General features: G+C 34.8%; 1 protein-coding gene and 2 non-coding genes across 7 annotated transcripts; 2 read left to right on the top strand and 1 right to left on the bottom strand.

The window, feature by feature from the left end:
- Window positions 1-30,930: 30,930 nt before the first annotated feature.
- On the bottom strand, window positions 30,931-31,037 carry LOC141722549 (small nucleolar RNA R71). Its single transcript, XR_012575565.1, has one exon. It is a non-coding gene; the product is annotated as a small nucleolar RNA R71 (small nucleolar RNA).
- Window positions 31,038-39,024: 7,987 nt separating this feature from the next.
- LOC141722731 (small nucleolar RNA R71) lies at window positions 39,025-39,131 on the top strand. Its single transcript, XR_012575735.1, has one exon. It is a non-coding gene; the product is annotated as a small nucleolar RNA R71 (small nucleolar RNA).
- Window positions 39,132-42,120: 2,989 nt separating this feature from the next.
- Window positions 42,121-64,219, top strand: LOC141720455 (uncharacterized). Of its 5 annotated transcripts, none has more exons than XM_074522884.1 (24): window positions 42,131-42,465; window positions 42,717-42,820; window positions 43,504-43,648; window positions 44,798-44,873; window positions 45,880-46,180; window positions 46,788-46,890; window positions 46,990-47,126; window positions 47,988-48,155; window positions 50,429-50,634; window positions 50,725-50,868; window positions 50,964-51,052; window positions 52,583-52,724; window positions 53,233-53,285; window positions 53,851-53,909; window positions 55,188-55,354; window positions 56,899-57,053; window positions 59,456-59,513; window positions 59,585-59,657; window positions 61,705-61,806; window positions 61,961-62,057; window positions 62,138-62,266; window positions 62,351-62,592; window positions 62,694-62,834; window positions 63,842-64,219. In XM_074522884.1, exons 1-24 carry the CDS (start codon window positions 42,300-42,302, stop codon window positions 64,016-64,018), a joined length of 3,234 nt encoding a protein of 1,077 aa, XP_074378985.1. In that variant the 5' UTR covers window positions 42,131-42,299; the 3' UTR covers window positions 64,019-64,219. The 5 variants fall into 5 exon arrangements, with proteins under 5 accessions (XP_074378986.1, XP_074378985.1, XP_074378984.1 ...); XM_074522883.1 differs by having other exon boundaries at window positions 45,877-46,180; XM_074522882.1 differs by having other exon boundaries at window positions 43,504-43,714.
- The last annotated feature ends 7,870 nt before the right edge of the window (window positions 64,220-72,089 follow it).

The following is a 72,089-nucleotide window of genomic DNA, read 5'->3' as shown; positions in this document are numbered from 1 at the left end:
CATTAGCTTAAGGTATATCAGGATGTCAAGCTTTAGGGTAAGGATAGGGTTATCAAACAATCGTGAACGACTTTAAAAAATATCTGGCTTTTAGGTATCAAGATAAAGTTTCTATCGGGGTTCTTACAAGAGTTAAATCAAGCATCAGGGTGTAAAATCAAGATTTCTCAGTAATCAATAGCATGTTAATCAAAAGGATCAATCATGTATTATAACAATTCTCTATTTTATCATGGCATCCCGATTACTTTGGTATACTAGCATGGTATAATTTTTGATCTACTTGTAATAAGTACTTAAGGGTTCATGGCATTTCTATATAATACGAAGATAGATTTGAGAATCACTTGGTTCGGGTATAACAAAGTAAATCAGGATACTCGCATCATATATATAAGAACTAGTTATTACACATTCGCAGTGTAAACTAAAAAGTAGGTTGAATCACTTGCCTTGAGAAGGCTGGACTGGAATGGACTGGAAAGTAGGAGCAACTGCAAGCTTTACTTGACCTTTATGGAAAGTTTACCCTCATCTCGAGATCCTACACAATTAATAATAACCTCATTATAATATATTCTCACCAACGCAACCTATTTACAACCCGAAATTGAATATAAATGGCACTTAGGCCTATATGCACGCAATTTATAATCACCTTATAAACATAATAGTACACATAGCCACATATACTCACGTACCATATTTTAAATACCAAACAATATCACACACACATCATATTGCAACACTAGGCTTGGATGATCTCGTTCCACAACTTAAGTCACTTGATCGCTAAACTAGACAAAGTCTCCAAATTTTGGCTTCCTAACTCGATGTGCCTTTACTAAACTATCCAAAACCTATTGACCCTAACTTGGGCCTTTCGCTCTACTGGCTTTATGCTATCTTGCAACTATAGTGGTCAACCTAGGCCTCACTCATAAATGCTCTGAAACTATGTGGTAAGTGAAGGTGCTTACTAAGGTAAATTTCAGAATGACATCTATGGTTTCTTGAGTACATTAGACACTATTACACTACAAGTTTACCTCCAAAACTTCTACACTAGACTCTTCTGATCATAAGGCAACTCCCAAACTTGATGTGGCTCAAGGGCCTAGCTTGGGCATCCCTAGGCCTAAGCTTAAAGTCCATGGTTCCCCTGTTTTTCTGGGCAGAAAAGGTCCTGACTTGAACTAACTTGTGACACAATATTCTAACTCAAATCCTATGAACTATGGCTGGAACAACTCCTCTGACACTCCCTCTAACTAAGGCCTAACAGGGCCTAATGAGGGCCTACCTATGACATGGTCAAAACTTCCTATTTCTAAGTTGCAACAAAACTGTCCCCTGCTGGACAGATTTTGTGATTCCACTCGTGCACCTTACCAAACGTCTTAAAAACCTCCAACAAACACCTAAAACCTATTATATACCCCTACTGCTAGCTTCTGGTGGCTTGGGCCTCAAAGTTCACAATAAATGCTCATTCAAAACTTCCCCATAAACTAGTGCATCAAATTTGGAAAAAATGCAAACACTAACTAATCCCTTTCCACCTTGACTCCCACTTATTATCCAAACATCCAACCTTTACCAAAGCAAACCCTAGTGCATCAACATCCTAAAATAGTTCCTCAACAGGAGTGGAGATCATCCATGTCCTAGAACACCAACATGCAAATAAAAATATAACATGCAACTCATGGAAAACACTTAACAAGATTTCGGCTAAAACATAGAGTTTAAATTCTTGTAAATTCGACTTGTACCTATTACTCAACCTTAATAATCATGAAATATATCTTCTCTTAAATATTATTAAGAAATATATCTTGGAAACATTCTATTTCAAGCACAAATAATTCGAATTTATAGATTTTAAAACATGAAAACATGATTTCGAGAAGAGTAGCATACACAACATGGTTGATCATCATATTAACATCTTAAAACTAGCATGCATGGCTAAACATGATTATATAGTAAAATTTCAGTAGCATGCAAAGGTTTTTAAAGCATGGTTTCTCCACAAAATACTTACTTAAAACATATATAAAATGTATCTCATAAAGAGCTCTTAATTCACAAGAATCAAGAGTTTCTCTTTGGAGATCACACAAAAGCTATACATGCAACTATGAAACTTTATCTCCCAAATCACAAAACTCTTGGGAAGTATATAAAATAAATGTAGGTGGAAGAATTACACTAGGGAAGATGAGAAATGGGATGGAAAAATGGAAGGGAGTGGGGGAGGGGGTTCTCGGCCGAGAGCAAGGAGAGGGAGGGGGAGGAGAGAAAAAGAGAGGTGAGTTGGAGTGTGGAGTGAGTGAAATGATTTCTCACATTTTATTTTTGGTTTTATGCCTTTGATTGACTAAAAGAAATGAGTGGAAATGAGAATGTACAAGAATACCCTCTAGCTAAAGTTAGGCCATTTTGCATGCAAGGTTAATGTGGTAATTTGGTTAATAACAAGTGAGTTAGTGGGGTTGGAAAGGTCTTCTTTGCCCTTTAATAGAATGGAAGAGTGATTTGTATGCAAGGGTTTCCATGTAATTTTCTAATTATAACAAAAAAATTTTAAAGATTTATTTTTATAAAATAAAATACAAGTTCAAAAATTATAAAATTTATACCATAAAATAACTTGAATTTTTAGAAATTTTATAAGATCACTTTTGAAATTTGTGAATGAAATAACTTTTAAAAGAAAATTTTTCCAAAGTTTAGAATATTCCTTATAAATCAAAAATAAGGGAAATAAATAAACTTTTGCTTTGAAAAATCATATTCTACATATAGCAATTTATAATGCAGAAATTTTCATTCATACAACGTACAATCATTAAGTATATTTACATTCGGCTATAATATTATACAAAATTCACAAATAATATTACACAAAATGTCAGTCGTAACAGTGTATGTTACTGAAGGAGATTCTGGAGCTTCTGTTTCCAAATTCTGATCTTCAGGTTCCAAATCCAGAATTGGAGTAGTAGGAATTTCAGCATTTACTGGTGGTGCTTCCAGATACAACACAGTTGTAATATTCAACCTATGAATGTCAATTTCAGGACTTAATCCTGAATCTTCAACTGTGACATTTTCTTTGAATGGAGAGATAGGAGGTGTGATCACTGTGTCATGAACAGTGTCTTCAGGTGCTGGAAGGGCTTCAATTATAATAGGTTATGATGAGATCAGAGATTTCTGATACCCTTCCTCAGCATCTTCATATTGAGATTGTGTAATTTTCACACCTGCCCTGCTCTTCCTTGATCTTCTAGATGGTGGAGTAATATGATCAGTATCAGAATTTGAAGACCTTTTCCTTTTCAAAATCCCAGAACCCTCAGTTCATTTTCCTTTTGAAGAGTTGATTCTTCAGCTGCTAATGTCACAGGTTCTGATGCAGGAACCTGGACTTGTTCATCCTAATCAGATTCATCTCTCAGGATCATCCTTCTTCTTCTCCTTGGTGGAGATTTAGGTTTGGTTTTGGGCCTAGAGGATGTATCAGATTTGACAACTGGCACCTTTTGAGAAGTACCAGAGGTTGGTTTGGTTTTGGATATGAGAGGTGAGGTTCTGATAGTAGGTGTTGATGGTTGTGGTTGAGGGGATTGTGCTGGTTGATAGTAGGTTCTGATAGTAGGCTATGGTTGAGTATTGGAAGGTTGTGATGGTGGAGGTTGAGAAGTAGAAGGCTGTGTAGGTGCAATATCAGAATATATGGTTGTGTATGTGTGAGGATCAGAGTTTACTAAGAACTGTTTTACAGATTGAGGAATTTGGAGGGATCTTAGTATATTCTTCTTATTATCAGCAGATAATAAGTCTGTGAAAGCCCTTTTATGAAGTTTAAAGGGTTCAATTGTCTCGCTAAAATTTTGGGGCTTATCAGAACAACAAAAACTGTAAATTAGCTGACAAAACCTAGCAAAATAAACAGTATTTGGGTCATCTTTCATCCTATCCCCAATAAAACCTAGCACAGCACTAGCATAATCAAAATGAGTTTGATTAAGAAGAGCATACCCAATTTGCTGACTCATGATTGGAATATCATCAAACTTGGAGCATTTGTTAGCAAAGGCTTTGGTAATACAGTCGAAAAAGAAGCTCCACTCCCTCCTGATGTAGGGCCTCTTCAGTTATCCTAGCTTGGACAAAGATTTCTCATAGCCAAGATTTCCCATCATGTTTTGAAGTACTGACTCTCCAACTTGTGAACTGTAAGTACAGTTTTCTGGCAAATGCAATGCTTGTCGAACAGTTGACAAGGTGATCAAGTGCTCATCTTCCCCTGTTGTAAAAATAATGCTTGGGGACCCATTTTCACCACCATCATCATAGACTCCAGACCTCCAAAACTCCAGAATTTGCTTGCCTGAGAGAGTCTGTGGTTGGTTCAGAGCATACCCAATTTCACTTCGAGCAAGAAAATCTTGAATGAAGTGAAGTTCTAAAGGAGCCTCGCCCTTGTTGAGAATAGCCATGTAGTTGTTGGGAACAAACTTGGCTCCATCATAGATAAGGTCCTTTGGTGCCATTTCTGTGAGAAACTAAGTGAAAAGTTGTGTGTTTGCAAGGTGTTTGATAAAATGCCTGTAAGAAAGTCCGTCAGAAAATAGAGAGAAACAGAGAGAGAGAGAGAGAGAGAGAGAGAAATAAGAGATAAGATAAAAGAGAAGTTAAAAGATTTGATAATCTTTTATCTCTGATATTTATACTCTTTCCACTCAATGGCTCTTTTTGGAAGTAAAACCAATATTTTACACCTGGCAGCATGTAAATAGTCAAAACATTATTAGTTGGCACAGTAAACGTGCAGTAATTATTGCTCACATGCGGTTACCAAAACAAACACGCAACCCATTAACCAAATGATTATCACTATTTTTATCTTCACTTAATTAGTTTTCTGTGAAATATAACTGTTACAGTAAATACTAAAAATAAGTCAAGTAATTAAAATGTGACACGTAAGCATCAGAGTTTGCATCAGAACTTGACTCTTATCAGAATTTAACGGTCATCAGAACATGGCTTATGCACTCAAAAAGTGAATGACTGTTTCTGTGATTCTTCACACAAATACTGACTGGTATCTTCAGAGTTTAATCATCAGAACATAATCAGAACTTGTCCTTAGAATTTATGCAAATAATACTTAACTGTTTATCAGAAACAATTAATCACCACAGTAATTTTCATCATTTATATGGAGTGATAGTGTGTGTATGTGCAAATGATCAGATAAGGATTAAAGTCTGATAAACTTCAGTATATCTTAGAAATAAGGCATAACTAAGAAAAATGCTTAAAATCTGTCTTTAATAGTGAAGTCTACTGTAGAATAAAGTTACGCAAGAATCCACCTCAACTATTTATGCTCATTTTATGCATCTTTTGAAATTCTTTAGACAGTGGCTTCTCAGTGTAAATGAGTTACAACTGCCATCAGAATTTATGCTGCTACCAGAGTATTTCTCCAGTAATCAGAGAATGTGAAAAGTCGCCAAGAAAAATTAATTTGCTTTTTTAATGCATATTACTTAATACCAGCAATGCACTTGGGTCTTCCCTTTCACATATTTACTCTAGATCTCAAAGGAATACCTGATTTCAATTTTTCTTTTCTTTTATTTTCTTCAGATAAGTGAGGCTTATCAAGCATGTAGTTCATCCTTAAGATTTACTGACATCGAAATTTGACAGATAAGAAGCAATAATCTAGTTTGTGACTTAGTAATAAGATACACAAAGTAAATTTGACTAAGATCAAAATCAGAATTTGCTTGTGTTATTAATTTCCACATATACAACTAATTCAAACATGGGATATATAGTTTGTTAAATACTACTAAGTCAACATCTAACAAGATAATCCTCATTGGATTGAATATTCACAGAACATTCAAAACACTTTCAGAGTTTATAGAATCACATCAGATAATAAGCAGTATTTAATATGTTACAATTTAAGCACAGATTACATTGAGATAAGAAAATCTATAAAGACTGATCATAAAGTCTGATGTATGAGAATAAAAACTAAACAAATTTTGATAAAGAACCTGAAACCATTCCAAGTTCATTTACCAGTCTTGTAAAAGTAGCTTCACATAGTGGTTTTGTGAAGATATCTGCTAGTTGTTAATCTATTGGAACAAAATGCAATTCCACTGTACCTTCCATCACATGTTCCCTTATGAAATGGTACCTAATATTGATGTGCTTTGTCATTAAGTGTTGAACTGGATTTCCTGTCATAGCAATAGCACTTTGATTATCACAGTAAATAGGTATTTTAGAAAATTCTAACCCATAGTCCAGATACTGATTCTTCATCCAAAAAATCTGTGCACAACAGCTTCCTACAGCAATATATTCTGTTTCTACAGTTGATGTGAAATTGATTTCTGTTTCTTGCTAAACCAAGAAACCAATCTGCCTCCAAGAAATTGGTAGCTTCCAATCTAGCAACTGGAGCAAATATTTCATCATAATCAATACCCTCATGTTGAGAGTAACCTTTAGCAACCAGCCTTGCTTTGTTTCTTATAATTATGCCATCACTGTCAGTTTTGTTTCTAAACACCCATTTTTGTACCAACAATGGATCTGTCCTTTGGTCTTGGCACTAGGGTCCAGACTTTATTTCTTTCAAATTTATTTAACTCTTCCTGCATTGCTTTCACCCAATCAGCATCTTGAAGAGTTTCTTCCACTTTCTTTGGTTCAGTCTGAGATAGAAAGGAATGATAGAGACATTCATTTGATGTTGTTATTCTAGTTCTGTCACCTGCTTCAGGATCTCCAATTATTAAGTTAGGTGTATGTGATTTAGTCCACTTCCTTGCAGATGGAAGTTGATTTCTAGAACTGGATCCTCCCCCATGTTCCATGCTGTCTACATCAGCATTTTCTGATGCTCCCCCTAAAGTTATGCTCTCTGAGATTCCAGAATTTGAGTTGGATCCTTCAGGAATTGAAGAATCAGAGTTTCCAGAATTGTCAGAATTTGGCTCATCATCACTTGATGAATCAGAACTTGAAGAGCCAGTGACTGGTTCTGATGCTTCTTGGGAGTCTTGAGATGTGGTATGTTCATCAGCTTGCTCCCCCTGAACAGGTGCATTTTCCTTTGGTGTAGTTACCACAGTTTTAATGACATCGGAATTTAACCCATCAGAACTTACAGGATCAGGATTTAGGTCATCAGAATTTACAGAATCAGAATTTATTTCATTTTCAAATCTCAGCTGATCATGATCATTGAAATCTTCAAGTCCAGTAATCTTTTTATCATCAAAAGATACATTGATAGATTCCATGACAACCCTTGTTCTTAAATTGTAGACTCTGAAGGCTTTTGTGGAAAGTGGATATCCAACAAAAATTCCTTCATCAGCTTTTAGATCAAATTTTGACAGCTATTCAGGATGAGCCTTAAGAACAAAACACTTGCATCCAAATACATGAAAGTATTTCAGATTTGGCTTCTTTTTCTTCACCATCTCATATGGTGTTTTTCCATGCTTGTTTATGAGTGTAGCATTCTATGTAAAATAAGCAGTCTGCATAGCTTCAGCCCAAAAATAGGTTGGTAGCTTTGCTTCATCAAGCATAGTTCGTGCAGCTTCAATAAGAGTCATGTTCTTTCTTTCTACAACTCCATTCTGCTGTGGAGTTCCAGGTGCAGAAAATTCCTGCTTTATTCCATGCTCTTTGCAGAACTCTTCCATGATTGAATTCTTGAACTCAGTGTCATTATCACTTCTTATTATTTTAACAGAATCTTTGACTAACTTATACAGCTGTCTGACATGTCCAGTTAGAGTAGATCCGGTTTTATTCTTCTTGTGCAAGAAATACACCCAAGTGTATCTTGTGAACTCATCCACTATAACCATAGCATATTTCTTCTTTGCGATGGTCATGACATTAACTGGACCAAATAGATCAACATGCAGTAAGTGATAAGGCTCAAGATTGAGGATTCAGTTTTGCTCTTGAATGAAGATTTTCTTTGTTTTGCCTTTTGACATGAGTCATAAAGACCATCTGATTTTGGAAGTCCTCTCGCAAGATCTTTCTTTACTAGCTCATTTATGTTGTTGAAATTTAAATGAGAGAGTCTCTTGTGCCAATTCCAGCTTTCTTCAATTGATGCTCTGCTTAACAGACAGATTGCAGAACCATCAGAATTTGTTGAAAGTCTGGCTTCATATATGTTACCATGTCTGTAACCTTTCAGAACCACTTTGCCTGTAGAATTACTTATAACTTCACAGTGTTCTTCAAAGAAATCCACTTGATAACCTCTGTCACAGATTTGACTCACACTTAGCAGATTGTGTTTAAGTCCTGAGACAAGAGCTACTGATTCAATTATGACATTCCCAATATTGATATTGCCATATCCCAGAGTCTTTTCCATGTTGCCATCTCTATAAGAAACTCCTGGGCCAGCTTTCTCCACAAAGTCTGATAGCAGGGCTTTATTTCCAGTCATATGTCCTGAACATCCACTGTCCAGAAACATGATGTTTTTCCTGTTGCCCTGCAATCACAAAGACCACTATTGGTTAGTTTTAAGGACCCAGACTTGCTTGGATCCTTTAGCCTTTTTAAGTTTGTTAGCATTTGCCGCGGATTTAGTTTCAGAGTTTATGCTAACATGCTTTTTATCAAACTTTATATCAGACTTTGCATCAGAATTTATACTAGAAGGAATTACACTAACTTTCTTTAAAGAAGGTTTTATTTGATAATAATCATAGTACAAACTATGATATTTCTTACAAGTTTAAATAGAATGCCATAAACTACCATAATGAAAACAAGGATTTTGTGGTTTAAACCTAACAGACTGACTCTTAACTCCTGATCTAGGAGGTAAAGAGTTTATATCTTTATTTTTCCTGCAAAAAAAAGCAAGATGGTTAGAGTTTCCACAATTATAGCATTTCTTTCTAGGAGCATTAGGAACAGGCATATAATTATTGCTTTTATTCACACCTTCCTTTCCATTCTTATTTTTCCTAGCTTCCTTTACCTTGTTCTCTTTTCTAATCTCTTTCAGCTTATACTTAAGCTGCTTCTTTGTCATTAAGCCAATGTTTACTATAGCTGGTTTATCATGTTTTCATTTGTCAAAAGTTGACTTTTCTTTGACTTCTGTTTTAGAGTCTTTCATCTTTTCAGATTTTGACTTGTCTGAATTTGACACAAACTTGACAGGATTAACTTTAGGTTTTCAACTTTCTTGGTAAGTTTGGTTTAGATGACACAGTTTCCTTTTCTTCTTTATCATCTAGGTAACCTAGTCCTTCTTTCCAATTTCCACTTTCTAAGATTTTCTGAGTTGTTTTTCCAGAGTTAGTCCAAGTTTTGATTATCTCCTTTTCCTTTTCTAGTTCAGATTTAAGAGATTTATTCAGTTTTAGCAGTTCATCTTTAACATACAAAGCCTCATCTCTTTCTTTTTGAGTTTGATGAAATATAACTAACTCTTTTTCTAAATAGTCATTTCTGTTTCTAAGAGCAAGACTTTCAGATTTTAATCTTTCATTTTCTAAAGTCTGATCTCTAAACCTAATGAACATGGTTTTAAGATATAATCTTAGCTCAGAAATATCATCAGTATGCAAAGCAAGAGTTAAATGAGGTACCTTCAATTCAGCAGTTCCAGAACTGCTATCAGAATTTTCCATCAAAGCATAGTTCACCTCTTCTTCAGAATCTGAAGTGTCTTCCCAGTTTTTCTTCTTTGTGATAAGTGTCTGGCCTTTATCACCTTTTCCTTTCTTGCAGTCAGGAGAGATGTGGTCTCTTTCACCACAATTTTAGCATTTGACATTTGAGTTGTCTCCTCTGTCAGACTTTCCTCCTTTGCCTTCAGTCTTTCTGAACCCTTTCTTTTCAGAACTTCCACCTTTCCTGGAAAACTTCTTACCCTTTCTGAATTTCTTTTAGGCTATCTTTGTGATACCCTTCACCATAAGAGCACACAGTTGCATCATCTCTGCATCAACGTCCACTTCAGATAAATTTTCAGATTCTGAATAATCATCATCAGAATATGATGACTCTGAATCAGACTGTATGATGAGAGCCTTTCCTTTGCCCCTCTTTAAGAAAACCACTTTAGGAGATTCCTCCTCAGCTTTAAGTGCAACTGTCTTTGACTTTCTTCCATGCCTTTTGCTCCTTTGATCCATCTCAAGTTCATGAGTCTTGAGCATACCATAAACTTCATCAAGAGTAGTTTCAGCAAGGTCATAGTTGTCTCTTATGGTAGTAGACTTCAAATCCCAATTTTCAGGAAAAGCTAAAAGGAATTTTAGATTTGAATCTTCAAGATCATATTCCTTGTCCACCAGTGACAGATCATTCAAGAGTTTGGCAAATCTGTCATATAAATCAGTTAGTGACTCATCAGATTTTGAGTCAAAGTGTTCATACTCCTGTGTGAGTATTGTCTTCCTGTTCATTTTGATGGCTTCATTTCCCTGACATCTTGTCTCCAAAACATCCCATATTTCCTTTGCAGTCTTGCATCCAATTACCCTGTTTGACATGACATTGCCAATTGCACTATGAAGTAAATGTCTTACCCTTGCATCCTTGCCAATAGATGAGATGTCTTCAGGTGTATAATCACCTTTCTCCTTTGGTATGGTCTTTACGGGTTGATCAGAAACTGCAACAGAAAGCTTGGTAGGCTTATATGGTCCATCATTAATTCTATCAAGGTATTTTGGATCTGTGGCTTCCAGAAACATATCCATCTTTACCTTCAATATAGGAAACTCAGATGCTCTCAGTATAGGAACCCTAATACTTTCATATCGACTGTGGGTTTGATTGTTTTGAGTATCTTGAGTTTTGGTGGGCTTAGGTGGAGTTTGTGTTTCATCAGGCATGATTGTAACTGGATCTCACTGTTTGTATATCAACAAAGATGCTCTGATACCACTTGTTAGGTCACACAACACTATAGAAGGGGGTTGAATATAGTGTTTATACAATCAAATCGATTTAGAACACAAAGTAGTAGTTTATTCAATCGTAATAAACTCTGTTACAGTAAGTTAAACTACTCTCTCAGTGATGAACAATATCAGTAAGAGCTGCTAGGGTTACAATAAATAATCTTTCTCGTGAATGATAACATTTATAGTGTAAACCCTAAGCTATGTTTATATAGTACACAGTTACAAGATATCTTCTAATTGATATGAAATATATCTCTTCCTAAAATATATCAGTCAGATATTATCTTCTACAAGTCTTCTAGTCGTCCAACTCCTAAAGCATATCTTCCTTTGTTTTAGTTCAGATCCTCTCCTAGAAATCAGCCGCACTTTACTTCTGAAGCATGTCCTTCCTTAAGTTCTGATATCACAAGTTCTGATAACTTAAGTTCTGATATCTTCCTGTCTTCAGTAAATCCCGATTTCTAGTTAGTCCTGATAAGTCCTGATATTAAGTTCTGAAACTAAACACATCAGTTTAGTCATGACATCACAAATATATCTAACATTATCGATATAATTACAGGGGGTTGAATGAAATTCCGGTTACTTTCAAAATTTTGAAAAACTTTTTATTAAATATATATCAGTGTTTGAATATGCTTGTGTGCGGAGAAACAAAGATAGTATTCAAAGCACAAAGTAAATAAACAGGTGTTTAAAAACTTTCTGATGGATTGAAATTTCCACTAGAGATATATATAAATGTGAAGAAATCTATGTGATGCAAATAGCACACAGCTGCTTACAAGTGTTTACAACTTAGAACTCTAGAGACTATGAATACATCTTGCCTTGCTCTGTTGTTCTAAATCAAATGTAATTCTTAATTCTTTACACTTGCTATTCTTGGTTTATATATTTTCAAGTTACATGTGAAATAAGACAAAAATATAAAACCTATTAGCTAGGCCCAATCACATGTTTCTTCATTTCTATATCCAATGCAATCCAGTTATATACAACATCTTTGAACATCCCTGTTTTGCATGGAAATGGAAATGTTTCATTTTCTTCTAAATCCTGATTCCAAGATACCATATTACTTTTGTATATAATCAACCCATGTGACTGTCAAGTCACTATTAAGTCACTTTCAACTGCTGTTTAGATTGATTATCCGTTGAGGCTTCATAGGTTTCATCCGTTGAAGCTTCATCTGTTATCCTTTGAAACTTGACTCATCCGTTGAAACTTGATTAGCTCATCCATTGAAATTTGACTAACATATCCGTTGAAGCTTTGTAGAATACAGTTGAAGTTGTTTCATAGCAGTTGATACTCTTTCACTTGTACAAAATTACAAGGCATCTTCTATATACAATTAGCCCACCTATTTTGCATATCTTGCTAGTAGTCAACATGACTTAGAAATAACCAAAACTCCCAAATTCCCCAGCAAATCTAGTATACAGGATGTGTTACAAACTTATTTAAATAAGCTACTCTTTCAATGGATAAATAATGTGATCATCTATTGAAAGCTACAGAATCATTTAACTCATCTACTTAAAGTATTTTTTTAAGTTATCATTAAACCTACAACATATTCCTTACAGACTTTGACCTTCTCCCTTGTATGCACAAGTAGCCACAAGAAACTAAGGCAAGAGCCTTCCTTGTCCCTTGTAGGCGCAAGTAGCCTCAAGAAACTAAGTACAAGAGTTTACTTGCCCTCTCTAGGCGCAAGTACTCCTCCATAGGCGCAAGATGGCTCAAGAAACTAAGTACACGAGTCTACTTGCCCCTCTAGGCATAAGTACTCCCTTGTAGGTGCAAGTAGCATCAAAACCTAAGGTAAAGAAGTCTCATTGCTCTCTCCTAGGCACAACTACATCTTTTTTGGTTCCTAGGAGAAGCCACTTGCATGAATTATGAAGATTCTAAGTTCTTTACATACACAATAGGCGCCAACAAACAAATTTAATGATTCCATTAATTATTTTAATTGGTTAATATTTGGCCATGTAATTCAAATTGATATAAAGACTACACTAAAGAAGCAGATGAGTTAATTCAGTCTACAACAATTATATTGGCTCATATTCTTCATCTCTCTCATGAAAGCTCAAGAAAATAGAACAAAGAGATACAAAGAAGACATATACTCCAAGTTATATCCGTTAAAATTCTCATCGGAGAAATGTTATAATGCTTGATTTAAATCTTATATATTCATAAGGGGTATTATAATTGTTATATGATAATTAAATGCTTAGATAAAGAAATTGCAAGAATATTATATAAGACTAAATTTTTATACCTTTGTAGAAGCAAGAACATTGTTGTTTCTGAATTGTAGCCAACTAATTTATTTACCAGAATGTAGCAACACCCTCGAGGATTTATATATTAATATATATTTCCACGAATATCTTGTGTTCATTACTTTTATGTTATAAACGCTATTCACCTCAAGAACATTGAACCACTAATCGTATACTAAATTATTTATCCGTAAAAAAATTAAAAGAATTTTTTAATTTAGTGATTATCGCATTCAACCCCTCTTCTACGATACTTCGGAACCTAACACTCCTCATGCTCCCGACTATACAGTCTCCGGACATTGGAATACTACATGTCTCCAACGATGTCATCCAACAACTTTTTGTCAAACATAGGAGGAACAACGCCGCTTTCCGTCAATTCTTTCTCATATGACCTGAAATACTAATCCCGGATCCATATGAAGTCCGCAGGAGCCGGATAGTTGAGTCCTACATTATACAACCACCCATACGCATCCTCATGAAGTGGCTGATCACGTCTGGCATAAACCGGCTTCCCCCTAATATTGAAGCCCACCTTTGAGCTGGTAGAGAATGTAATCAGCACTTAGCTTTGTCCCTTAGAGAGAATGGGAAAAGTCGCAGCTTGATAGCATCTTCAGTCACATTATTGAATTTGAAAGTATCGCAGATCTTGATGAAATCCCTGAGGTGCATGTTGGGGTCTTCAGTAGGAGAGCCCCCAAACTGAATTGAGTTCTGTATCATTTGGATTGTGCTTGACTTGATCTCAAAAGTATTAGCCCTGATAGATGGCCTGATGATGCTTGATTGAATGTCATTGATCTTAGGCTGAGAATAGTCCATCAAAGCCTTAGGATTTTCTACTTGATCACCCATCTATACTAAAACCGGTTCCTCGACTTTCTCTTCTTCATCTACCTTCTTTTCTTTCTCAAAAACTTCCCTTCGAACCACCACAAGTTCTTCCTCACCACAAGTTCTTCCTCAGCCTTATCTAGTGTTCACTTACGAGTACGCGAACGTGTATGCATAAACCCTCGCTAGAGTACCTGAAATAAGACCAGGAAATAAATAAGTAACAATGTCTGAGTTAGTGAACTTTAATGACCACTGATGGAAAGCATATAAATTACAAATTAACACTGCAGTCTCCGGCAGCGGCTCCAAAGACTTGTTAGTTGCTAAACACGCGCTAATAATTCACACAAGTATACGTGTTCGCAAGTAATATAGAATCTTTTCTATTTTGTTACCACAGAGACTGGCTTTGGTTAACTAATTAATCTATACACTTAAGCAACAATGTATGGTTATTATTCAATGCTAAGATGATAACAAATAGAGGTTGTTTATAACTAAGAATTAAGCTAACAATTATAACTAAGAGAATAAGATTGGTTGAATTAATATATATGACATACATGGGATTCTAACTTCATTAAATACTTTATTCAATAGCCTTTTTGTTCTCAACCTTAGCATGTAATGATGATGACACTAATCAGATAACACAAAACTGATAAATGCCAACTTTCGTTGCACGAGTACCATACTACCAGACATCCACAAAAGAGATAGAAGCTGAATAGACACCAATTATATTGAGACCCTATATGTCTATAGAATTTGACAACATAACGGTTTAAGCACAATTTATCTAGCTTGATTACATAGGGCAAGTAAGATGGGTAGAATTACCTACGAATCATGCATAACAATAACACATGAACCTATGCTAGCATGGCAAATTCTAAATCCTTAAATTCACTGTCGCTTCATTAAGAATTAACACGCTATCTTATAAGTTCGCGACTCTTATAAGACGAATAAGCACAACCAATACTAGGTTATCATAGAATCACAACACACTAAGGCATCGAAACAATTTAACTAAAGAAATCCATAAATAAATCCGCTAGACCCCCACGATAATGATTAGCCCATAATTGGACTCATCATCAACGTGGGTTCCGATGAAAGCATGGTATGATAAACGTAGTCTTTATAACGAATAAATAAAACCAAGTACAAAACAAGATTAAGGTTCACAAGTAAGAAAACTAGCATCCAAGTTATAACTTAAAACAAAGATTCACAAGGAAAAATAAGATCTTCTTTGTCTTCATTGAATTGTGCTAATACGGTCTCTGGCTTGTTCTGGCTTGTTATCTTATTAAAAATGACCTAAAGTTGCTTATATAGCAGCCCCATGCAGTGTAGAATTCTTTCTCTCAGAAACCAAGTAGAAACAGGATTCTGCCATCCCGACACGGCGCGGCCGTGCGCTTGATTAGCGCGGGCGCGCTGGCTTTCTGTACTTTTGGTGCGGCCGCGGACTTGATCAGCGCGGGCACGCTGGGCTTCTGCCAGAACTTGACTATTTCATTTTTCTTGCAGATTTGAGTCGGCTTTCAACGAGCTTTTATTCCAACACCACCTTGACACCAAGTTAGCACCAAAACAATGCTAATTCACCTGATTACCTAGATAATGCCTGAAATGCAAAAACACTCAAAAACACGTTAAAATACTTAACAACTTGAGTACAAATGCATCATCTCAAAGCTTATTAGAGCATTATAAAGTGTCATAAATGTCACTCAATATACCCCCAAACTTGAATCAATGCTTGTCCTCAAGCATAAACAGACTCAAAAAACAAGAAATAAAAATGCATGAATGCAACTAAATGAATGCAACGATCCCCATAGAATAACTAAACCAATCAACAAGCAACACCTCAGCAAATACAATTATTTGCATAAATATCAATCAAATCTCACAAATCAACCTACAAACCAGAGACGTGCATGTGTGCAAATGCTTACAAATGTACTATCGCAACTAGATCGACAATCATGACTCACTACTTATCAAAACAATCACAAGTTTATAAAAAGAATAAAAGCTAAACTCAAAATAATTTATAACACTTCAATTCTTATATCGGAGTTTAACATGGACTTATGCTTTTATTCACAATAAAACAACACAAGTATGCTTATTTGATCGTGCAATGAGTGAGGTCCACAAAAGACTTAAACAATAGTACTCATGTAGCGAGCGTTAGGTTAGCGGATCCCAGACTATAAAAGCCTTAGGTCACTAGGCACAAAGTCCTCTAAGAACTTAATAACTCGAGTACTAAAGAGCCCACTCGTGATCAATTATACATAACACTTATTTTTTTTATCTTTTTTTCTATTTTCTAATTTTTCCAACGAATTTCTGAACGAGTGTGTTTCGCTCCATCTCGCTCAACCCTAGACTACTCATAAAATATGAGCCGGCTACTAGCCATTTGACACCTAGCCAGTAGCCACATAACTAGCAATGAAATCCAATTTTCTCCAATTTTTAAATATCCATGTCTTCTATTATTAAGAGAATATCCTAAATTCTAAATATAAACAAGCGATTAAACCTTGATAAACAAACAAACCATGACCATGATCTAGCACTCTAGCAACCTATAAGACTTAGTAAAATACAAGTGTCTCTAGCATGCAAATTAATTTGATAAGACTCAACATCACTAAATACGACATCACTACACTAGCATCCATATCACCCATTAATCGGAAAAATCATCTAAGGGATCATGTTATAATGCAAATGCATAAAAACTATATGAACAATATATCCTAAAAACTACCAAAACTAAATAAAAAAAACTACATGGAAAAGTATGCAAACTATATGGCAAAATATGCAAACTATATGAACTAAACTATCATGAACATGCAACTATATATGACTCACACAAAAACATATTCCTTCAACTACTACCCCCAAACTTAAAATATTCACTGTCCTCAGTAAAGGTAATAGTAAGGAATTCAGGCATACCTAATCAGAATCAGGCTACTCACCTTCAACGGGTGGAGTGTCAGGTGTATCAAGAGGCGGATACACGAAATCCTCACCAAATACTAGCCACTGGATGTCAACACCGGTGGCTCTAAATGCAGTCCCAAGTGCCTGGGTGAGATCATATGCAAATTGACTATGGATGTCATACATCACATCCATCCTCCTAGCTAGACGCCTATACTGCGTCGAACTCAAACCAGCTCCAATATCTGCTCCTGCTGCCGCTGCGACGAACCAGCCTCCTCTCCTAACTGAGCTCTCCAAGCTGCTCTACTCGCTTGCTGTGTACCACCAGCATACCTCTGATCGCGGGGAACACCTCCTGGCAGATGATCAAACGTGTAACCAAGCCCCTTAGGATCGGGCTTACCTCCTCCCCACTCAACCATGCAGTGCAGCGTATAACTGTCAATAGGAGCACTGGGAAGCTGAAGCTGCTCATGTGCAGACCAATGTACACCAACTTACACGCATAACTTCGTCACCATGAACGCATACGGAATAACACCTATAGTACCTTCTCTCAAGAATCTCAAAAACCCCTGATACATCACCATCCCCAAATCAATGTAATCACCCTGAAGAATACCCCACAACAGACGAGCACGCTCCATAGTAATCTCATACACATGCGAAGATGGCATGATGTTAGCATAAATAAAGAAATTCCAAGCTCGTGCAAACCTGTTCATGCACGACGCAGGGAACGTGGAATAATCAGTAGTGCCCCTCTTGAACTTCCGGTGAGTCTCAGGCACACACAAAGTCGCAACGATCAGATCCAAGTTGAAGTCCTCGAGAGTCTTATCGTTCCAAGTGTCCTGACCCACTTCCTCGTAGGCTGCTCAATCACAGTCTTGATAGCCTCTGCAGTATACTTCATAGTCTCCCCTCGAACCACCGTGAAGCCATTCTTCTCCGCCTTGGCATTAGCATAGAACTCCCGTACAACACTCATGGGCACAGCAGCGGGAGCCTCACAAAAAGGAACCCAACCAATATCAAGAATCATCTCCAACAGCTTACCATCCTTCCCTGATGGCTAAAAAACCTTGCTCATTAGCAATAGGCTTCGATAGAAGCCTCGTGTACTCCTCTTCAGCCTCAGGAATAGAAAACCTTGGCCTCACACCACCCACACATGATGAATCGGTGGTGCTGCTATCTACTTGCGTTCTTTGCCTCTTCGGTGCCATTGGGATTGAATGAGAGAGAATAAAAGTTAAGTGTTTGAGAGAGATTTGTGTTTAAGAATTTATGAAGTGGCGGAAAAGTTTGTGTATAAGTGTATGTATTTATAGGTGGAGAGGTGAGAATTCGATAAGGAATGGACGTGGGAATTGATTGTGGGAATCGTGGAAATAATGGGTTTGATTTGGAGAGGGAATTATGGGATGTGGAAGAGTAAAAATCCGGTAGGAAATGATTTTTGAGTAAAAATCCCGATTTTACCTTGTAAACTGCTGTTTTTATTTTTTTCGAACAGGGACCCGGCGCGGCCACGCGCTTGGACAGCGTGGGCATACTCACTCTCTGGAAAACCGGTGCGGCCGCGCGCTAGATCAGCGCGGGCGCGCTTGGCTATTGGAAAAACGGCGCGGCCGCGCGCTTGATCAGCGCGGGCGCGCCCAACTTCTGTAGTTGGCCCTGAATTTATTTTTTCTTTATCTGATTTTTTTTATTTTTCTCCTTTCTTCTTGCTTCCTCTACCTACTAATGTACAACATACTTGGGTTGCCTCCCAAGAAGCGCTTGTTTCACGTCACTAGCTCGACGTAGAACCTTGAGCTCAAACGGACAATAGAACGGCACTAACCATCTTGCGGTTTGTCGTGTCACCATAGTAATGCTTCAACCTCTGACCATTTACCTTGAATGCTTGGCCTAGATTATTCTCAAAAATTTGCACCGCTCCATGTGGAAACACAGTTTTGATTATAAATGGCCCTGACCACCTTGACTTCAACTTTCCAGGAAAAAGACGGAGATGAGAGTTGAACAGAAGAACTTGTTCCCCGGCACAAATGATATGAGCACTAGACCCCGGTCGTGCCACCTCTTGACTTTCTCCTTGTACAATTTGTTGTTCTCATAAGCTTGAAGTTGAAATTCGGTGAGTTCATTCAATTGAAGCATCCTCTTCTTTTCAGTCGCATCCAAATCAAGATTCAACTTCTTCAAAGCCCAATATGCCTTATGCTCGAGCTCCACAGGCAAATGACACCCATTACCATAAACCAACTGAAATGGCGACATTCCCAATGGAGTCTTATATGTTGTTCTATATGCCCAAATGGCTTCATCAAGCTTCAAAGACCAATCTTTCCTTGATGGACACACGACCTTCTCCAAAATGCATTTGATCTCTGTGTTAGACACCTCAGCTTGACCATTTGTCTGAGGATGATAAGCTGTGGCAATGCAATGATTCACATTATACCTTTCCATCATAGTAGTGAACTTGCGATTGCAAAAGTGCGACCCTTCATCACTGATTATGACTCTTGGAGTTCCAAACCTTGTGAATATCTGCTTGTAAAGAAAATTAAGCACCACTCTCGCATCGTTAGTTGGCAACGCCTTAACTTTCACCCATTTTGACACATAATCAACCGCCAACAAGATATACTAATTGTTACAAGATGAGACAAATGGCCCCATAAAGTCAATTCCCCAAACATCGAAGACTTCGACCTCGAGAAGCACATTAAGAGGCATCTCATCCCTCTTGGACATATTACCCACACGTTGACATCAATCACATTTCAAAATGAACTGGTGAGCATCTTTAAACAAAGTTGACCAAAAGAAACCTGCTTGCAGAATACGAGATGCTATCTTTTCTCCACCATAATGTCCTCCATAAGTCGTTGAGTGGCAATCTCGCAAGATCCCCCCCCTTTCGCTGTAAGGAATACATCTCCTGATGATTTGGTCAGCACCTTGATGAAAAAGAAATGGCTCATCCTAAATATACCACTTCACTTCATGTAAAAACTTCTTCCTTTGAGCATAAGATAAATCGGGAGGCATGATATTACTCACCAGGTAGTTCACAATGTCTGTAAACCACGGTTCTTCTTCTTGCACTTTGAACAGCTGCTTATCGGGAAAAGACTCATTTTATCAATGTCTTATCCAATGAAGTGGCATTAGGATTTTCTAAGTGCGAGAGATGATCAATGACTTGATTTTCAGTTCCCTTTCTGTCCTTGATCTCTAGCTTAAATTCTTGAAGCAAAAGAACTCATCTAATCAATCTAGGCTTCGAGTCCTTCTTTGAGATGAGATATCGAATTGCTGCGTGATCAGTGTAAACTGTCACCTTAGTCCCAAGTAGATAAGACCGAAATTTCTCAAAACCATAGAAAATAGCCAAAAGTTCTTTCTCTGTAGTTGTGTAATTCAGTTGAGCACCATTAAGAGTCTTACTAGCATAGTAGACCACATGAAATATGTTGTTCTTCCTCTGTCCAAGAACTGCTCCAACTGCATAGTCACTTGCACCGCACATCATCTCAAAAGCGCAGTTATGACCGGTGCCGTGATTAAACTCTTCTTCAAAGTCTCAAAAGCTGCAAGGCACTCGTCATCAAACTTGAAATAGACATCTTTCTCTAGCAAACTGCACAATGGCTTTGAAATCTTAGAGAAGTCTTTGATGAAATGCCTGTAGAAATCCGCATGACCAAGAAAACTGCGAATTCCCTTAACAAAAATAGGTGGAGGAAGATTCTCAATGACCCCCACGTTGGCCTTGTCCACCTCTAGACCCTTACGAGAAATCTTGTTCCCGAGAATAATGCCCTGAAGCACCATAAAGTGATATTTCTCCCAATTGAGAACCAGATTGCTCTCAACACACCTTTTGAGAACGTGTCCAAGATTTTGCAAGCATTCATCAAAAGAATCGCCAAATACAGAGAAGTCGTCCATAAACACCTCCACATTCTAGCCAATCATATCAGAAAAGATGGCCATCATACATGTCTGAAATGTGGCTGGTGCACCACACAGACCAAAAGAAACTCGTCTAAAGGCGAAAGTACCAAATGGACAAGTGAAGGTAGTTTTTTCCTGATCTTCTAGAGCGATACAAATCTGATTATAACCCGAATATCCATCCAAAAGACAATAGTAATCATGCTCAGCCAATCTATCAAGCATTTGATCAATGAAAGGAAGAGGGAAGTGATCCTTCCTTATATCCTTGTTCAGCTTCCTATAATCCATGCAAACTCTCCACCCTGTGACTATTCGTGTTGAAATAAGTTCATTCTTCTCATTTGCTACCACAGTAATGCCACCTTTCTTTGGCACATATTGAACCGGACTTACCCATAAACTGTCAGAAATAGGATAGATAATTCCTGCATCTAGCCACTTGACAATTTTCTTCTTCACTACTTCCTTCATGATTGGATTAAGTCTTCTTTGTTGCTCGACCGTAGGCTTGCTACCTTCCTCTAGCAGAATTTTATGCATGCAATAAGAAGGGCTGATGTAACAACCCAAATCCGGGGCCAATATTTGGTGTCACTAAACATTTATTACATAAAGTAAAGAAATAAATAAATAACCCCTTGAATCCGGATCGTTTACAGGTTATGGTATGAAACAAGAATCTAACCTTCCACTATTTACAACAACTAAAAATACAAATGTAAATACATTCGAACTATTGCTCATATCACTATTCTTCTAACTTCTTCAACCTCTTGCACCGGAGATTTCTCAAACTTTTGCTGTCTATCTAGGCTATTCATTTTTATCCTTATCTGTTTCTGGCAGAAATAAGAATTTACAAAGCAAGAGTGAGCCAAAAATGCCCAGCAAGTATATATTTTGAGTTTCAACATTAATATCAAAGAAAAATTTCCAGAAAAAATCTATGAAATATTTTGAAGAGCGAAACACGGAATCATTTAAAGGATATACTTTATCAACTTAAAATCAATTTGATTTGCATTGTTATAAATCACATAGGGAATAACGGCATTTTTGTAAGAGCTTCAGACATCGCGTATTTTCAAAATAGCTCCTGGTAACACTTCATACTTGAGCAACGAATGCAATAACTAATTATAAAACGATGTTCAAGAAATTCCTAACTATTCAGTATCCATCATTATCGACTAAGTTTTCATAAACTTAGCCTGCTAAACCAGCCTGATAAGGACGGGTTGAATAATTAAGAAGATCTCAATTCATTCAAGATTCTAATTATCACTGCGCAACTAATGCTGCAGCAACAATCTGAACCTCGAATTTATTTAGAAACACCGTAATTTCCCGAAACTGAGTGCTACGAAAGAATAACTTTAATCGAGAATCACATTTTTTTTCGAGAAGGAATGCCATTAATGGCGATCAACAACAAATTAGACTGGACACTAGTTCGCATCTATATTCTGCTGATCAGTCAGAATATAATGCAGATCTATATCTCAATATATAGATCTAGTCGGGTTCCCAGGCACTACGGCTCATCTCGAGGCACCAGTCATCCCGGTCCTCAGGATTAAGTAAAACTCAATCCCCAAAATATCACTATCCAGCCCGTAGAGTGTTTTGATGTCAAACCATTTTGAAGTCAAAACATCCCAATTCAGGGTTCGCAAATAACCCGAAAGAATGGGTATTTGCTCATGAGAGCAATCGAATTACAGGAACAAGAATAAACGAACATGCATAATATGAGTAATTGCAGGGAAATGTAAAACATTTAACTATTCTGAACTTAGAATAGGAGCGAATAAATATTTGCAATAATTAAAAGAAAATTCAAGAATACTTGCAGTATTTAAAAAGAATAATCCAAAATACTTACAGTATTTTAAAAGAAAGTTCGGGAATACTTGCCTCAATAAGCTTTAATCGCTATTACTAGTTGACTTTGGTTCGATTTGAACGTTCGGCCTTATCGTCAAACTATTATCTCATTTTGGATATGATCCCAACACTCAGGCCCTTCGATTGGAACTTCGTTAATCTCGACATCTAATCGTTAGATCATTCCTAGTCCGACATCACGTCTCGGGTCTTCCGTCTAAAACCTACAGGGTTGAAATACCCTAATTTAGATATCTGCTTGAGTTTAACATGAACTCGTTATCCTATTCTACCCACACGATTTCATAACCGAATTCATATTTATATGTATTATCAAAATACACATAGCAATTATGGTTCACATATTCGAAAATCGGTTCGGTATTTAATTTTGGAAAATACGTATATTCGTCGTTTTGAAAAACAGGGTAATCGATTATTTATAAATTATCTTGCCACGTCACGCAAATCGGTTTCATAAAGTTCAATTATGTCCTCGTTCGACGTTTCCGATAATTATAGGTTACGTTCCCGTAATTTTGGAGTTTATTTTCCCGAAGATCGGGTAGGTTTCCTCTATTTATCGGCCTACCCGTCGAATCATTTCGACGTCAATTCACAACCACAATCAATTCCACAAATCCCAAACTCCGATATAAATTCAATTATTGTTATTCGTATTTTATTTTTCTTTTCTTTTCAAAATTAACTTCTCAATTAATTTTATTTATTTATAATTTATAATTTAGGACTCAGGTAAATATCATCATTGCCCACCGTCGGCTCGCCGACGGCGGTAAAATTCGTCGGTGCCCGATAATTTCGGGTTTTCATACGAATTCCACCGATTTATTGTTATAATTTCCTGCACAAACAAATTCATTTTCATTAAAATAATCAATTAACTTATTCAATTTTTCCATTAAAATTAACTGGAAATCAGAAAGCACAGCAACAGGCCACACATACACACAAGCGCCTCTACGACACACGCCCACGGGAACGCCCCACGCGCCTCCACCCTCGCCGGAAACAGAGGGGTGGCGATGGGGAAAAGGAACAGAGAATCAAATCAACAACAGCAACAGGGTAATCAGAACCAAAGGAATCGAATAGCAACACAACGTCGCACGCGCGCTACGCGCCACCGCGGCAAACTCACACACACATACCGCATACACACAGTACACAATACACACATCATACACATAAATATATACATATACGCACGCAACCAGAAAGACAACTGAGGCCAATCAACCGGAAAATGAAACAACGGCCGGAATATTACCAAGGCGGAGGCAAAATCACCGGAAAAGGAGAAAACCGGGGGAGAAGAAACAGGAGCAGCGGGCATGGGGAAGAACAGGAAGGAGGAGGGATAGAGAAAATCGAGAGAGGAGGGAGGGAGAGACGACAGAGACCGAGAGAGAGATTGGGGAGAGAGACGGGCAATTGAGATATGGAGAAAGGCGGTGGTGTGTGGCTGAGCGTGTGTTTTTATTTCGTTTGTATATATATATATTTTCTCGGTCTGATTCGTTCCGCATTTAGCGACGTCGTGATATAAATTGCGATAACTCGAAAAATGTTTAAAACAATTATTAAATTTATACAAATATTTTGAATTAAATAAAACATCAATTTTGTAATTTTTAAAATATTTTTGGGATACGTAATATGTTTGCAATTACGGATTTAATGAATTAACGAACAAATGCGCAAGTTAATAAAAGCCAGATAATTTCCGAAACAAATTTTAAAATTCTCGAAATATTTAAAATTTAATAAAATAAAATTTTCATGATTTTTGAAGCATTTCTGAATTTAATACTGATTTTACAATTTAGTGAAGTAAAAAAATCATTTAAACTTAATTAATAAATAAAATATTGATTTCTAAATTTTATAAACTCCTAAAAATAATAAATAAAATTATAAAACAACAAAAATAATTTTAGGAGCAATTTTAGCATTTATGAGAATAAATATTCAATAAAATCATTTTTAAAAAATGAATTAAGTTCATACAACTTGATAATTAATCATAAAATTAACCTTTACATCCAACAAATCACAAACAATAAATAATACACATCACATAGCTGACCGAATCATCACACATTGGATTTGTTTAATAATTCGATAATTACATTTACCCTTTGGATCCGAAAATAGGTTACTTAGCCGCTAAGTAACTAAAAAAGACGATACGATTTTAATAACAGAATTGGATAATTATCAAAATAGAGCTTCCTATAAAATACTTTATACGAAATTAAGGTGATAATGTCTCGCCTTTTGAGAATATGGATTTTTTTTATCGATATATAAAATGGTTTGCGTATCGAAAATTTCACACCGGGACTCGTACAGGTCAAACCGTACCCCGGATCGAAAAAGTCAAAACATGAAAAGTGTTCGGAATTATCAGATTAGGTTAGGAAGGAGTTTTCGGAAGAGTTTCGGGTTGTAAAAACGCAAAAACGATTGAAGTGGGACAATTTCTGATTCTAAATAGTAATTTCATAATTATGTAAAAATAATCATTGTTAATTCTATAAATTCTTATAAAATTATATGATTATCCAAAAATTACCAGAAAAATACCAAAATTATCTAGATTTAATTCTGGATAATTGGAAATTAAAATATCTCAATTTTATCAGAAATAAACATCCAAATATTATTCTCCATCATCAAATAATTTACCAAAATTCACACAAAATTCACATAATAATTATTTATTGATAAAAATAATTACATAATATTTCCCAGGCGTTACAGCTGATTCTCTTTATATCTGATATAGTCCAGCTAATTGCCGATTCGAACTCTCTCAGAATCCTCAGAAGTTTTTACTCATCACTACCTGAAAGGTCAGATGCAATAATAACAGGCAAAGTAGATGCATCACCTAAAAACGCATACCTCAAATGCTCAGGTAAAGGTTTAAGCTCAAGAGTGGGAGCTTCCTCAATAGATGGCTTGAGGCGTTTAGGAGCTTTGTTCAACTCCTCCATTCTAAGAGATTCAAAAGGCATATCTATCTTCCTCTTCCAGGGAAAAGCATTCAAATATTGTAATTGTTTTTCACCTTCGTCATCTTCACTATCTGAATTTCCCAATAAGGCTTTCTCTAAGGCATCAGACCTTAGCAATTGATCAAGTTCTGAAGTAACTACAGAATCGACCAACTCCACATTCAAGCACTCATCATTTTTCGTTTGAAATTTCATAGAATTGAACACATTAAAAGTTACATCCTGATCCAACACTCGCATTGTGAGCTCACACTTCTGCACATCTATCAAGATTTGGCCAGTAGCCAAGAAAGGTCTTCCCAAGATTATGGGAATCTTCTTATCCTCCTCGAAATCAAGAATTACGAAATCAGCAGGGAAGATAAGTTTATCAACCTTGACCAAGACATCCTCCACAATACCTCGCGGATATGTAATAGAACGATCGGCTAGCTGCAAGGTCATATAAGTCAGTTTTGGATCAAGTAAATCCAACTGCTTGAAGATTGATAATGGCATTAGATTAATACTAGCTCCCAAGTCACATAAGCATCTGTCAAAAGACAATTTTCCAATAGTGCACGGAATAGTGAAGCTTCCTGGATCTTTAAGCTTCGGAGGCAACTTCTGTTACAGCACAACACTGCATTCCTTCGTAAGAACGACTGTCTCTAAATCATCTAGCTTCACTTTCTGAGAGAGAATACCTTTCATAAACTTTGCATAACTAGGCATCTGCTCAAGAGCCTCAGCGAAAGGTATGTTGATATGAAGTTTCTTGAACACCTCCAGAAACTTCTCAAATTGCTTGTCCGGTTTTTTCTTCTGTAGCCGCTTAGGAAAAGGCGATGGAGGATAGATCTGTTTCTCCCCAGTATTACCCTCAGGAGGAGTGTGCTCAATAGTAATCTTCCTTGGTTCCACTTCTACTTCCTACTGCTCTACTTCTTTCTCAGCCTTAGCTTCTTCAGTCAACACTTGAGTTTGTTCGGGATTCGCAACCTTTCCAGACCTTAAAGTGATTGCCTTTACCTGCTCCTTAGCTTCCCTCTTTCCTGGCACTTCAGTGTCACTAGGTAGTGTACCAGGCTGACGATTAAGCAAGGCATTGGCAATTTTCCCAATTTAATTTTCCAAGGTCTTGATAGAAATGGCTTAACTCTTGCACATAAGCTTTAACTCCTCTAATTCAGATTTTTCATTAGCTTGTTGCAGCTGGAGTTGTTGTCTCGGTGCATATTGCGGTTGTTGAAAACCAAGGGGGTTGTACTGCTTAGCTGGATACTGTTGATAAGGCTGTTGAACCGCATTCTAAGTGTTGCTCCAACTGAAATTAGGATGATTGCGGTTGTTAGGATGATAAGTGGCTGGCACAGGTTGCTGTGAACGCTGAAAGTTGCTCACGAACTGAGTTGATTCACTAAAAATTGCACACTGATCGGTCTCGTGGGCACCAGCACAAAGGTCACAGATACTAGCGATTTGATTAACTCCATAATTAGCCAAAATGTCCACCTTCATCGTCAAAACCTTAAGTTGGGCAGCTATAGCAGTTGCTGCATCCAACTCCAGAATTCATGCTACCTTTCCCTGAGTCAGTCTCTGGGAAGGATTCTGGTACTCATTAGCAGCCATCAGTTCAATAAGTTCATAAGCTTCATCGTAGCTTTTAGCCCACAAGGCTCCTTGATAATCACATATTTTTGCATAATTTCATGCCTATTTATTGCTTGCTTTCATATTTTAAATAAATTAATTTGTTGCATTCTCATCATTTTGTAGATATTTGAAAAAATGAGAAATGTGAAGAAAAAAGGAGAAAATGGCAAAAATTGAAGAAATATAATGTCACCAAGCAACTTGAAGAAAAAGCCAAAAGAAAGAGTTGGTGGAAATCAAGGGTCAAGATCAACAAAACACACCTCTAACTTGGATGACCAAGATTCACCTAACTCTACCCTAAACCCTACTTTTTAGCTATAAATACCCATCTTCCCCCTTGTATTCATCACCTTAGTTTTTCTTAGTTAACCTAATTTTAGTAATAGCCTCTATTTTCTCTTACTCTACATCTAGTTTTCATTTCCATTGTAGTAGCTCTCAAATATTTGTAAGCACTCTTTCAATTAATATTAATCAAGTTTTTTTTTATAATTCACATCTTCTTCCATATTTTTATGTTTTTAAATCTTGTTATCTTCACATATTGGGTTATGATATCTTTTAAAATCTCACAAGTTACAATTTGGAGATTTGAAAGGAGCCCTTTAGATTTAGTTAAAATCTTGAATTTAATATTTTAGATCTTTCTTAGTTGTGTTAAAAAATTATTGATTCACTTTTCCGGGTTTATTCAATTTTTTGGGCGAAATCATTCATCCGGCTCAAACATGTTTTGTGATTAGGGTCTCGCTTTTCTCCGCATTTTCTTCTATCTATGCAGTGCTTGGCAGCTTGTTCATTTTTCATAGCAGTAGACATTTATTATAGTTTACAATCTGAAGCTCTGTTTCATTGCCTTTTCGTTGGTAGATAATATTCCATATTGTTACAGTCTTTTATTTTTATTATTTTTTTCCTTTTTCTTTCTGCGCAGTATATTTAATCCTTAATATGTTAAAGTGCATCTCTTATTTTTTTTTTAGTTAATTGGCCCGTGTTGTTTTAATTTAGTTCAGTATACTTATTTGGTGTTAATAAGGCCCAAAATCTTTCTAGGCCCATGTTTATTTCATTGTCTTGTATTAGCGTAGTAATTAATTGTTTGAGTAGTATATTAATTGCTACTTTTATTTGTCTTAGTTAGTAATTAATAGACCGAAGTTAATTTTCTATATTAATTTAATTTATGATTTAGGTTTTAATTGCACTCATCAATTGTCATAACTATTGCTTCCATTTTCAACGTGTTTGTTTACTTTTTATTTATTTATCTAGGTCCGTATACATTTCCTTTCTTATCCCAACTTCTTCTCTTATATTATGATAGCTTAGTTTTCTTGTTGGCCCATTTCATGTTCTTGGCCCAATCTGTTTGAAACTTTCAGTTGATAGTAATGTAGTAGTAGTAGTTAATAGGATTAATTAGTTTAGAATTAAATTCTTCCACCATCATTTGCTCATTATTAGTGTTATAATGCCTTCTCTTTAGCCAATTTGCTTCAACTTCTTATGTTTTCTTATTTGACATCAAGAACTCATGACATGCTTAGTAAATTAATTTTTGGACTTCGTAGTTGCTAACTATAAATTTTTCATAGCTAATTAAATATTTGTTACATCATCATTCTTCGATTTGTTTGTTAAATAGTAAAAAAAAGTTAAATTCTCAAATTAATTGTTCTATTTCTCCTAAATTAAAATTTAAGGTTGTGAAAAATATATAGTCTCTGCGAAACGAATCTTAAATTATTAAAACGAAAAATTGTGCGCTTGCAATTTTAAAATGTATATTTTTGGCACATCAAGTTTTTGGTGCCGCTGCCGGGGACTATAATTATTTTTCGCGCCTTAATTTTTAATTTTTTAAATTAGTTGTACTTGCTCTCTTTATTTAATGTTTTTTAGAAAATTGGAGATTTGGAAAGCTCGTTGGAACTCCGAAAATTGCCGAGGCTTGAAGGAATTTTTGGAAGCTTGCTTGGGTAACCCGTATCTCTCTCTTTTCGTATTTTTTACTAGTTATAAAAAAATTCACATAAAAAAACAAAAAAAATGAAAATTCAAAAAAAATGGTTAGTTAAATACATATTCGTTGCATCATGCATTTATTCACCTAGGAGCACATCATCTTAGATTTTATTTTCTTGTTTTTAATTTTTCGTACATTATAAATTGTGATGATTGCTGGAGGACCCAAGGTACGTTAAATTTCTTCTTTTCTTTAGTTAGGACACGTAGTTTAGAGCATCCATAATTGTTTATCGCTTTTATATCTCATTGTGTGTTGCATCATTTAAATAAACTTTATGGGCAAAACCACATCACAAGATAAGGGGAGGGATTTCATCACTTTTTCCTTGGCCCACAACCATTAAATCCATCATTTTGCATACCATAGCCTTTTGAATAAAACTAAGTAGACATTTGCCCCTAGGACTTCGCGCTCAACTAGGAAGAAAACCTGAAACGATCAAATCTCTAAGTATTCATTCTTTGGTGTCTATGCTAGCGAAAGCTTACCTGGCCATTTAGATTGGTGACTAGGCTGGTGTTTAGCCTCTTGGCAATGCTTGCACGTACCTGGCCAATTAGAAAGAATACTTTTAGTTTTGTGAATTTTAGTAATATCTTTTTGTTAGGAGCAAGTCTAGAGTTTTTTTAGGGAACCATAGATTTAGAATTTTTCTTTCAATTTTTCACCCTTTCTTTTGCGTGTTTTAAATTCTTGCACTTATTTTCTACTTGATTCATATCCTGTTTATGCGTACTATGTGTATTAGAGATAATTCATCTAGGTTAGTGAGACCAATTGAGCTTACTTCCTCATCAGAATCCGAACTCGTAGAAATTCTTGAACCCGTAGTAAACATGATAGTTTCTCTTAAGGATCGTTGTTACCCCGCCCGTTCGGCCCAACCTTCTTGTATTACTCTTCCACCGGTTAATGGCAACAATTTTGAAATTAAAGGTCATCATATTAGCATGTTACCTAAATTTACCAGGAGTGAAGGTGAGGATCCTTATCTTTTTATTCATGAATTCAAGGAGGTTTGTGCATTACAAAAACTCCAGCAATTGACCGAGGATTCCATTAGGCTTAGACTAATCAATTTTGCTCTTAAAGAAAATGCTAAAAATGGTTATATAGCCTACCGTTTAATTCTATTTCAACTTGGGAGGGATTCGTAGTCATTTTTCTAAAAAAAAATTCCAAACCATAAGACTACGAGACTTACAAATGAGATTAATCAATTTCATCAAAAGGAAAATGAGTCTTTTTGGAAATATTTTGAAAGATTTAAAAATCTTTTATCCCAATGTCCCCACCACGGAATAGAAAAGTGGAGACTTTGTAAGATTGTTTACGAGGTCTTTGATAGTCCTACAACCGCGTTGTTAGAGTCTATGTGTCAAGGAAAATTCATGGAAAAAGACGAGGATCAGGGTTGGGAGTTTTTCGAGGAACTAGCGGAAAAGACCATATTATGGGAGTCTACTAGGGAGCTGAATACGAAGCCTAGTAAGCATAATGAAACACTCGGTTCATTAGCTAACAAAGGCTTGCATTTAGTTGGTAATTCTATAGCAACTGAAGCAAAGTTAGCTACTCTCACTAGAAGATTAGAAGCTTTAGAACCACTAATGCCCCTTCCCAAGCGTCTATGTTTGTGAACTATAACTCTAATAGTCATGGACCTCAAAACTTTCAAGAGTTTGAGCAAGTGAATGCTATGTTTCAACCTCGACCTAGGAAGACCCTTTTGTACCCATGTACAATCCCGGGTGGAAGAACCACCCGAATTTCTCATGAACCCAAGGTCAAAACTACCAATCTCCTCAACCCATATTTCAAAAGCCTAATCCAAACTCTTACCCCACTTCTAGTCAAAATCCTTATCCAAACCCAATTCAAGCACCCTTGAATCCTCCCGGGTTTAATGATTCGGATAATAGACTTAATTCCTTAGAAAAGAGTATTGAGGCTTTGCTAAAATCTCAAACTAATTTGACTAAATCTCAACAAGCCTTCATGCAAACCATGACCCAAGATAGGAAATTATTTAATTACAATGCCCAAGCCATATCTGAGTTGGAGGTTCAAATGAGTCAATTAGCTAACACGATTTGTGAGCGTGAGAAAAATAAGTTTCCAAGTCAACCCGAGGTGAATCCTAAAATTTTGCTTAATCAAAGACCTCATATGTGAACGCCGTCATCTCTCTACGGTCGGGAAATCAAGTGAGAAATCGAGTTGGTGTTGATGTTAATGAAGAAGAGAATTCGAGTTCGGAACCTAATCCCTCACCTTTGAGTCCGAGTCTAGGTCACTTGAAGCAACCCGAGAATTTCGAGTCTAGCGAAACACCTCATTCGATTGCACCACCTTCGAAACCTAGCCCCGATTTGTCTAACGAAAGAGTCTTTACGCCGAAAGCTCCGTATCCTCAACGACTTATTTCGAACAAACAATCAGCTCAAGTAGACAAGATCTTAGAAGTTTTCAAGTAAGTTAAGGTCAACATTCCTCTTTTAGATGCCATTCAACAAATTCCTTCGTATGTTAAGTTTCTAAAAGAGTTGTGTATTCATAAACGAACCACTCATGTTCCTAAGAAAGCCTTTTTGACATCTCAAGTTAGTTCGATTCTCTCGAATGAAATTCCCGTGAAATATAAGGACCCGGTTGTCCTACTATTTCTTGTGTCATAGGCAACACTTTTGTTGACAAAGCTTTACTTGACTTAGGTGCTAGTGTGAATCTTCTTCCATATTCTATCTACAAGAATTAGGTCTAGGTGAACTTCAAAAGACCAATGTCACACTTCAATTAACTGACTGTTATATCAAAATTCCTAAGGGAATAATTAAAGACGTGTTAATTAAGGTTGGTGATTTTGTTTTTCCCGTTGATTTTGTGGTCCCAGAAACTGAACTGGTCAAAAATCCTAAAAATCAAATTCCGAACATTCTAGGAAGACCTTTTCTAGCCACATCCAATGCCTTGATTAATTGTAGGAACGATTTAATGAAACTAACATTTGGAAATATGACCATTGATCTCAATATTTTTCATGTCGAAAACCAACCCAATGACTATTTTGACCAACACATGGAAATTAATTTAATTGATAAAATGCTTGATCATGAAACCATGAGTGTCGAAGATGCTCTTGACTTTTGCTTAAATCATTTTGGTCAAAATTGGGTTGATTCCGATTACACTAATGAGGTCAATGAGATGTTAGAGTCCACCATTCCTACAACTAACCAAGAGCTTGAACCACTCCTTTTGTCCCTTTATCAAGCTAGTGAACCAGTTGAGCCAAGTCTACCAGAATTAGAACTCAAACCTCTTCCTAACACTCTTAAGTACAAGTTTCTTGGCCCTAATAAATCTATTCTCGTCATAATTACTTCTAATTTGACCCTATCTCAAGAAGAGGAACTTTTAAGTGTGCTTAAAGAGAATAAGGAAGCCACATGTTGGAGTATTTTTGATATTAAAGGAATTAGTCTGACAATTGTCCAACATAGGATTCACTTGGTTGATGATGCTAAACCAGTTAGGGAGCCACAAAGGAGGTTGAACCCAACTTTGATGGAAGTTATTATGAAGGAAATTATTAAGTGCCTAGATAATGGGATCATCTTTCCCATTTCTAATAGCTCGTGGGTGAGTACGATTCAAGTAGTACCTAAGAAATCGGGTATTATCGTAGTGACCAACGAGAATGACGAACAAGTTCCCACTCGTGTTCAATCTGGTTAGAGAGTGTGTATAGATTATAGGAAACTCAATTCTGCCACTAGAAAAGATCACTTTCCTTTACCATTCATCGATCAAATGTTAGAAAGGTTAGTGGGTCATTCCTATTATTGTTCCCTAAATGGTTTTTTCGGCTATTTTCAAATCCCTATTGCTCCCGAAGATCAAGAAAAGACCACGTTCACATGTCCTTTCGGAACATTCGCTTATCGTTGTCTAGCTTTTGGTTTGACCATGGCCCCTGCTACATTTCAACGATGCATGATGAGCATTTTTTCCGATATGGTAGGTGAATTCCTAGAAATTTTTATAGATTATTTTTCCATCTTTGGTTCTTCTTTCCATCAGTGTCTAAACCACCTTGACCTAGTTTTGAAAAGGTGTAAAAAATGAACCTCGTTCTTAATTGGGAAAAATGTCATTTCATGGTTAAAGAATGAATCGTCCTTGGTCATAAAATCTCGGAAAAGGGAATTGAAGTTTATAAAGCTAAAATTGATCTCATTGCTAGTCTCCCTCCACCAAAATCGGACATGCGGGTTTTATAGGCGTTTCATTAAGGATTTTAGTAAAATGGCAAGACCCTTGACCAATCTTCTTTCCAAAGATGTCAAATTCGAGTTCAATAGTGATTGTTTACAATCTTTTGAACACCTTAAGAAAGAATTGACTTCATCCCCGATAATTAAATCTCCCGATTGGAATGAGCCTTTTGAGTTGATATGTGATGCCTCCGACTATGCAGTTGGGGCAGTTTTAGGGCAACGAATCAATAAGATACCTCATGTCATATACTACGCTAGTAAGACCTTAAATGATGCCCAACTTAATTACCCAACCACCGAAAAAGAGCTTCTAGCCGTAGTATTTTCCCTCGAGAAGTTTAGGTCTTATCTTATTGGTTCAAAAATCATTGTTTATACTGATCATGCCGCCCTTCGATATCTTTTCTTGAAAAAGGACTCAAAAGCTCGTTTGATTAGGTGGATCTTATTGCTCCAAGAATTTGACCTAGAAATTAGGGATAAGAAGGGGTCTGAAAATGTCGTTGTCGATCATCTCTCTTGATTGGTAGTAGAGTCAACCGTTGACTTGCCTTTGAATGAATCTTTTCCGGATGAACACCTTCTTTCTATCTTTACCCTCCCTTAGTTTGCCGATATTGTTAATTACCTTGTCACCGGCAATATTCCGACTCATTGGTCCAAGCAAGATAAATCCAAATTCTTTTCACAAGTCAAATACTTCTTTTAGGATGACCCTTATCTCTTCAAGTATTGCCCAGATCAAATCATTAGAAGGTGTGTCCCAAATCACGAGTTTAGAAGTGTCCTTTCCTTTTGTCGCGATCAAGCTTGTGGAGGTCATTTTAGTGCCAAATAGACGGCTGCTAAGATACTCCAAAGTGGTTTTTATTGGCCTAGTTTATTTAAGGATTCCGCGGAATTCTGTGTCGCTTGTAGTAGGTGTCAATATTTAGGAAAGATCACAAGACGTAATATGATGGCCATGAATTCGATCCTAATTATCGAAATTTTCGATGTTTGGGGGATAGATTTTATGGGCCCATTTCCTTGCTCATTTGACAACCTCTACATTCTCTTAGCGGTCGATTATGTGTCTAAGTGGGTCGAAGCCATTCCAACTAAGTATAATGACAATAAGGTCGTTCTTAAATTCTTAAAAGAGAATATCTTTTCTCGATTTGGTACGCCTAGAGCTATCATTAGTGATCAAGGCAAACATTTCAAGAACCATCGATTTGAGTCTCTCTTAAAAAAGTACTCGATCACTCATAAATTGGCCACCCCTTATCATCCTCAAACTAGTGGTCAAGTTGAAGTCTCAAATAGGCAAATCAAACAGATTTTAAAAAAGACTGTCAACTCGAATAGAAAGGATTGGTCAACTAAGTTGATAGATGTTTTATGGGCGTATAAGACTATCTTGGGTATGTCCCCTTATCGGATTGTGTTTGGTAAAGCTTATCATTTTCCGGTTGAACTTGAACATCGAGCCTTGTGGGCTATTAGGGAATTGAATTTTGATTTACCCAATGCCGGTAGTCATAGAAAGTTGCAATTGTCTGAGTTAGAGGAAATGAGAAATGATGCCTATGAAAATGCTAAAATCTATAAAGAAAGAACCAAAGTTTTTCATGATAAATCAATTTTGAGAAAATCCTTTTCTCCCGGTCAAAAGGTTCTTTTGTACAATTCTCGGCTTCATTTATTTCCCGGAAAATTACGATCTAGATGGGAGGGAACTTACATTGTTAAAGTAGTTTTTCCTCATGGTGCTATTGAAATTGAAAATCTTAAAAATGGTGAAATATTCAAAGTTAATGGACAACATCTCAAACCATTTTTAGAGTTGCCAATCGATCCGAGGAAGAGGTCATCCACCTCATTGACCCAAGATCAAGTAAGTCTCTTTCAGTAGGTAGTTTTAACTCTCTTCATCCCTTATCAAGTATATTCACATCATTTTCCTTGCTTATTTCTCTCTTTTGCATATATTGAGGACAATGCATGATTTAGGTATGGGGGAGGGTTTTGGTGTAATTCTTAAAAATAAAAAAAAACAAAAAAAAATTCAAAAAAATAGAGACATTTTTAGCTAAGTTGTCTTACTCTCTCTTGAACTTTAGTAGTAGTTGGTGTTAGCATATTTTCAAAAACTTATACACATAGTGCCTTTTAGATTATTTAAACGTAGTTGAGTAAGGTGTCTTTTTGAATCTTGTGTCAACTGATTTTCACTCTAGATTCCAAGACGACACTTTTGCACAAGACCTTTTTTGGAGAGATTGTTTAGGGATGTTATTCGATACTTGAGAGATAACTCACATGTTGAAACAATGTCGAATCAAGCCTTTGTGAAAAGAAAAAAAAACAAAAAAAAGTAGAAAAAAAGATGAATAAACTACTTCAATACCCATTGTTCTTATAAACAAAAATCTTTAGATAATGGGCACAAGTAGAATTGACTAGTCTTGTTTTGTTGCCTTTGTTACTCGAGTTATTAAGTTCGTCGGGGGATTTCAAAACCTAGTGCCCTAACACCATCTGGTTTGGGAGTCACTGACCTAAAACTCGCTATATGGGTAACATAGAAAGCCTAAGAAAACAAGCATCATAAAGTCAATTGAAACAAAAAAAATAAGAAAAAAAGAAAAAAAAGAATAATTTTGAGAAGTTTGGCTAGATACTTGTTTTGATAGAGAATGGGTCAGTTCAATATTAGTTGAAAAAGAGAAAATGTTCTTAGACAGTTAAATCCATCAAAGGCCTTAAATTCACTACACACCTTGGGATCTTTTGTAAAAATTCTAAGTCAACATAAGCAGATTTGAGTCACCTACATATTGGCTATTATTAGAAGAGTCTTTAAGGCATGTATTTTATTTAAAAAATCTTCTTGTTAACACCAATGAAATATTAAAGTAAGATTGAGGTAGATACTTGTTATATTGTCTCAAAGATTTTATGGATATATCTTCTGTAAACCCTTAGGAGACAACACTCCTCCTATGGAGATCGTCTATGGGTTTAACGGGTTGGTAAACCTAAAATTTCCCGTCACGCCTACGAAAATGAGCATAGGATTTTTCTTAGTTAGCATTTTTATTTTTGATTTTACTCGAGGACGGGCAAAAGATAGGTATGGGGCATTTGATAATCACATATTTTTGCATAATTTCATACTTATTTATTGCTTGCTTTCATATTTTAAATAAATTAATTTATTGCATTCTCATCATTTTGTAGATATTTGGAAAAATGAGAAATGTGAAGAAAAAAGGAGAAAATGGCAAAAATTGAAGAAATATAATGTCACCAAGCAACTTGAAGAAAAAACCAAAAGAAAGAGTTGGTGGAAATCAAGGGTCAAGATCAACAAAACACACCTCTCACTTGGATGACCAAGATTCACCCAACTCTACCCTAAACCCTACTTTTTAGCTATAAATACCCCCTTCCCCCTTGCATTCATCACCTTAGTTTTTCTTAGTTAACCTAATTTTAGTAGTAGCCTCTATTTTCTCTTACTCTACATCTAGTTTTCATTTCCATTGTAGTAGCTCTCAAATATTTGTAAGCACTCTTTCAATTAATATTAATCAAGTTTTTTTTATAATTCACATCTTCTTCCATATTTTTATGTTTTTAAATCTTGTTATCTTCACATATTGGGTTATGATATCTTTTAAAATCTCACAAGTTACAATTTGGAGATTTGAAAGGAGCCCTTTAGATCTAGTTAAAATCTTGAATTTTATATTCTAGATCTTTCTTAGTTGTGTTAAAAAATTATTGATTCACTTTTCCGGGTTTATTCAATTTTTTGGGCGAAATCATTCTTCCGGCTCAAACATGTTTTGTGATTGGGGTCTCTCTTTTCTCCGCATTTTCTTCTATCTATGCAGTGCTTGGCAGCTTGTTCATTTTTCATAGCAGTAGACATTTATTATAGTTTACAATCTGAAGCTCAGTTTCATTGCCTTTTCGTTGGTAGATAATATTCTATATTGTTACAGTCTTTTATTTTTATTATTTTTTTTCCTTTTTCTTTCTGCGCAGTATATTTAATCCTTAATATCTTAAAGTGCATCTCTTATTTTTATTTTTAGTTAATTGGCCCGTGTTGTTTTAATTTAGTTCAATATACTTATTTGGTGTTAATAAGGCCCAAAATCTTTCTAGGCCCATGTTTATTTCATTGTCTTGTATAGACGTAGTAATTAATTGTTTGAGTAGTATATTAATTGCTACTTTTATTTGCCTTGGTTAATAATTAATAGACCGAAGTTAATTTTCTCTACTAATTTAATTTATGATTTAGGTTTTAATTGCACTCATCAATTGTCATAACTATTGCTTCTAATTTCAACCTGCATTGTTTGTTTACTTTTTATTTATTTCTCTAGGTCCGTATAAATTTCCTTTATTGGCCCAACTTCTTCTCTTATATTATGATAGCTTAGTTTCCTTGTTGGACCACTTCATGTTCTTGGCCCAATCTGTTTGAAACTTTTACTTGATCTATTAGTGTAGAAGTAATGTAGTAGTAGTAGTTAATAGGATTAATTAGTTTAGAATTAAATTCTTCCACCATCATTTGCTCATTATTAGTGTTATAATGCCTTCTTTTTAGCCAATTTTCTTCAACTTCTTATTTTTTCTTATTTGACATCAAGAACTCATGCCATGCTTAGTAAATTAATTTTCGGACTTCGTAGTTGCTAACTATTAATTTTTCATAGCTAATTAAATATTTGTTACATCATCATTCTTCGATTTGGTTGTTAAATAGTAAAAAAAAGTTAAATTCTCAAATTAATTGTTCTATTTCGCCTAAATTAAAATTTAAGGTTGTGAAAAATATATAGTCTCTACGGAGCGAATCTCAAATTATTAAAATGATAAATTGTGCGCTTACAATTTTAAAATAAATATTTTTGGCACATCACTCCTCTTGATGCTGCATCAAGCATGGGTCTAGAAGTAGCACTCAATCCTTTGTAGAAATAGTTAATAATCATCCAATCAGGCATGCCATGGTGTGGGCACTTCCTTAGCATCTCTATATATCGATCCCAAGACTCACAAATAGATTCTCCAGTTTGCTTAACAAACTGGGTAAGAGCATTCCTGATTGCAGCAGTCTTCGCCATATGGAAGAATTTAGTGAGAAACTTTTGAGCAAAATCTTCCCAAGTGGTGATAGACCCTGCTAGTAGAGAATGTAATAAGCACTTAGCTTTGTCCCTTAGAGAGAATGGGAAAAGTCACAGCTTGATAGCATCTTCAATCACATCATTGAATTTGAAAGTGTCGTAGATCTCGATGAAATCCCTGATGTGCATGTTGGGGTCTTCAGTAGGAGAACCCCCAAACTGAATTGCGTTCTGTATCATCTGGATCGTGCTTGACTTGATCTCAAAATTATTAGCCCTGATGGTTGGCCTGATGATGTTTGACTAAATGTCATTGATCTTAGGCTGAGAATAGTCCATCAAAGCCTTAGGATTTTCTACTTGATCACCCATCTCTACTAAAACTAGTTCCTCGACTTTCTCTTCTTCTTCAACCTTCTTTTCTTCCTCAAAAACTTCTCTTCGAACCACCACAAGTTCTTTCTCGGCTTTATCCAGTGTTCTCTTACGAGTACGCGAACACGTATGCATACACCCTCGCTAGAGTACCTGAAATAAGACCAGAAAATAGATAAGTAACAATGTCCGAGTCAATGAACTTTAATGACCACTGATTGAAAGCACATAACTATAAATTAACACTGCAGTCCCCAGAAGCGGCACCAAAAACTTGTTAGTCGCTAAACACGCGCTAATAATTCACGCAAGTATACGTGTTCGCAAGTAACATAGAATCTTTTCTAGTTCGTTCCCACAGAGACTGGCTTTGGTTAACTAATTAATCTATGCACTTAAACAACAATGTATGGTTATTATTCAATGCTAAGACGATAACAAATAGAGGTTGTTTATAACTAAGAATTAAGCTAACAATTATAACTAAGAGAATAAGATTGGTTGAATTAATATATATGACAAACATGGGATTCTAACTTCATTAAATACTTCATTCAATAGCCTTTTTGTTCTCAACCTTAGCATGCAATTGTGATGACACTAATTAGATAATACAAAACTGATAAATGCCAACTTTCGTTGCACGAGTACCATACTACCAGACATCCACAAAAGAGATAGAAGCTGATTAGACACCAATTATATTGATACCTAATTATATTGAGACCCTATATGTCTATAGAATTTGACAACATAACGGTTTAAGTACAAGTTATCTATCTTGATTACATAGGGCAAGTAAGATGGGTAAAATTACCTACGAATCATGCATAACAATAACTCATGAACCTATGCTAACATGGCAAGTTCTAAATCCTTATATTCACTGTCGCTTCATAAAGAATTAACACGCTATCTTATAAGTTCGCGCCTCTTATAAGACGAATAAGCACAACCAATACTAGGTTATCATACAATCACCACACACTAAGGCATCATAACAATTTAACTAAAGAAATCCATAAATAAATCCGCTAGACCCCCAAGATAACGATTAGCCCATAATCGGACTCATCATCAACGTGGGTTCCGATGAAATCATTGTATAACAAACGTAGTCTTTATAACGAATAAATAAAACCAAGTACAAAACAAGATTAAGGTTCACAAGTAAGAAAACTAGCATCCAAGTTACAACTTAAAACAAAGATTCACAAGTAAAAACAAGATCTTCTTCGTCTTCATTGAATCGTGCTAATACGGTTTTCTTACGGCTCTACTTGATATGTCTCTGGCTTGTTATCTTATTAAAAACGACCTAAAGTTGCTTATATAGCAGCCCCATGCAGTGTAGAATTCTTTCTCTCAGAAACCAAATAGAAACGGGATTCTGCCATCCCGACACGGCGCGGCCGCGCCGGCTTTCTGTACTTTGGGCGCGGTCGCGCGCTTGATTAGCGCGGGGGTGCTGGGCTTCTGCCAGAACTTGACTTATTCATTTTTCTTGCAGATTTGAGCCGACTTTCAACGAGCTTTTATTCCACACCACCTTGACACCAAATTAGCATTTAAATTAGCACCAAAACAATGCTAATTCACCTGATTACCTAGATAATGCTTGAAATGCAAAAACACTCGAAAACACGTTAAAACACTTAACAACTTGAGTACAAACGCACCAATTCAAAACTTATTAGAGCATTATAAAGTGTCATAAATGCCACTCAACAAACATCAACCGATAAACCTAACTGACAACCCACGCGGGAAAGTTGACACACCCACGTGGGGTTCCTGACACACCGCCTGTCGTCGACATCGTGTGATTGACACCGCCGTCACTAAAGTAAGTAGGCATTACAACTCATGCACACTCCCCACTTACATGTGCCACTCATATGCCCCTAACTCCTATAAATATCCAGCAAAACAAGAGAGAAAAGGAGACAAAAAATCCATACAATATAGTAAGATCGACATTCTCTTTAACTTTCTCTCTCTAAAATTTGGCCAGATTACTTGCTATTACACCAGAGGTGTCTCTTGAGATGAAAATTTCGGTTTTAAGTACTCTGCATCTGGACCCGACCCATTTCCAAAGGAGAAAAAGCTCACATAGATTCAGAGGCTTATAAGATATATAGGAACATTTTTGCAAAAATAACTTCGTTTTTTTTGCAAAAATACCACTCTTGGAAAAAATATTTTACGAAAATACCTTTCTTTCTAAACTTTACAATAATATTTGTAACTTAAATAAACTACAATCAACCACACCTACAACTCCAAAATTAGTATATAAAATTATTTTTAATTGATGAACACGTTTCTTAACGAGTAGCAATGATTAAATAAATGGGATTTCCAAAAAATACCAAAAATACGTTTTTTTGTCAAGCCCAAAAATACCTTTTTAAAAACTTATTTTGCAAAATACCATAGTTTGAAAAATATTTGCGAAAATATTCATTTGCAAAATACGTTACTCTATAAGTTGCAGCGATTAAATAAAATGCAACCTAAAATATAAAATAAATTAATTTTGATTGTTTTATAGAAAATGTGTAAAAAGAGTTGCTTTGGTCCAACAAAAAACGAACTTTATTTATTTGTTTTTCAGAAAAAGGAGTTGGATTCAGATGATTTTGATTTTTGGTTGCCAAAGAATCTGAAAAGAAGACTGGTGAGAGATATCAGAGCATACATTTGTAAGTTGCAGATAGCCGAGCGTATCCCAGCTAATTTCAAGGGAAACCGTAAATTAGGGTTTATCTTATGGACGAAGAAGCAAGTGTCAACATGTCGATTTCAGAGTCTAATACAACTATGGTTGCAACCACTATGGGTCGGGTCATGAACACTCTCCTTGAAGCTCGCACTAACAAGCTCACTGATTCCATTTCTCGTCTCGATTATTCTCCTAAAATTATCACTCAAACTGGTACTTTCTCACCTTTCTAATCCATTTCTACTTTACATATTTATGCATAAAGTAAAACTTAATTGTCTTAATGAGTTGTCACTGGATTGATACAGAATCTCGATTTTATGATACATTTTGTCTGTCTCGGTTATAATTGATGCGGTGTGTTATTTATTTAAGTTTGATTAGTTGATGTAATTTTGCAGTATCGAGACTATTTGTTTTTCTAGGTTTTGCTCTGTGTTACTTACGGTTTGATGTGTATGCAGTTACGTTGGAGGACTCGTTGTGGATATTGTACAAGTATGTTAGGGATTCGGCTGATAAGGAGGAGTTATCATTGGATCATGTTTTGGTTCCCATGGTTGAACATGTATGTATCATCATTTGCTAATTTCCGTATATTGCAGAACATTGTATGATATTCATATTTCGATATAAATGCTGCTCCTCAAGGTGTTAATGAATTATGAGTTAACAGGGCGAAGTAAGCTAATACTTGTTAATGGAGGGACCCTTTCCTTTTTTATACAAATATAAGACTTGTTGTATTTTCCCTATATATTTTAAATTAATGAGAATTTTAAAGCACTTATTGAAATAGTTTTGAACTTGCACTTTTTTCCTTGTTGGGGTGGTTGGGGATTGAGGGCTGAAGAACTCACATTTTGTCCTACATTCTTAACATGTTAATCCATGTTAAACCCCATTATTGTAATTTACCTCTAAAAATTCAAATGCAGAAACACTTTTTCCTTTGGTTAGAAGAATTTTGTTGTAATAGATGAGGATGTTCATTCATGAACCTAAGAAAAATTCAAGCCAAGTGTCAGAGTTTTGATGTTGAACAGTTATTGTGCTTGCTTATCATGGTTGTTTGAAGCTTCCATGTACTAATATTATTATTTAGATGATTTCTTTGTTTTGTTTTCCTTTTCCGAATCCGTTTTCATTTCTTTTAATACGAGTTTAGCCGTAGCTTCTTGAAAATCATAGATAAGCATCCAAAATTCATATTATGTGATACATCTTGAATAAACATTTTGTTAAATACAGTCGCTGAAATGCAAAGATTTAAAACGACGCAGTCAGACAATGATACTTCTTGATTGGCTATTTCAAGATAGTGTTGTCTTCGAAGCTTTAGCCACAAACTTTGCTAATATACTGTTGAGGAAAGACGACCATTACACTGTGTTAGGTTGGTGCATCCTTACCCGTGTTCTTCTAGAAGATGATATCTTTAAGGAAAAGCTTCTAACAAGTGGTAGGTAAACTTGCAGTGTGTTAATTTAAATTTGATGTGTATTATGTTTACCAGTTTATATGATAAGTAAAATGAACTTGACTAGTTGGAGTGTGATAGATAATGTAAAAACGTTTTAATCTGGGCCTGTTAATTTACAATGATATGAACAATTAGATTCGGTAAATGAGATGGTTTTAGCAGTTTTTATGCCTATATTAGTTCTGATCCGGGCCTGTTAATTAACAATGATATGAACAATTACACTTGGTTAATGAGTTGGTTTAACTGTTTTTTTGTGTTTCAATTAGTTCTGATCTGGGCTTGTTAATTTACAATTATTTGAACAATTTATATATACACGAGATCTGGTGCCGCGAGTATCATATAAAAATCAAAGGCAGTTGATTTAGCGTGCTTCTTTGTTCTGGTGCCATATTAAACGGCTAGATGAGATTTGTAGTTCTTTTCTATTAGATATCTGTAAAATTGATGATCCTTTTTTAAGCCAATTTTTCTTCTACTTTTTTTTTTTAAAATTTATTTTGAAAATAAATAGAACCCCTTCAAATATGAACTGAATAATATTGATTTGATCAGGTTTCAATGTTTAGTCTCTGGCCTCTCCCACAGTGAAAGTAACTGAAAGTTTCCACATTTTTTAATGAAATTAGCAAAGTTTTCTATAATTTATTTCTTTTTATCAAAATTTCACTATAAACACTGTAGTGACGTGCCAACAGCAATTTCTCAACATTTTTTCTTGTTATAGCTAAAAATTAAGTCTCACCAAGGTGTACTAAGAAAATGAATCTAACTTCCGCATGGACATTATATTGGGTGGTACCTATGTTCATTATGTTGAATGTTTACCCGTACTATTGACTTTAGGGTGTTCCTGGAAGACCCCTACTTAAATCAATGATATCATTTTGCGTATGGCAACACCCTTCAATATTTACCTTGTTACTACTCTATGTTTGGTCCCTTTCTGCAACTTTAGGCTTTAATTAGTTGATTCGTTGATTTTATGTATTAAACTCTACTTTCCCCATCAAATATATACGAAAAGCATTTTACTAAAAATGTTGTTTCTTCATGCAGGAACTGAGAAGTATGATAATTTGCTAAAGATCCTTTCTCCATGTGTTAAACATCTGTTAATTCTGTGCAGTGGAAGGTACACGTAGCGTTCATTATTTTTTGGTATTATGTAGTCACCATAGTTGCAAGCAACCCCAAAAGGGCTCTGTATCTTTCTCACAACTCTTGGAATAATTGTTTCGATTTTTCTAGACTCGAGTCAAGGCACAAGGAAACTATGTTAATGTTCCTTTACATTTATTTATATATTGATGTATTAAGAATTCAATATGGAAAATAGTGCTCAAAATTTTTGAGTGAAATAGAATCTGTGTTTAACCCACAAAAAAGAGTGTTGCATATGACATGTGAGAGGGGTTATACTGTCTGAGTGCAAACATAACTTTATGGGATGCATAACTTATGAATTTTGGTAATAAGCTGATCCATATTATTTTTCACATTCATCAATTGATTTCATGAATTCATTGCAGTTGATTTTGTTAACCATCATCAAGTGGTCCTGTTTAAACTCGATTAATGGTAATTTTCTTTAGCTTGAATTAGCAATTAGGGGTTTATGCACTCTTTAAAAGAAATATAGGAGTCCCAGCCGATCACGGCTTCTGCCTTCCAGAATGGTTTTGTTAAGAATTCATAGTGAATATATGTTACTAATGACATTTTCTAAAGGTAATTACTTGTTATCAGTTTAGTTGTTAAGTAACCGACTCATCTAAAACCTTAAGGTGTAAGGAGACGTTAATTGGATCCTACAGCAGTCCGAAGCAAACAGACAAACAATAAAATTAAACGAGGATGGGAGAACTCGAGACCCTTTTCTAATCCGAGCTCTAATACCATGTAAAATAACCAACTCATCTAAAACCTTAAGGTGTAAGAAGGAGGCCGTAAATGGATTATATATTATTTGACTAGTACAATTAACGGCTAATTTAAGAGATAGTTTTTTTATTCTTTTAATTCATGTGATTACTATATATACTATCCGTTATAATCTGGTTTCAGTTGACTAAAATACCTGTAAGAACAAAATTATTATTATTTAGTTGATCCTGGTCTTGTTTTATTTGTTTTAGCAGTTCTCAGGGTGGATTTGAGTTGCCAACTCGACTATCTGTGGCTGCTGCTGACTGTGTTATTGCTATCACTATAGCATTGACAAGAAAGAATGCGCTTTCTGATATTCCAGAAAACAAGGGAAAATCAAATAAACGCGATACACCAACCCAGTCAACTACTTTGGGACGGCCTGGTTCTAGTAATGTGATGAATGTGAAACCAGCCAGTTTATCTCAAGAAATCTCTAGCAGTACTGAGATAGGATTGTTGCTTTGGGATCTTTTAGATGAAGTTATTGTTCTTGTGCAAAGACTCAGTGCTGTATGTCTTTACCTTCCCTAAACACTTTCCATTAACAGCCCTATTTCTTTCTTTTCTTGACACGTGTATAGGTCTAGAAGTTATTTAAATCTGAATGAACTTTGTTTCATCCTTTGTTTCCGTTATTAATGTGTAATTGTAAATTACGGGTTGTTTGGCTAATCATATTTATTAAAGTACCGACCTCCTAAAATAGTACATAAACATGGGATTCAATCGAAATAAATACTTTTAAAAAATCAGATTAGCCAAACCCCTCTATCTTTATGCAACATTGTCGGGAAATAATTAAAATTTAATACGGTGCAACATGTTCACTTTCTGATACACCTAAATTAGCCAACTCAAATATTAGCATGGCTGCCTGTCTTGTAAAGCGTGCACAACTATTAAATTTATTTCTGTATGAAATGTGTATCCATGTCTTGAATATTTAGTGAATCATGGTATTCCAGAAATAGTTTCTTGTTTCAATTCATTTTTCCTTGTTTTCATAAATTTGCACATAAATATTTAGTTTGGCTCTGGCACTTGGTGGTTATTATCTATGTCTTAGAACTTTTTTATGTTCACACGGAAGTAACTAAATGGAATATGTGAGTTTTAGTGGAGCAGGAAGAGCCGATATTTGCATGCAAAAGGACTGGACAGATTATTAAATTGGTTGCAAAAGACTAAAAATCATTATAGTTGCTTCAGTGTGGACAAAGGTGTTATTTCTAACTTCTCATAACATTTATCTAATTCATAGGTCATAATTGTGAAAAATTATCTGTAATTTTTCTTCTTACTTGGAATATGGATGATAGATCGGCAAATAGTCAAGGCTGGTGCATTGCTTTTCTCTTCTTGCTGGAAGCACTGTAGTGTCCTCTTACATTTGGAAGATCGCATCTTTTCTCAATACTACAAAGAATTGTTGGACCACTTCATATCAGGCATTCAGGTTGAACTCAAGTAATGGCCAGTAGCTTAACTTTTTAATGACCAAGTGTCTTACTGAGACAGGTGTAATTGTTAAGTGTCATGCTTGAGATGCATTATATTTTTACCTCTTTAATATTAGAATAGCTTAGAAAAGTTTTTTTTTTTGCTAATTAGCTTAGAAATTTTTTGTTTTGCGTTTGGAATATATTTGTTCTGGCTGATTTTTTTTTTAGTTGGTAAAAACTGTTTTTGGTTTGTGTGTGAAACAGGATGAGATATAAATTTTAAGTTTTAAATTATAACATCTCGATTGGATCACAGAGTAGATGTTATTATCTTGGTATTGCAAGTGAAAATATTTTATTTAGTCAGATCAAAATGACTGCTAAAAATAAACTTATTCAAAAGCAAATACAGATGATAGTATCAGTAAACATCATTATATGTTTTGTCATGCATGAAGTTTTCTTTTATTAAGAATCACAGTTGCTCTGATGACTGTGTCAAAGTCCTTTCTGTAATTTTTAACCCTGATTGTACACTAACCTTTATGTATATAGGAATATTTTTTTGTTGTCCCTAAATGTTTCTCAGAAAAGATCTTTGTAATAACCATTGATTCTATGTACAACAAAATGTGGGGAGAAACAAATGAACTTTTGAATATGGACCGATATACAATATCAAATAATAAATTCAGAATTTACAAGCTTATGTTTCCATGGTTGCCTATTGAACTGGATTGTGATATTTTTTACGTGCTTTAGGGTCTAATTCAGGCGTCATGTGCCCTATGGGGTAGGCTGTTGCCTTCGACACTCTGTTATATGTTCTGATATTACTTGTTTGTAGTTTATATCCTGAGGAGATTCGTATTTAGTTTTATGCAGATAACGACGAGCTTAAAGATAACAAAGACAGTGGAACAGAGACCATAAACTTTTTTCTGAGTTGCCTTTTACTTCTACTGGGGCGTTGCAATGGCAAACAATTTGAAAGTGCCATGTCAGAATATGGACTTCAGATGTGTGGTCTTCTTGTATCGCAGGTAGAGAGTTTCTGAGATTTATTTTATTGAAATGATTTACTGTTATCAGCTCCTTCGAACTTGGAAGCATGATGGGCCACGAAAATATAGAAAACAAATTCTGTATCAATGGTGAGAAAAGGAGGAGTTATTCTTTTCAGGTGTAAAGCTCTTGGAAACAAAGTTACCAATAGGTCGAGATATATTTTCAGTTGACAATAACATGGGTTAAATGTTACCGGGGCTGAGGCAGTTACACTTAATAGTTTTCCGATAGGTGTGCCATGGATTATATATTAAAATCTAGCCTAACCATTAAGGAAGCAACTCTATGTATAAGTATCTTTCATAAGTCATACAGTCATGCATGTTCTTTTCAGATAAGTTTTGTCATTTATCTTTATAGGATATATTTTATTATAAGTTATAGTATTGTTCTGTTAATAATAAAAAAATTAATATAATATTTAAATATTGTATAATATTTAGCATAAAAGTAGTTTAAAATTATTAAATGAATTATCATTTCTCTAAAATTATCTTTTTATTAAAAAAAGTTAGATATCAATTAAGACTTGTGTTATAGTGATAGTAATACATTATTCTTGAATTCAAAAAAATTAAAATATTATATATTTATAAGAATGAAATTTGCACCATTCAGATATTTTATTAATTTGTATACAAAATAATCTTATCCATTAAGTAGTCAGACTGGTAAATCATTCAGATATTTTAATAATTAAGAAATTATTATTGAGATTTGCCAAATGACCCCTAATATGTTTGACTGGACTAAATGAACATCTTGGACCAAAAATGTAGGCATCTTCATCTCGGAATCTATTAAGTTTGGCAAAGGTCAATTGCAGGATTTAAATTCTTAAACACGCATGCCTCAACTGAGACTTCAATCTTTGACCTTTTATTACCAAGAGGAGTGGTATAAGCCATGCTAAGCCATGCAGATAAAAAGGGACTACGCTTCATCTCTCCTGAATCTTTGTGGAGTTCTTCATGTGAAATACATGATAACACATGGTCACCAACCATAAATGTCTAAGCTTGTTGAATATCAAGTGTAACTTGGTGGAAGTAATAAACTTTATGTTCTTGGCCCTTGTCTTTTGAAAAATTCATTCGAGAATGTAAAATGAATCATACTACCCTTTCCAGATAATTGTTGGGAGATGAAGGTTAGGGTGTGGCTAAGGGGTTACTTGGTAAGAAAATATTACAAATCAAGCAACAATCTATCGATTGGTTTTTTCTTTGGCTGTGCATGCTTATGTGTTCTTTAAGAGGTACTCGCTGCAATGTAATCAATAAAATTTATGTTTTTTAGTTACTAGGATACAATAAATTCAATATTCGATATTACTGCTGCTCCAGTATAATGGAACAAGAATGGGTGCAAGTAAATATCTTAATAGTTTCACTACAGACTGTCAGAAACAGATAGATGAAGTTGTTGTACAGAATTTAGATTGAGAGAGCAGATGTAGAACAGAGCTGAAAGTTGCAGAAAATTAGACACGAGAGAGGTAAATGTCAGGAAATGAAACCTAATCGTGGAGTTTCCTACTCCCTCTGTTCCCAAATAAGTGATGCTTTGACTTCTTGCACATATTTTAAGGTGTAAAAGATTCACTTCCAAACATTATTTCTTCGTTTTTTTAAACTTTATTTCATAAGAAACAGTGAAAAATAATATATGGAAGTAACTTTTCTTGCATTTTATAGTACATGCAAAGAATCAAATTGCCACTTTGAGACGGATTGTGTATATTCTAATTTCTAACATATAGAGATGAGAGAACAGATCATAGTTTATGTTTTTTAGAGTGTATTCAGTCAACATTTGGCTAGCAATTAACAGTTAGTTGCTGTTGACTTTATGAATGTCATAAATTTTAACTGACATACAGAGATGAGAGAACTGATCTCAGTTGATTTCTTTTAGAGGGCAGTCAACCAACTTTTTGAATAGGAATTAACTAATAGTTAGTTTTTGTTGACTTGAAAAGTGTTATATATCTTAATATACATAATTGAGAACAGATTACAGTTTCTTTAAGAGGGTGGTCAACTAACTTTTTGACTAACAATTAACTAAAAGTTAGCTGCTCATGCTTGTACTAAAAATGTTATTGCCTGTTACTACTCGTAACAGTTTTATTCTTAGCGAGTATATCTTAAATAAAGAAACCTATAGTAATAAGATACTAATATCTTAAAAAAGGTCGTTTTGTACTATTTTTCATGCTATACACTAATGCCTTGTAATTAAACAGCTTCACTCAGCCGATGAAGATGTAATTGACGGGGCCATGTTCCTCATCAAAGCAGCCGTGTTTAGAACAAATTCTTCGCCAGATGCAATCTGTCTCCCTGACACAAGACACATAGATGCTATTGTTCCATCCCTTCTACTACTTTTAGATGGGAGAGATGGTGCAGCAAAAGCTGCTGTTACACTCATTGCAGAATTCTGTTTACTGTAAGCTGTTGATTTTTTCCCTTGTGTTAATATTGTGTTCGGTCATGCCAATACCTTTGAATAAGTCTGATTTGAAATGTGATGTAACAGAAGCTCAAACAGCAATTGCCTAAAAGACGTTTTAGAGCGCCTCGCTGCTGGAACTTTTTTGCAGAGGAAGAATGCTATTGATGTCATATCTGAACTCATCCACATGTCATTGGATTCAGTAGCTGACCTGTCACAATTACCGTGGTTCGCATATGGTCTTTAGCTGTTATCAGCTTATCTTTTTCTCTTTATTTTTTGTCCTTTGGTCCGCTGATCATACCTTCCATTTAATATTACAGGCAAGATATATCAGATCACTTGCTCCAGCGCCTCAGGGATAAAGAGTTGGTGATTAGCACACAAGCATCTAAGCTTATTACATTGATCGGTTCGTTACATACATAACGATTGAATATTCTGAATTCTGATATTAAATATACTAAATTGCACTTTGTTGACTTGTATTACATTAATTTGCACTTTGGTAGCTGAAATTAAATAGTCTACATTTTGATGGCTAATGTTACTTTGATTAAGCACTTCAGGGTCTCCGGGCAGCTACCGTTAAAATATAGCTAACACCGTTAGATTTTGTAGTAAATATAAATTTGGGAGAAAAAGGTAATTTTACATTTCTTCATCAATATTATCACTTTCAATTGGACTATAGGTAGAATCATGGTAATAGCCATGCCCTTCATTGAGGAAAGAAGTTTGTTTTTGGAGTTTAAATTCACTAGTTAAATTGAAATGTCTTCTCCTATTTTTGTAAAATTGAAGAGGTGATAAATTCATACTTGCAAATAAGGAAAGATCTAATTTCTTATTAATAACCCATCTAACATTATAATGACGAGTTTGAAGAAGACAATTGTTACAAAATTCATGATGCTTATTTTTATGATAGCTGTCTTGACTTGAATATTACATATGTGGTTTTCATATATTGAGGATATGTATATGCATAACTTTTGTTGTTAGATCTTTGAAAGAAAAGGTAATTCAATTTACTGTGATATATTGTGAAGATGAGATTTTATATAAATATATAAATACATATATATATATAGGGTCCCGCTCAACGGAGAAGGGGAAGCTGAAATACATACATATGCCTATATATGTGTGATTGCAGGTGAATGGTTGTGTTGTGTGTGTTTGGTGAAGATGTAAAGTGATGCAGCCAAGTAAGATAGGAGAAGTCGGAGTTGAAGGAGAAACTGATTATAAGGATTAAACACAGCAAACTTAATAGTTGCTAGAGAAATTTTAGGAAAATATTTTTTTTAATCAGTTACTTCGCAGATACAAGGCTGGGAACTTGTATATATAACTCCCAGAAGATCACAGACTACTAGCTCTAGAAACTTCTGGTGCTTTTGACTATAAATTAAGACTTTAACATTTCCCCTTCACACCTTCCCAATACATTACATTAATTATAGACTCTAGATAATTCTAATTTCAGATTAAAGAACTGTTTCTAGAATATTCTTAAATGTATTTCAGATTGTTCTAGAATTCGCATAAAAAAGTTAACGACGTTAGTGACCGATTGACTGAAGTCGTGGCTTTGAAAAAAATATTTTCAGCCATCACATTAATCACTTTTATAATAAGGTCATAAAACTGCAAAAACCTTATATTACAGGAACTCAAACTGCAATTTGTTCTATTAAATATGTATCCGGAACTTATGATGATTAAGCAAATATGTAATCAGGCTATGGACCAATCGTGACTTGTGTTACATCTAATGCTAGTTATCATCTGTATAGAATAGTGGAATCCACCTTGAGGCCTTGCATAGTACTATGGCATTTTAGAAGTTCTATTATCTTTTTTTGAACAAACTGATGTCCTTGATCCTTGTATGTGGTGTTTCATACTTTAATATGTTTGTTGCTTTTTCTTGCAGACCCTTTGATAGTTCTGCCACCTTTGGTTCATCTTGTTTACTCGGATGGAGTACAGTCATCTGCTTGTAATATAATCCTCGCTTTGCTAAAGAGTCACAATAAGAGATTTGATGTTCTATGTTGCTTGCTTGACTGTCTCAGGTACTTTTGTGATTCATAAATTGCCTTTAGAAGCCTGACGCAAAGGGCTGTTGAAATTAAACAGTTTAATGAACTGGAGTATTTTATTCCTCATTTTTCCTTTAACGTAGTGGGTAATACTTGTACAGCTTATCATGCTCACTTCTTTTTACAGTTCCTACTCTTGTGGGATGGATGAATGGTTGTGAGGAAAATAATTTTCATTTCTTACCCAAAGAAACTAATTGGTTATCACATTATGATAAACTTAGATTAGAAACCGCTAAAGATGTTCAGTGACTATTTTAGTACATACTTAATATAATGGCAAGAACAAAGTGCAAGCATACAGCTATTAAAATAATATTAATCTGAACAGGCTACCTCATAAGTCGTAACAGATTGCTTTCAGGTGAGGCGGTTAAGGTCTTAAGGACCTTTCTCCTTTTAATATATAGATTGCTTTCGATTGTTAATTTTAGCTTCTCAGTACATGTTTGGTTGACTGTGATCGTCCTTTCTTTTACAGCAACTCGAGTGAGGGCCTGGATCATTCAGACACACGTAGTGTTATTAAACAAGGTGTTCCTTTTTGTGTGAACAAGAATTGTGTATTAAATGTTATACCACATTAATTTACTGGTCTTATTATTCCAAATTTTCTATTTTAAATTTATCTTTGGAAACCGTCACCTCTTCAACAATAGATAAACATATAATTTTAATTAATGCCACTATATATAGTTTCTATCCCTTCCATTATATATTATATACTACCCTGCCTCTGTTTTTAGAACAACATGTTGACTTATTGAGATAAAGAGAACAAGTATTCTAAATGTATTATCTAATATATTGCTATGAATATTCCTAGTAATACCATGCATCTTTCTGGGGCCGCAAACGGAAACTGACTGCCTAACATACTTTTTAGTTTTTCTATTGTGCTGCCTAACATAATTTTCTGAATTTAAGAAGTTTGTAGAATGTAGATTGTATACCAGAAGTTACTTGTGTGCCAAGTTCCATATAGAGCAATGTCTATGTTCATGGGCCGTGGTTTATTTAATTTATTACATATACAACTTGACAAGCTCATTACTCTCTATATGTTTCTCTAATTTTGTTTAAATTTATTAAACCACAGATGGATCGAAGTTGGACACTGATAGAGTGCTCAAGCTTATCCCCGAGTGGTCAAAATCTGTAAGCTTGATCATGCTGTCTTCTAATATATATATATATATATATTTTGTGTAACCTTTTTGTATCCCCTTGCATTGAAATGCAAGCTGAAGTAACTAAGCCTCAATTGTCTTTATATGTTGGCGCTGTCACATGTTGCAGAGGATTTATTCAATTAAAAGTACTTAATTTATATTATTTAGAAATTATACATATTAAATCTCAATTTTTTCCTAGTAGAATTGATGCAGGACAACAACCAAACGCAACATATGGAATAGAACAGTGAATGAATTGAAATAAGATGATGTCAGGAACCCAAGGTTTCTGATTTTCAATATACAAATGTTTTGTATTTCTAAGTTTTAGAGATAGAAATGCAACAAAAAGGTAAGATAACAGGTAGTTTTAGCTAGTTTAGGTGAATTAGAGATTCAGAGATAACGAGATTAAGAGAATTTCTTAAAGAGAGAGTTAGGGAGAGAAACATATGAGATAAATTTACAGAGAGCAATGTTTAGCAGAAATAATTCCTTTTCATAAAATTTACATACTCAAAGATTATATCCAGAACTACTATATATAGAATCCCAAGTGTAATTATCTAACTGCAATTACTCTTATACCCCTGTACCGCGAAACATATGACTACTAATATTAGAGGACTGATGCATTCCTTACAGGTGATATAAACACCTGAGAGCCACTGCCCCTTGGGTTCCTCAATTTCCGGGGAAGTGGGAAAATTGTAATGTATTGCAACCCCTTAAAAACATAAACAAACACTCATCTTGATTATTTAATTCAATAAGTTAAATTAATAAAGGATGCATTTCCTTGAATAAGAGAACCCGGAAATTATTTCTAATAACAAGGAGATTACTTACGACAGTTATCTGCTTCATGACGACAATCAACTACCAATAAAATAACAGAAACAACTCGTTTTACTATGCTACTACCATTAGCTAGAATATAACTTTTATCTGCTTAGCAAGTGTGTAATGCCTAGGTCTGATTGTATTCCATGGCTTCCTATGTGCATTGAACTATCACGAGTCTTGCCAGTTTTTTAAAACCCATTTTCGGTGTTTTGGACAATGAGCTATAGTAAATGACTTGTGTCTTTCTTTGCTTTGTAAATCGAGTCATTTGGTCAGTTCTCTGCAACATATAAGCACCAATTGTACATCTTCTGGTCCTTCGCATCCAGTCCCTTTTATTCCTGCACCATCTTTCTGTTTTCTTTAATGTGACTATGCACCTGTATTTACTATAGTTTTCTTCTGAACCACATAGGTGAAGGACTGGAACCTTCTGGTTGGACCATTGATCGACAAGATGGTGAAAGATCCATCGAATGTGACTATTGTAAGATTTCTCAGCTGTATAAGTGAAAATTTGGCTGATGCAGCAGATATAGTCTTTCAGCGACTTCTATCACATGCAAGAATAGTGAGAGGAGGGTGAGTTCCATTTTATCATTCCTTCAAAATAATTAAAGTACAAGTTTCATTTCTTGGTACTTTTCTCTGATTAGTATTCGTTTAAGTAAGATAATCAGCTGTCTTGCATCCGGTTAAATTGTGAACATGTCACCTTTGTTTCGCATATGAATAGTTTACATGAGTATGTCCCTGTCTGTAGCTTAAAGTTCTTCCTAGCGGAAGTATGATAACATAAATTTTAATATCTAAATATAAGAGACTGTTTTTATCATTAATGTGGTCTATATGCTTGTGAGTTAGTGAAAATACAATTTTCTGATGATAGCAAGTTAAGGAAGGTCACTACCCTTCAGTTTATCGGGCACAGTTATTGGTGAAAGCATCTGTCGCTAACTTATCTGAGCCTAAAGTGCCTTTAGTTGTTGCCTAAAATATCTCAAATGAACCATATGTATAGTTCCCCTACCAGTAATCAATGTTTCCCTGTACCAGTTTTAGATGTATTAATTTATTAGTTGTCACACATTGAGGTTGCATAACCTCAAAGGGTGGGAGAAACGGCAGATGCCGTGAATAATGGAACTCGTAGGCATTTGTTGAAATTCAAATACTTGAGGGTTCATATATACCAATGCAGTTAATTTTAAATGCGATGTGCAAATTTTTGTCTTGATATCTTAGTGGAGTATTTTGGTTTGAAAATATCCCTACCCCCCCCTCCTATTCTAAATATTTCTCGCACACAGATTGTAGTCTAAATAATCCAAGTGGATTCTATTATTACCTGGACTTGGGCAAGGGTGCAATCCAAGTGTCAAATTCTTAGTTTTAATAATTTTGAATCCGTGGATATATATACTAATACATAGATGCTGGGATTTGGTGTGTAAAGAGTGTCAAATAGATTTTTCTATGTATCCTTAATTTATGTACTTTCTAAATATCATTGTTAATAATAAATCATATGGACTTTACTATGTTTGTATTAAAAAACAATTTAAAACAAATGAGCTTTTAATTATATTTTGGACTCGACTAGGAGAGGGTGAACTGTATGGTTTATTATTTAGGATCCAACTCAGATCACATACCCACACACTTGTTTTGTCTTGTCGGACACAAGCATGATGTCAAATTAGAAGAGTCTGGGTAACAAATGTGGAAAGATGTTGATTCTCTTTAGTTGATTGCTCAAATGAGCAGCCATTTTGTTTATTGTTTTTTTCTTTCAATTTTCTTCGCAAATTTTATTCTGGTTGTGTGTCCTTACCATGGAGGAGTATGATTGTGCCATTTGGAGTTGGATAATTTTATGGGATTGCACTGCTCGTTTATTTGTTTCAATGTATGTTTCTGGTCCTTAACAGTCAGAACATTCTTAAATATTTTCTTTTATTAAATTCCAGTTGTTTTTTCTATATGCATTTTACTGCTGCTAATTGATCATTTTTCAATATTAACATGTTATATGACAAGAAAGCTCATGTTTTAAGGTTTAAGACATTCCGTTGTTTTCTTTGACTTACCTAACTGATGGTAGCTTCTCCTTGTAATGAGAACAGGATTCTTGCAAAAGAGGATGGTGAAAGAGTACAGAATTCTCTCTTTGATCACCTTTCCCCATTACTTATAATCAGACTGCTTCCTCTCAGAGTATTTGATGATCTCGAAACTTCTTCTGTATATGGTGAACTTCTCGAAAGGATCAGGATGCAAGGTATACCGCTTAGCCTCGAATCTTATTTTCTTCCATGAGATCTTGCTTAGTGTGCAGAGTGTCCAAATTAGCTATCCAATTTAATATACCAACAGTCTATTTTATTTATACCTGTTTTTGTACTTGCCAATTTTTTTGTTGGCCGTGAATAAACGAATGAAGAAAAATATACATACATACACACATATATATATATATATATATATATATATATATATATAGGGGCATGATCAAATACAAACCAAATTTAAAATAAAAACTAGGAATCAATCTAAGCCATTAGATTAATCTAATAATCTAGTGGTCCCCCTAAAAGCACCACACCCAATTAATCTGCACTCTCCCACACAATTTCAGTTTTTTTCCTCCGTTTTTAATTTGATTTTTCCCGTCAAACCGCAAGTTTTTTTTAAAATCCGACTTCACTGTATTTTTCTCCATCTCCCAGCGATTAATTTGTATAGCATATGTGTTATATTTCGAAGTAATTTTTTTTAAAAAAATATTTGGTTTCTAGTTTCTATTATAATATTGGTTTATATTGGAGTAGCCCCCTATATATATATATTAAAAATATTAAAAGAAATTTAAAATCCAAATTTATTGGTGTCCTGTTGATGATCTCCTCAACTTGTTGTCTTCCGGATAATAAATCTTAAAATTTACATTTATATGTAAATATAATCAAAACCAAGAAAGATAAAATGTTAAGACAAATTTTTTAGGAGTGAAATTCCATATTAAATTTTCATTTGTATGTTATGGTTGTGGCATTTAGGTTAGTTTACACCTATGCCATGTTTTTCAGCAGTCGGCACAATCATTTACTAATTAATCGATTCGGGCTCAATTGCTCATTCTTTTACCACTTATAGTTAAGGATTGATACGGACACAACTTCTATTCTGCTACTGTTACAGTTGTTGTCCTGCTATCTTGCACAGGTTTTTACTCAAGAAGTTAGTATTATGATAGGTAGCTCGACTGTAGAGTTTTCTTATAAATGCTTTGCGTACGTAAATATCAAATTGTCCATCACCAGTTCTGAGGAATTCCTTCAAACCCTGGTTTAATGTTGTCCAGTCCCTTAAGTTCATTCATCTCTCATGGATGAGCACTTGGCTACTGTGTGCTCTTCGAGCTATCTGCAAGAATGGTTTATTTGAACAAGTTGCATTTAAGCAATTGTTGTTACATTTTCTACCTTATTCTTCAGGAAGAATCTTTATGTATTTCCAGCAATAATATACATATCAAGAAGTGTCTGTTAAAATGACATGATACTCATTCCGAGATCCGGGCTATAAAGTTTGTGTTCAGAAATCGTAACCTCTTCTTTCAAGTAAGATATGATTTTGATGATCTGATGCGCGAAATCTTCTACCTCAAAAGTTTGTTCACATCAAACCGCAGCCTAATTCAACTAGATCCTGTGTTTTAAAAGATTTGTTACATTTCATTCTCTCCTATGTTCTTCATCATCACCCTTGTCTGTCACCACTTTTTTTCCTGATATTATTCTTAATGAAAACAGCACGGTCAACTTTTTTGAGGTAATAAGTTGTGAAGTATAGATAGTATTAACTAAGTTTAAACACTGGTAGCTGATTCTCCCAAAAAAAGAAAAGAGAATTCTAGTTTGTTGGATTGAATTGACTGCTGGTTTAAAAGAAGCAGGCAGAGACTGTTCGTCCTATGATCCTTTTTTGAACCTTTACCTTTCAATCCTGGAGAAGTTTGTGATCAACGTTTTGAAATAGTGGCAAGTTACTCGAGTACCATTTTATTGACGTACTCCCTGGTTGAAATTATCATCTCATAGAATCATATTTACCTTAAATCTTCATATCAACTTTAGATATATTGATTATAAAGTATAGGAATAATGGGAATAAAGGACTATACAAGGACTAGATTGGGATCATAACTGGCATGCTGGAGCCTGAGATAATTCGGTTCTCTATCCTCATAATCGAGGTAATCAATCTTAATTTCCTCGTAATCAATAATACAAAAAGCCTGAGTGATGGTTGCTTATCCTTGTAACTTAAATTAAGAAATATAAGAATAGTAAAAAGAAGAAAGAAATCTGTCCTCTTCTGGTTGTTTCTCCATGCTCTTCTCTTTCTCACTTAATATTTCTTTCTCTGATTGTCTTTTGGCTTCTGCCAGCAACAAATTATCATCCTTATGCATGGCTTGGTGTTGTTTATATTTGAAGGTCTTTACTTCGGTCGTCTGCATTGAATTTCCCTTATCGACTTACTATATTACTGTTTTGCTACACTCTTTCATCTTTTTTCTTTATAAGTATTTTGCAATTTAATTTGAAGGTTCTTTGTTTTGGGGAATGCTACCTTTGACAATTTTGCATCTTACTTTAAGTTTCTTTGTTTCTCCAGATTATAGATATTTCAACAGCAGTGATACAGAATGTGTTGCATCACTCCTATTGAGCAGGTTAAATAATAAGTATTCGTATGGATAGACTTCCATACTAGACAAGAATTTATTCTGTTCTTTTTTTGCAGGGCATTTGACAGGCATGAATATGAAGATGTTCGAAAACTCGCAGCTGAACTTTGTGGCCGTATCCATCACCATGTAAAAAATCATTCCAGTTTCTTTTTGAGCACTTGCATCCTCTGCTGACATTTTGTTACAATTCCTCCATCTTGACATTACGTAATTTTATGTGTCCCCTATGCCTTTAATTGAATTTAGCACATGGAAAGAAGGATAGTGAAACTTGGCCAAAAAATGGTGAAATATTGTTGTGTATTGGCATTCAGATCCAATCGTCAAATCTTTTAAGCTTTATTTTGCATGGTGCGAGGAAAAAGAGAAACTGATTGTATGAACAGTACCTATATCTTTGTACCGAACTGTATAACATTTTTCTTTATGATACCTGGGTATGGTTAATGACTAATTTGTAAGTGGTAGGATCTTAATGATAAATGCATAAGTATGTAGATTATTTTCATTTCTATTCTTATGCATGTTAATATCCGGACAGGATGTGATTAGGTTTCAGAATCGTGATAAGTTGGGTAGCAAGGTACATTACCTGGACTTGGGTACGCAGATGTGGGTATAGACTATAGATCCAATCATATGATTCTCAATTAAAAAGAAACAATCCGAACTGGAAATGGGCCTTGATTTCATTTAGGATCGGACTGCTAGGTGGAAAATATTAAGTTTTTTACTTTATATTTCCAGTTGTCTAAATTGTTTTTCTCTGTTGGTCTCTCTGCCTATTCGTATGTCGGGACAATGCATTTGTGTTTCAATATTTAATTGGAATTTGTCTTGAATAGCATAGTTGTTAAGACGCCACCTAAGCGTCGCCTAGGCGACTAGGCTGTAAAAAATGGGTAGGCGTCCGACCCGTCTTCATCTTTAGTGGGTAGGTGATGCATAGGGGCGCCTAGGCAGCTAGGCGACGTCTAAATCCGTCCAAATCCGCCTAAGTCCGTGTTATTTTAACATGGGCTAGCGCAGTCTAGCTTTGACCAAGTCCAACCCAGTATACTTTCATATGGGCCAGCCCATATTCAAGTTATAACCTCACACTTAACCCTAATCAACCATCAAGACACAGACAAGCATCTCCAGGCAGCGATCTATTAAGTAGTATTCTTATTTTTCTTCTAATCTGTTAGACACATACATATATACATATACATACATATATACATATATATATATATTTCTTCTTTTCTTATTCTTTCTTATATATATTTATATATATATATACACACACGTATGTATATGAATTAGATGTATGCACAAACTACAAACATATAACATCTATCATTGGGTATAACATTAATGCATTTACTTTGACATGGGATTATAGTATTTACTCTTTGGTATTGTATGTAATGGCTAAATCTATATTATAATAACATATAAATGTATTTATATATTAATTATACCCAATTTATATAGTGAAACGTATAATCTGCCTAATGACCGTCTAAGCGGGCGCCTAACCGTCTAGCGGTTAGGAGGTACAGGGTCGTGTAGCCTCCTCTTTACATCTTTACAAGTATGTTTAATAGTTTAAATCGATATATTGGATATAATACAATCTTTTGAAATGTATATATTCTGTTCGTTTTTTAAGCGTAATTGATATATATGCAAGTATTCATGTTAAGGGGTTCCAGCAGGTCATCTCTATATGAGAAGGTGTAGACCCTACTTTGTTGAAAGTAAGCCTATTTAAAGTGAAAATGCAACTTCAGAATTCCAATACCTACCACTTATTTATATCAGTCAGTTGAAAGTGAAGTATATATAAATTTTTGATTCTACTCCATTGCCCTCCTTAGCCAAATCTTTACATTTATCTGGTATTACATTGAAGTTTCTTTTCATATTCTGTGGATTGTCAGTAACATATGACGTGGTGGTTAATCTCATCATTATAAGATTACAGGGATTGTAACTTTGTTCATCTTGGACCTCATTTAATTAACTTAATAGACTTGTAGTTGAGTTTTTTCTCGAGACACTCTAGTTGCACTATAAATTTTGATTTTGTGCTTTTTTAGTCCATTGCTTGTACATTTTAATTTAAAATAGGAATGCCCTAGATTTTGTTTTGGTTCTTTCAATATAGCAACCTGTGATCCTGCAGGTACTCTATCCTATACTTTCTAATCAATTGGAAGATGCTGCAACTTCTAATGATGTTTTGACTATAAAGGCTTGTCTATTTGCAATCTGCACATCACTTGTGGTATAATTTTTAACTTATTGTGTAGATGTGGTCAATTTGTTTATATTCCTCAGTTTTCGTTATATAGAAAAATAATAAAATTTGATCGAGGTATGTGCTTTTGTTGGTTTAATCATATATGAGCAGTTTGTTTTTTTAATTAAATATGATATAGGCCAGGGGCAGGTTTTCAATTTCGCATCCTGCCATGCTCAGAATTAGAGAAGTGATAGAAACTATCCTTTTATGGCCTTCAGCTGATGGAGATGAAGGCAAGTACATTTTCCCCGAACTTTAATTTGCATCCACACTTTTAATAGTATCTAACATTGGGATTATTCTTATCACTCAGTTTCAAAAGCACAACATGGTTGCATTGATTGTCTGGCTTTGATGGTTTGCACTGAACTACAAAATCCAAAATCATCAAGGATATCAAGTGTGAGTGGTATTAAAATCACTGAAAATGGCATTTCATCAGGTTGCTGTATTATTGTTTGGTTATAAATTATGTCTATAAAATGCATATCTGTTGGTGAGCTGCTGACTTCAGTTGTACATGTAGAGAAAGGTGACAGTAGAATTGCCGTTCACACTTATGTGATTCGTCAATTAACATGTGACACAAATGACTGCATTTCTTCCGCGAAAGTGATTGTGAAAAGCCGAATATTAGAGGCAACACTGTCTCGCTCGTTTCGCTTGTGCATGGCTAATGTCCTCATCAGTGCTTGTCAGAAGATTTCTGACTCGGGAAGGAAACCGTATGCTAAAAGAATTCTACCACCAATAATTAAATCTACTGAGGTATGTAGTTATGAGTTTCAATCAGGAAGACTTCTAATGCTGAGACAGAAGCTACCGTACTGCCTCTCACTCTTTTAAATATTAATTAATAATGTCTGCAGGCGACGAGTAACTCAGAAATCAGGGCTGCATGCGTTCAGATTCTCTTCTCAGCGGTTTACCATTTAAAATCTGCTATAGTTCCATATTCAAATGATCTTTTGAAAGTAGCTGTAACATCACTGCAGGAAGGATCAGAAAAGGTATTAGGTTAATAGACATTGCAAACAACTTTGCGAGTCATTATCAGTCTCTTCTTGTGAAGTCTGTGTCTAGCACTGTGTCATATTGTTTACCTGTATTTGCTACCAAGCTTGGCAGTTCCTATACTACACGTGCATGTAGAATTGTCATACATAAACAATGACTTAGGTAAACATCATTATTATGTGACTTGGGTAAACATCATTATTATGTGAAGACCGAAGAAGCATCTGAATAATTAGTAATACTCTACTAGATGGGGGCGGAGCTGTTAAAATTTTAATTATTCTGAGCCCAATTCCGCGCTTCTAACAAATTTCCAACTGTTTTTGTTATACACTTCCCTATTTTATTTTACTAAGTTTCAACTTTGATCTACTACTAAGCATTTTATTATAAGATGCTTGCCACCTCCCCAAACAAAATTATTTAAGTATTCAAGGTTTTTTTTTCTTTCGTATTTGTTAAAAAAAATTTGGAGTATCATTATTGGTGTGGTACTGGCACAAACAACTCTTTTAAGGCTTGCCACCTCCCCAAACAAAATTATTTAACTATTCAAGGTTTTTTTTTTCTTTCGTATTTGTTATAAAAAATTTGGAGTACCATTATTAGTGTGGTACTTGCACAAACAACTCTTTTAAGCATCTTGCGTATGTTTTTGTACCTTGAGATATCCATAAAGAGATGGAGGGTGTATTTGCCATGCTTACTCTAGTAAAATGCGGTTATGAATGTTTTTTATTAGCCTAACTGCTTTAATGTTTAATCATGATTGGTTTCATGCACTTGATGTTGCAGAAAATAAGACACTAGTAATGACTTTAACAATACTGGTGCATTGTCATTTCCTTGTGGGTTTTTATAAGTAGAAAACAATGCACAAGAGTTCCTGCAGAACATTTTTCCTGTTAGGACTCGAATTGAGTTCGTTATGCACCACTGTGAATGTAATTAGGGCAAAATTTTGTGCTGCTTACTTACATGAGTTCTTATGGGATATCAGGAAAGGATGGCTGGCGCAAAGTTACTGACAGCTCTCATGGCAAGTGACGACACGGGTGTCCAAAGTGTATCTGCAGGGTTATTAGAAGCAAGAAGTTTACTTTTGAGCATTTCTTCATCAGATGCTTCTTCAGATTTGCGCCGAGTGTGCCAAAAATTGCTTTTATGTATGACTTAGGCCTAGTTGGCGGTTCAGTGTAACCTTTTGGAGTAAATGTATATGTTGTCTAAATTTGTTGTAATTTTATAGCTGCAATAGTCTGTAATTTACTAGATACTGATCATGATATACAAGTCTAAGAGGCCGAGGACCTTAAATTGCAGATTAAAGTTATATTTTAGGAGGGTCGTTGTATGTTGATTAGCTCTCGTCTTTCAATGTTTTTTGACCTGTTGCTGCCCAAACATATTGATAAACCTTTCTAAAAAAAATCTGTTGTTTGAGATGCGAGCACACGTATCTTTCAACCAGGATGTTATTATTTAGTTGGAAGGAGGGATGAAAAACGAAGTGGAGAATTAATTAAGAAATCAACAGTAGAAAGAACACTCTTGTTTTATATGACGTTTTGACTTGGCCGGTAGTTATTATTATTTTTTTGTGAATTATTGTATTTATCGTCTATTTTTATTTTAAAAGGAAAATTTTACAAATAATATTTCTAAAATATCATAAAACAGATGAGATATTTCTTTATCAGAATTGGCTGGTTTGGCCTATTCTGTAAATAACTTATAAGTTTGAAAATATATGTATCTGAATTGAGATTCGGTAAGTGGTGTTAGGGTTTTCAAATTGGGTATTACGTGGTATTTGTGATTCATTTTTTATTTTTATTTTTACTTTTAATCACTTGTGTTTTTTTTTTTTAAATTTTGAACTACTTGATTTAATTATGTGATGTGTTTTTAACATATAATTTGCTGGGCAGGGGGATAGGACATTGACTCTCAGCAGGGAATAGAAACTGCATATATACATATATAATATATGTATGACTTGTCTATCTGTAGACAAAATAAATAGAATCCCTGACAGGAATATAGATATAGATAGATAGACACAAGTACTCTCCATAACCCATCCCAAACACTAGTTTCCAAATTATTCATACATACAGATACAGTACAGATAATTTATATTTATATTTTATGTATTGAAATGCTACAGTTGTTCTTCGCCGTAGCGTTCTCGGCGGTGCCGCTAACGCTGTACGTTCCTCCGATAAGAAACCTTTGCTTATTCGTAGACACGGTGGAGCAGCTCTTCCACCATACTTCCGATGTTCTTACTCATCAACTCCGCCCTCAACTCCGTCTTGCTCTCTCTCGTCTCCTCTTCACCTCTACAAGGTGAAGGTAGAACCTTTCCACTCTTCTCGAATAATTCATCAATCATCCTTCTATTTTGTATTTAATATTTTGAATTTCGATTTTTGTTTTGTTTTATTATGATATGAATGAATCTTCAATTTTAATTTATTCGGTACACTCTGTATATATACAATTGCGTTGTTTGTAATCCCAGTTTTGTATCTGTTTTTTTTGTTTAATTTTTTTGGCATGTATATTACTTGGGTGTGACTCCATTGAGTGTTTTGCTAATTTTATAAATTATGGAGTAATGTTTAAATTTCGATCTCTGTCAACATATACATGATCCTAATGTTCTGTCATCTATTAAAATTATTTTTTTATTAATCTTATGGTAATTATCGGCACAAAGATGGATTCTAGTGATCCACTCCTTAGGATCCCATCTTTGACCCAGCATTGGTGGTGTGTTTAAATGTGATACATGATCCTGTTAGGGCCTTTACCAATGATTAAGCGTTCCTCCAAACACCTACATCTTTAGGAGGGATGGTAAATTAACATTCTCATTTGCCATGTTTGTTGACTATTGCTAATTATATCTTCTTATTCTTGGGACTGAGCTTTTGAACTTAGTGACCCGAGTCCAAAGGGGTTAATATTTTTTTTATATCAGCTTTAGTGATTAGCTTTCTGTCAGCTTTAAGATATTTGGCAGGGTGGAAATTCTGTTGAACTTAGTTGGGTGTTCCATATTTTAGTATCTACTATGTCCTCGTTGCTCAGTTAATACTAACTCTATACTGTCATCAGAGCTTGGCAAGCAGTTCCTTGGTGAGGTTGATGTTAAACAATTATATTCACATTAGGACTTTTGTAATCATTTATTAAACTTCTGTTTGTTTTACCATTTACTTGTTGCATTGAGTATCATGTTCTTCCTATGCTTTTTTCTTTAAATATTTAATTAATTACCAATCATTTCTATTTCCGCAAAGAGAGTGCATTTAAATTCTGATGTTTTGTCTGGTTAGGTTATTGCCTAGTACTGTATTTGAGTTTTAACTTGTGATGTAATCTCAAAATCTTTTTTACTACCTGAATTTTACCTAATATAATTTTCCGAGGTTTGCAATATTAGGTATTTTGCAGTTAGAGTTGCTCATAATTTCTTCTTCCATCTTAGTCATAATTCAACATTATCTTCTTGTATAGTTCTTTGCAACTGATCATCAATGCTACTATTATTCAAGATAAAAGCTTTTCATTCTGGTTGAGTTCGAAGGCTCTTGAATGCATTTGAAATGTATATAATAGAAAGCCGAATAATAGAATGTGCAAGATAGGTGTGCCATGGACTATATGTCTATCACAATGTTCAGCGTACACACCCGAACACAAAGTTTGTTTGTAATTTAGATTTTGCATTTCTGTTCTTTAGAATGTGGAAGACTGCTTCGTACTTACCGATCGCAAAACTTTTGGCAGTGTATGTTAGGACTGCACTCAGCCAAGCTTTTAAAGTTAGGATCAATAGATTCAGACCGAAATATGATTTCTAGAGGTTTTTTCTTTGTGATTGTATTTAATACTTGGAATCTGAGTTGCTTTTATTACATATGACACTTTTAATTCGCGGCCTCATATATATACACGCGGTTATCATATTTATTATCAAAGAAGTTACCAAACACTTGGGATATTTGGGTACCTAGCATTTTTCTTGGTTTAGTTAGTTAGACAATAGATACTCTGTTACTGTATGTTTTAATTAGTATTCTAAAATTTTGGACAAAATTATTAAGAAGATTTGTATATTTAGTTTCTTACATATTCTTTTATATTTCTTGTATTGCAATTTTTTTAAATTACAAATGTATTTAATGTTTAGACAGTTGTGTATAGAACTCAGTATAAGTATGAAATATATATATATATATATATATATATATATATATATATTTATATAATATATATTATGTGAATTGTTTACGGCAAAATACACATACATTAGCACGATATCATGACAAGGTTAAGTGGTATTTTATAATAAAATTTAAAATAACCGGTATATTGTAATAAATGAACGACACAAATTTAATATATAGATAGGACAATTAACAAATTGATTAGACAACTTAGGTAAAGTAGCTTTTTATCATAACTAAATTTTGACATTTTAAAAGATTAAGGAAGGAATACAAGAAATGTTATTGGAGATAATAATAATTATTGATCTCTTAAGTTTTTAGGATCCGATATTTTATATAAAATTTAGAGAATGAACAAAAAAGCTGTTGGAGATATTCTTAAAATTGATAGGAGTTCTTAAATATATATTAACGTTGTGCACTGAGCGATAATTTCATCATTATTAAAAGTTTATATATATTATCATTAAATATGAGTTACTTGTAAAATTGTCTTGAATGTCCATTATCCTGTTCTAATCTACTATTATTGAGAAATATTGTCATGTTGTTGTATAAGATTCATGTAGTTCTAATCCAAATTAACAAATACGCACTAGTTATACATGTATTCTCTCTCTTGGTCAACATAATGAGAGTTATATGCACGTGATAGGTTCATGCTCCGTATTGGTGCATGTACACATACACTTTACATTCATGCCTGCATTGATATGTATATATAGGCTATATTTCACATTCACGCATTTTTTGACGGCACCCCACTATTCACGACTCTTTTTTACGCAACACATGCCTCATTGATGTATATATGCTCTAGTAACATTTGTCACTAAAACGTGTGTCTTTTTAGCCGAATATCTATATGGTTGGTACTGCATTATTCGACATTTGTATGGTCTTGATTAAGTATCTTTGTAGATGCATGTATGATCTATAGGATCTGATACTTGAGGACTGGTTCCAAACATGGTATGATTGTGCTCGTGTGACTTTCCATTATTTACATTATTTGCATTTGGATCATTTTCACCATTGTCATCAGAGTTTGAATCAGAATCATGAGAATTGTCAAGATTATTTTCATTTTCATCTCCATCTGGAACAACTTTAGGTTCATCATCATCATAAGAAAGATCTTTTACATCTATATTGTCTAAGCTGTCTTCTTTTTGATTACTTGGGAGTTTGTTGTCATCAAACGTTAATAATGATTAAAAAAAATTTATAATCAAACAATGTTCACTGTCTACTGAGCCTACTACCAATTATGATATTCAGTACGATTTCATTAATTGTTAGATTTAACAGATGTTGAATTATATTCAACTATGCTAAACAATTGATTTTGACTTTAGTGAATTTTTCAGAAAAGAGCAATTTAAGAGAATTCACTATAGTCAAAATCTTACCACTATCTTGTGATAAAAGTATCAACAAAAGTAGTTTACAAGCTATTCAAGTATGTAGTGCTACACAACTCATCATGAACTAGTGATAAACATATCAATAAGAATTGTTAATATATTTATAAGAAGTTTATAGTGCTACAAAACTCATCACTAACTATTGAAACAAGTTATCAGAAGTGTGATGCTGCTACTTTCATCACTAATAACTGAAACGAAATATCAGATGTGTGATGCTTCATTTACTTCAACAATTTTACTTATTGAGCATATAATAAACTTGAATTGCTTCAAGATCCATAAAATCAAATTATTAAAGTAAAACACAACAAGTAAACGCAATATTTATTCAACATATATAGGCATTTAAATATTGATGGAAAGATGACAATCTTGATTTCATGCCATCCGGTTGTTATTCCTTTGTTGTCATCTCTAAAGGTTATTAACGTGCTAGCCTACTTGTCCAATTATTAGCATGCATCTATCCACGAACTATTGTGTATTAAACTGTTCACAATACACATGGTTTATTTCACTTTTACTTGTGATGTCTACATTATGGGTCAAATTTTCTTTCGTATCCAAACTAGGTTGAGTCCAAGGGACTTAGAGCAATTCACAGTGTGGACAATATTATATGCAAATTTTTATGAATGGATGAAGTTAAGATAAGAAGACAAGGTCTTAAAAGCACATGTTGTGAATATGTTGTGAACTTGATGATTTCATTAACAAAACACCTTAGTAGATTTTACTTAGTGAAAAATGTAGCACTCGACGAATAAGGAATATACTCCCGACTAATGACTTAATATAGTCCCGACGGATGATGATCAATTATCCATCGAGTGAGTAGCTTGTGTAATAATGAGTCTGTAGCACATTTCTGCATACACCTTGTTTAGTTTCTGTAATAGCACTCAAGTCATGTTGACTTTATTAGATATGCATAATAGGTTGATTAATTGTACATAGATGATGTCTTGTAATTCTGCATAAATGAAATGAAGTCAAGTGCCAGATAGCTACCCGACGGATAAACAATAATGCCACTCGACGGATGATCAACAAGGCAACCCGACGGATGATCATGTACCCGGCGGATAATCAATTCAAACATCAGTTGACAGTGACAACACAGTCACATGCGTCGAGTGTATGCAAAAGGAATGTGGAAGCCTATTCAACTGGGTTTTAGAGAACAAAGAAGCATTGCCATTTCCATGCTATTATGAAGATATTCAAAGATGCTGGAATAAAGTAATGAAGCAACATAGTATTAGACTTGATAGGTTTTGTTTTATTATCTTGTCTTATTACTTTGTAACTTGGTGATATATAAATCAAGAAGCAACAAATAGAACAACAAGAACACTAAGCAAGAAATTTCTCAGAGAAATATTTGTAAGCTGTATTCTTAGCATTTCTCTGTAAACTTAGTTGTTCATATTTGTAAGCAGCTGTGAGCAAATCTTGCTACACAGAGTTCTCTTGATATAGTATATATATCTCTGGTGGATACATTCAAATCCACCAGAAAGTTTTTAAAGACTTGTGTTTTTAATTACTTGTGTCTTGATTCATTCCAAGTTATTATTCCGCAATTTGCAAATCAATTCACACAAATATATATTTTAATTTAGAACACTTTTAAACCAAGAAAAAGTTTCAAGAATTCCATTCAACCCCCATTCTGTAATTCTTGTTGCATTGTTAGGGACTAACAATTGGTATCAGAGCAAGCTCTTGATAAACAAAGAGTTTAAAGATCACAACAAAACAGCAAGATGAACAAGAAGGATGTTGGAGTCAAGATTCCTTTTCTGGACAAAGATAATTACCATCACTGGAAGGTAAAAATGTATCTTCATTTACTTTCTCAAGATGAGGCCTATGTAGATTGCATAGAAAGAGGTCCTCATGTATCAATGAGAGCTGCAACTGGAAATGAGCCATCTGTCCCCAAGCCAAGGCATGAATGGTCTGATCCTGATATTGAACAAGTCAGGAAAGATAAGAAGGCCATGAATATCCTGTTCAATGAAGTTGATGGTGACATGTTTGACAACATCATCAATTGCAAAACTGCCAAGGAAGTTTGGGATACTATACAGATTATCTGTGATGGCACCGAGCAAGTAAGGGAAAATAAGATGCAGCTACTCATTCAACAATATGAGCATTTTCATAGTGAAGAAAGTGAGTCTCTCACTGACATCTTTAGTAGGTTTCAAAAACTACTAAATGCTCTGAAGTTGCATGGAAGGGTCTATCAGATAAAAGACTCCAATCTTAAGTTCCTTAGATCTCTTCCAAAGGAATGGAAACCTATGACAGTCTCATTGAGAAAATCTCAAGATTACAAGGAGTTTACTTTGGAGAGACTGTATGGCATCCTGAAAACTTATGAGCTTGAAATAGAGCAATATGAGAGGATGGAGAGAGGAAAGAAGAAAGGAGGATCCATTACACTAGTTGCTGAGTTAGAGAAAGAGAAGGAGATGAAGATGAAAGCTGTTGAATTAACTTCAAAGGTCTGTGAAAACAAGGTCAAGGGGCTGGTAGCAGAAAATGAAGATTCTTTGAGCCAAGATGACATGGAAGATATTGATGAACATCTAGCATTTCTTTCCAGAAGATTTGCCAAGCTCAAGTTCAAGAAGAACTTTGGAGCATCTAAGCCAAATAGAAACATGGTGGATAAATCAAAATTCAAATGTTTTAAATGTGGCTTGGCAGGGCACTTTGCCAGTGAGTGTAGAAAGTCAGATTCCAGCAAGAAGAAGTTTGAGCCTGTGGATTATAAACAGAAATATTTTGAATTGCTCAAACAAAAGGAAAGGGCTTTCATTACATAAGAAAATGACTGGGCAGCAGATGGTCTGGATGAGGATGAGGATGTCAGCTATGTCAATCTAGCCCTAATGGCCAAGTCTGATGAAACAAAGACAAGTTCTTCAAGTAATCAGGTAATCACCACTAACCTTGCACATTTATCTAAAGCTGAGTGTAATGATGCTATAAATGACATGTCTACAGAATTATATCACTTGCGTGTTACACTTAAGTCTCTTACTAAAGAAAATGCTAAAATCAAAGAAAATAATTTGTTTTTAAGTGAGAGGAATAATGTGTTAGAATCTCAGTTCATTGAATTTGAAAAATTAAGAATTGAGTGTAAAATTGCTAAGGATGAATTAACTGAGTCCTTGAAGAAAGAAGAGATCTTGAAGAAGCAGCTTGAACGAGAACATGAGGTGATTAAGGCATGGAAAACATCTAGAGATGTTCATGGTCAAATCACCAAAGTTCAAGATATTGAGTCCTTTTGTGATGCAGCCTGAAAGAAGAATAAGGAGAAGCTGGAATCCAATTTGGTTGAAGGATTGCTAACAGATGTAGACTCGACATATGATGAGGGTCATCCGTCAGATAACAAAAAGGGTTAACCGTCGAGTGATATAAATCCTCATCCGTCGACTGTGAGCAAGCCTGTGAGTAAAGCCAAACTTGTCAAGTTAAATGAGAAATATGGATCAGTTTCCAAGAATTTTATTCCAGGAGAATCCAGTCAAGTGAAGAAGGAGAAAAA

Source organism: Apium graveolens, chromosome 4 (genome assembly GCF_009905375.1).
Source record: "Apium graveolens cultivar Ventura chromosome 4, ASM990537v1, whole genome shotgun sequence".
In the NCBI taxonomy this organism is placed as follows: Eukaryota; Viridiplantae; Streptophyta; class Magnoliopsida; order Apiales; family Apiaceae; genus Apium; species Apium graveolens.
The sequence above is the reverse complement of the archived record's forward strand: the minus strand, read 5'-3'. Positions and strand labels throughout refer to the sequence as shown.

Coding starts and splice junctions, on each gene's coding strand:
- LOC141720455 (XM_074522881.1), top strand. CDS start 42,300: ATGGACGAAGAAGCAAGTGTCAACATGTCGATTTCAGAGTCTAATACA. Junction 53,910..55,187: donor TCCCCGAGTGGTCAAAATCT/GTAAGCTTGATC, acceptor TGAACCACATAG/GTGAAGGACTGGAACCTTCT. Junction 57,054..59,455: donor CGAAAGGATCAGGATGCAAG/GTATACCGCTTA, acceptor TTGTTTCTCCAG/ATTATAGATATTTCAACAGC.